This window comes from Cornus florida, unplaced genomic scaffold, assembly GCF_030987335.1.
Source record: "Cornus florida cultivar Cherokee Brave unplaced genomic scaffold, ASM3098733v1 CherokeeBrave_3.0.0_Hap2_Chr04, whole genome shotgun sequence".
Taxonomy (NCBI): Eukaryota; Viridiplantae; Streptophyta; class Magnoliopsida; order Cornales; family Cornaceae; genus Cornus; species Cornus florida.
In genome coordinates, this window is record NW_026775574.1 from 26996547 (window position 1) to 27068635 (window position 72089).

A 72089-nucleotide genomic window follows, 5' to 3' on the forward strand; every position below is an offset into this window, starting at 1 on the left:
GTGTTAGATTTTTATAGAAACTCTCTTTAAAAACTCTTTTATATTAATTAATAAATATTTTTTATATAAATAAATAAATACAAAAATCCTTGTCTAATTAGATTTTCTTTTTAAAAAAACTCATAATAAATAGATAAATACAGGCTATATGTGATAGAGTTTTATAGAAAATAAAATAGGTAATTTGTGTTAGAGTTTTATAAAAATTATTTTATTTTCCTTAAACATATCTTTGTCTAATTAGATTTTCTTTTAATTACTATATTAATAAATAAATACAGAAATCCTTGTCTAATTATATTTACTTTTTAAAAAAACTCATAATAAATAGATAAATACCATTTATATGTGATAGATTTTTATAGAAAATAAAATAGGTAATTTGTAGTAAAGTTTATTCAACTAGGTAATTTGTGATAAAGTTTATATGAAATAGATAATTTGTGGTAGAATTTTATACAAATTATTATATTTTGCTAATTAAAAATTATTCGATTAGACAATTCACTGTAAGTGTCTTTCTTTACTTTAAAACTGTTACCAAATACCACCAAGTGAGGGCTCCACTTCCTTATTTGAGCATAATTGACCAACTAAAAAAGTAAGTCTAGTTAACATAACTTGTTTGAGTTATTTAAGTGTAAAGAGTTTCAGTATTTCAGTATTTATTTATTAGAATATAAAAAATATATATTAATTGATATAAAATTATTTAAAATAAAAGAGTTTCTATAAATAAAATGAATTAAAATAGGTAATTATTTAATTAAAATTCAATTTAATAAAATAATTTACCAAATAATGAAATAAATAATGAATTAAAATAGGTATTTCGAATTTTATTATGTAATTTTTAGAGTTTTATAGAAACTCATTTTTATAAAAAATATTTTTATATTAATTAATAAATACTTTTTTATATTTTAGAAAATAAATTTATTAGGTAATTTGTAATTTGAATTTTATTAGGTAATTTGAAAGTGGTGATTGATTTTATTTGGTAATTTTTAGAATTTTGTAGAAACTCTTTTTATAAAAACCCTTCATATATCAATTAATAAATATTTTATTGTGATTGATTTTCTTAGGTAATTTTTAAAGTTTTATAGAAACTATTCTTATAAAAACTATGTTAGAGTTTTATAGAAACTGTTTTAATAACAGTATAGATTTATTAGGTAATTTGTAATTTGAAACTCTTTTTATAAAAAGTTTTTTTTTTCTAATTTGACTTGTATTAGATAATTTGTAATTTGAATTTTATTAGGTAATTTTAGAGTTTTACAGAAACTCTTTTTTATAAAAACTCTTTTTATATTAATTAATATTTTTTTATATTAATTAATATTTTTTTTATAGATAAATAGGTAATTTGAATTTTATTTGGTAATTTTTAGAGTTTTATAATTTTTTTTTTTATATATATAAAAACTCTTTTTATATCCATTAATAAATATTTTTTATATTAATAAATAAATGACTGTTCTCATGTTGAGTGGGAGGTTAGCCCAACCGTTGACATACAGTCAATGTAGGGATCTTTTCTGACCGGAATACCTTGTGTGATGACCTTGTGGGCGGGTGTGCCGTGGGCGGATACGAGAGACACTGTCAGGCTACCACACTGTCGAGTTACGGGTGTACAATCCCACTTCGCCTGGGAGAGGGAAAGGTGAAGTGCTTATTACATATGTCATCTCTAATTGGTATGAGGCCTTTTGGCGTAAAGCTCAAGAGCAAAACCGTGCGAGTTCAGGCCCAAAATGGACAATATCATACCATGTGGTGGAGTAGGTCGTTACAAATAGTATCAGAGCCTGACCCAGCCGGAAGTGTGTCGACAGGGACATCGGGCCTCCAAGGGGGGTGGATTGTGACGACCTTGTGGGCGGGAGTGCTGTGGGCGGGTGCGAGACACTGTCAGGCTACCACACTGGCGAGCTACGGGTATACAATCCCACATCGCCTGGGTAGAGAAAAAGTGAAGTACTTATATGTAAGTGTGTCACTCCAATTGGTATGAGGCATTTTGGGATGAAGCCCAAGAGTAAAACCGTGCGGGCTCAGACCCAAAGCGGACAATATCATACCATATGGTGGAGCGGGTTGTTACACCTTACAAGGGATAAACAAGAATGAAATTCTTAAACAAGTTTTGTGCCGACCTTTCCTTTGCTAATAAATGCTTTTTTATATTAATAAATAAATACTGAAATACTGCAGCTCCACATTTAATAATAGTATAAATATAGATGTAGAAAATAGATTTATTAGGTAATTTGTAACTTAAATTTTATTAGGTAATTTGAAAGTGGTGATTGTTTTATTAGGTAATTTTTAGAATTGTATAGAAACTTTTTTTATAAACTCTTTTACAAATTTTGTAGTGTGCAAATAAAAGAACAAAAGATGGGGCAAATAATAATTTTATTAATTTATGAAATTTGATTACAATTCTTTGAGGTATTATTTGCAAAAGAAAGAAAATATCCTCTGATTCGATCTCCTTTGTTGACAATCTTCTTCAAGTATTTGTAGTTGAAGAAGACTGTCGATGATTTCTAATCAAGGACTAATGAAACTTGATCTCGAACAGCATTGTTTGGTGATTCTTCAAATTTGTTGAATCACGAAGAAAATAATGGCATGATAATGATGTGATTGTTGTTCTTTGTTGAATTTGAGGAAGAACGACACGACTTTGGATTGGATGTGCTTGTTGTTGATTACTGTGGAATTTTGATGAAGATTTGATGTGCTTGTTGTTGATCACTGTGGAATTTTGATGAAAATGGCACGATTTGATGGATTCGATCTCCTTTGTTGACAATCTTCTTCAACTATTTGTAGTTAAGGAAAACTGTTGATGATTTCTGATCGAGAGCTGACGAAGCTTGATCTCGAACAGTGTTGTTTGGTGATTCTTCAAACATGTTGAATCACGGAGAAAAAAAGAGCACGATTATAATGTGCTTGTTGTTCTGTAACGACCCGAACCCATAGGTCCGAACCGTTAATCGGATCCTTAGCCGAACCCGAGGTCAACTAAGGACAATACCGTCCTTTCTTATATTCACAGGTAGCACACAGATCATTTTAAGGTCCAAGGTATCCAAAAACACAGTTTGGAAGGAGGGGTCAAAGGGACATGGTCAACCGACTGATGGCCCTTCGTCGGCTGGCTGAAAGTACATGATCGACCGGCTGACTGAGATAGTCAGTCGGCCGAAACGATCCTCAAAACTACTCACTCTCGGGACTTTTCCAAAATGGTTCATCGGCCGACTGAAAATAGGGTTCGACCGACTAATGGAGGAGGTTCAGTAGGTTGGTGGTGAGGTTCGGCCGGCCGAAACAATGATATTAGAACTCCAACTCTCTGGAATGACTAAAAATGTACTGTCGGTCGACTAATACTCCCTGTCAGTTGGCCGACAGGCCCTAGAATGCTGCTATCTGCAGCTAATAACACCAGAAGCCGGGCTCGTATAAGCCAACCCTGCTCAAAACCTAATACACGACCAATTCCGAATTCACGGTAACCAATGTACAACATTCCACAGTTAAAGGCATCAATAATTTCTAAGAATACGACATCATTTCTAATTCATTACAAAAATGTCAACATGGTTACAAAATTTTACATCAAAATATTGTCATGCGTTATAACTACTGTACACGGACATGCTTTACAAAACGAATACATTTCCAAGATGATACTTACAAAGAATGGGATCCAAATATATAAAAGGTGACAAAATGAATTTCTAGTCCTCTTTAAGCTTGTGATGGGTCAGCATCCACCACTTCCTTCACGATCCCTGAAAAATATAATAATAATAGAGGGGTGAGCACAATGGCTCAATAGGAGGTGCCTAAGACACACTTCTTGTGACTCCATGAATTCATACAATGAATAGAAAGTAAAGAGAACATGATCATGCCATGCCAAGGAAAAACTTAGCAACAAAACTAGCAACTACAAGTCAAGGTCGTGATGAACCATGCCATGCAATGGAGTGCAATGTGATGCAATGTCGCTCCCCATTTTTCAAAACCTTTTCCATCATAATTTCCAAACCGTTAGTGAAACTCGTCCCATAACAACTCCATGGCGGCACGAGAGGAGGATTGGCTAACTGTCCTTGACCCATGACAACTCCATGGTGTCATTTGGGGCCCAAGTAACTCAACCACGCTAGATCAGTCTCTCTAATCCCCTCTAGGTTGCACTAATGCCATGGACCCTAGGCAACTCCTAGGCGACTGGGTTTTCGCAAAACCTCTCATCAAAACATTTCCCCAAAACCTTTTACTTTTCATTTCAATCAATTTTTCCCATTCCATGCCCAATAACATGCATGAATGTCTCATGCTTTTCCAATGCGATGTCAATAGAGGATTTTATAATTCACAAATCAACATGCTTCCACATAGCAAATTCTATCAAGTCAAACACAATAGACATGAAATACTACCACTTAAGCATGTTTTTTCATACAAATCAACTGACACACATAGTTATATGCTTCATATACAACAATTAGATCATTTTAAAAGAAATCAACACAAATTAAGCATGCTAGACAATAAATAATGAAGAATTAACTCACAAAAGTCTAAGAAATTGTGTATTAAAGACCCCTACCTCTTAACTGAAAAAAAATCCTTAAAATCCCCAAATCCAAGCCCTAATTTCAAAAATCTCAAGGTTGGCCAAACGGAGATTGGCTCCAATCAACATGAAGATCTTAACAAGCTCTCCAACAATGCTTAAAGTGGTACTAGCAATTTCTCAAAGATGAGAGAGAGAGAAAAGCTTGAAACTTTGTAAAAAAAGAAAAAAAAAGAAAAAGAAAATGAGAGAGAAAAAGGAGAGAGAGCCGTGAGATTGAGATAGGAAAACGAGGCCAAGAAATGGCCTCTTGGCCATTTAAATGAATTAAGTGGGGGTGGGCTTCACAACTCTAAAATATCTTCATATATATATATATATATATATATATATATATATATATATATATATATATATATATATATATATATAATTTAATCTAATTTCTAACACCACAATTTAGCACATTACCATAAAATTATGCATATAATAACAATACAAGAAATGCAATGAACCCGAGACGCAACCCCCGTACACAACAGTTCCAGTAGTGGGTCCCACTTGGGACCTTCCGACCCGATAAATAGAAAAATGTCAAAATAGAAACCAGTGCATTTCCAAGAGTCATGAACTCAAGGAAATGTCCCACGCAACTCTCAGACACACCCAGCACACCTCATGGTGTCCGACATGCAAAACGAAAAAAGACGAAAATACCCTCGTAAAAAAAATTGAAAACATTACATTCTCCCCTTCTTAAAAGATTTCGTCCTCAAAATCTACCCTCCTTAAAGAAGGAGGCCCACTGCCACACACTTTTCGAGAATACCTCACAAAACCCCGACACTAGGAGGTCTCCGACCTTATTGCCTTTGACACCGAAAGTTAATAGGCAATCACACACCACTACCACTAAAACCCAGTGCTCACCACCCTATGAGGGTACTCATCTCTCACAACATCATACACAAAATCCGCTGGATTCTACACTCAACTTAAAACCAACATTGATTCCCTCTACACGCTACACAAGGCTTCGGAGCCCAAAAGAAGAAAAGTCATCAGACCACCAAACATGACCACATCTAACATCAACTCATCATTTAAAAGACACACAAAATCCCAATTATATACATCTCTGTCAGACCAAGCACTCGCTATCTAACCGTACCAACGACTACTAATCGCACTATACGACAATCATTACACTTAACAACCTCAAGATGACTAACAATGAATCTCTCAATGACTGAATAAACATTAGTCACCAAATCAGTAAAGCGCACTATCTTGTACCCAGAACATAAATCCTCAAAACAAGATTTTTAATAATCAAACGGATTGGACACTTGGTCCCACCTAACACACCTCGTCACCCGAAACAACACCCTAAATCCACACTGACACAACGCCCAATACCATACTCTCACTATTCGTGATAACTCGAAACAATCATTGACCTTTGACCCGACATCGCGCTAAAGAAGGATAGATTCAAGAGTAATGGTTGGCCAGGCCCTCCTCATCCTCGATTTGGTCTCAACACAGACGTCGTTCCTGTCCTCAGGTCCAAACCTCAAACAGAGTCTCACACAGTCCACAAAATAATCATGAAATCTACTCACTATCCATCCATCGTTTTACATAACCTCAACAACTATACAGTCACATACCAGCACTAAGAATCTCAATAATTCCTCAATAATAGAACTCTTAACAAGTTAAAAATGACACGGAACCAAATATCACGTTCATCAACTCGCACAAAAAAAAACTCTAATTTCCTTATAACACTCATATCGGCAAACAACTCATAACATTATTCGATTCAAGTCTTACCTCATCAAAACACATAATGTAACTATTTCATACCTAAGATCTCGAAACCAGAGCCCATTACTACGATTACTCCTTAAGGGAATCATACATTCACATTTCAAATCACATAATCCTAAGACGATACCAACGCAAATCCTCAGAACACTGCTCAAATCAAACATCTATTAAAGTACCCAAGTACATGACTCACATCACATCACCTAATTATCCTTAAACTGTCGTTCACAGCACCTTCACTAGCCATCACCGTTAGTACTAAACACCGAAAACATACAATCCCTATTCGGCAACCCGTGCCTCACATTCCACCGGTCAAAACCACTATCAAAACAAGCACTACAAAAACTAAAGACTTTATCTCCCCCTGCGAAAGTGAGTTGACTCATTCAACCAAGACCTTACTGGTGAACTCTATCAATAGAATAAACCACACATAGGTCCGTCCATCAGTGGACGCACACAGCCTCTAAATGGAGAACAGGACTTACGACAATGACGTCCTTGACAAGATTAGAATGAACGAAAAAGATAACGAACCCCGCTCTCACATAAGACTAACGACTCACAACTAAATGTACTCGACACCCTGTCACACGCTATTCACCAATTATCCAACCGTGTACACCCAATCTCACCTGAGATGAAATGAACTCCTTACGCACAAAAAGAAGAATCAACTGGAAACACATACAGGACTACAAACACAATTCTAAGCGACCTCGCCACCAACGAATCGTCAAACACTATTAACACAGAACCTCTTATACGCCACGCCGCAATACCCGTGCTAACCAAAACCAATCAGATAAGAGCACCAATGCCCACAACATACTAACATTAGGAACAATCACTTTACGTTAGACACCACGTCCCATTTCGTCAAGAACCCGTCACTCCCAAATGACAACCTCCATGCTAAACAATGACATTAAACAACCCATTCCACCTTCACCTTTCAAGGCGACACTACCTCGAACACCATGTACAAGACTTGTGACGTCAGTCACATCAACCCACGACTCGTTAAAAGAAAAAGGTGTCTAACTGGCAACATCATCCTCACTGGCTCTAATGACTAAACCATCCACAATTGCCTCAACTGGCGCACAATCCCATCACCTACCTTAAACTGTCCTTCTCATCAGTACTAAACATCACACCATAGCACCTCTATTACCATTCTTCCCGTAGGACAACTCGAACCTCTCATCTCACCAAATCATCAAGCCACTACCAAGTGATTATTCCTCAAACATCCTTAAGACAACACCATCATAACAAGAAAATAAGCATTACTCTCGATTTTCCCCATAACGACCACTACTTGCCACCAGAAAAGGACCTTTAAACTGCAACACCATGCCAAAAAATCCTAAAGGAAAAATGGGATACAAAAACTAGATGCTCAACATCCAACTAGCTCCTTAAAATCATCAACGATGCAATTAATTACTAGCGCTTAACCGACTACTTAAACCACTTTTCCTAAGGCGATCTACATGCCTAAACAAGAAAACTTCATACCCTAGGTTCAACATCATTACTTCTCAGCATTCCCGTTCCTCAGAACACTCTTAGCCTCAACAAAAGTCAAATGGGGCTACCAACTAAATCTACAAGATCAACTTCGTCCCAATCATTCTTGTCATCAGTCTACCTTTTTGGATCCTCAAACAACAAGTACCACCTCTTAATACTCCAGACACACCCGGAATACAACTCCAGTCCACAACTTTCAAATTTTAAAACACGGTCTATTTGGTAACACAGCACTTACCATCAATCACTTCATCTGCAAACGACCGAGCACTTCGATAACCTCATACAACTTGCCTTATAGTGCAATCTTGCTCTACACAACTAAAATTAACTACTATACACCACCTCGAGACTCTCTTAACAACCGTGCCAACCTATAACCCTACTCATCCACTGAGTTATGAAATCAGCTCACCGAGAGTCAATTAATCGCAACACGCTCTTGAAGCTATCCGAAATGGGAATCACTCCTCGATAAACCAGTTTCTAAAACAGACTCTTACGAGACCACGAAATGATCCACATCCTGCAATCGGTCATCCGACACTGGCATAACTCCAGTTTATGCCTACGTCACCCTAGACGTACAGAGTCCAATAAGTCTCCTTAATAATCGTAACCAACACGCTTCTCCGGACCATACTAGAATACCCAAATACACGTTCACGATCACCAGACCATGCTCAAAACTGCCAATCCCCATCACTCCTATCGCAAACCGGTTCGAAAAGAACCTCCACACTAAACCGTAACCTAAGTCGAAAACCCTAACCCCCTTGATTTTGATTTTGTATGGTGTAGATGACCTTTATGGGTTAAAACACATAAGTAATAAGTAACCAATAGGATAGTGGCCCAGCGGTACCAAGCCCCTACTTCTCAAAGAGAGGTTAGGGGTTTGAACCTCCATGGAGATGTGTATGTGAATACCAACAAGGAAAAAAAAAAATATTAGCAAGTCTTAGCAGTATGAAATTCAAAATTAATTTTGACATTGGAAATCAGCCACCGAATGCAATTGATCTGTGTCAAATAGGCTATAACCAACTTCATCTCATGGCTCAATTTGCACCCAGTCATGCATGGAAGCTACTTCCATAGGTCCATTAGGTGTACCTCTGATTAACAGAGCTATAATAGAATGAGAAAAAAATGAGTACATAAATGATATCTTCAATAATTATAGAACCTAATCTGATAACTCAACAACGAGGCTAACAATTTTATCTACATTGTAACGCAGATTTCAAATTTTTTATCACTATTTAATGGCGCACCTTAAGGTCTAAAAAAGGCTAATACGATAAAACATTCTTGGCATATTTAGTGCAATCACAATGAAAACTTAATGGTTAAAAGAAAACAATGTACTAAATAAATAAATAAAACATGATTCACCTACTTAGTAGAGTTGCAATGATTACTTAATGCTGAAGTATCTATGTTCCATATCTATAAGAAAGAAATGTTGGACATTATGTATAACCAAGAGAGCAATATTTCCTTAGATATGGTTTTGAAATAAAATTAGCATATAAAATATCCCAGGTATACAAGGAACAAACATTTTTTACTCCAGTTTCAGGTGTTGAAGAGTGAAGATACATACTTAGGTATTGACAAACCTACATCGACCAAAGGTTAAAAAGCTGGAATTGCACATGTGCGCGCTCACAAACTACTTAGATGGACAACAATCTTAGATGTCGTGAGATATAACATAGAAAGAGCAAACATCATACCAAAGGTTATTTAGTTCATCATGTAGATGATGGCTTAAAGTGGCCGCGTGCAAACACTAACATGAATGAAAAATATATATAAATATACATATATGTGCATATATATTAGTTGTAGTATAATAGATTCAGAAGGGAATATAACATAAAGGGGAAAAAACACACACACACACACATCATACCTTTAGGTTATGCAACTCATCTGGTGACCATATTAGCCACATTAAAAAATGACTATATAGTTCTAAACTTTTAGTAGTAGAAATAACATATATCCTTCTATCTTTGTTTATTTGCTTTCTCCTACCCAAAGGGATTATTCCCTTCCCCGAAGGAGGTCCATTAGGCATGCCTCTAATTAATGAGGCTATATAGAATGAGATTAAGTGAGTAATACATAAATGATATCTTCAACATTTTCAGAACCTAATTCGATAACTCAACAATGAGGCTAACAGCTTTATCTATATATTGACAATATCTTCAAAATTACCTAGAAAGTATTTCTTACAAAATTCAAGTAGAAATGGGCATAGGCACAATTAAACCTGAGAACACCGAAAAATACACTGTAAACAAACTCTGCTTCTCTCTTTGGTACCAAGTATGGAAGAATATCACTTTTACCATGTTAAATGGGCCCTCACCACTTTTATAGCAGCAATCTAAGTTCAACAAGATGGATTTCTACAAGTCTAGAACAATATAGCTCAACTTTAAACTAGAAATTATCTTCCTCAATAATCAATAATGAATACATTGCCATGCAAATTCTAAAATTTTTACAATATTGCCCCTTAAGGTCTACACAAGGCTAATAATCAAAACATTCTTGGCCTACTTAGTCCAGTAGCAATGAAAACTTCATATTAAAACGCCTACGTTTCGTAACTAAAAGGAAAGCAATGCAGGTAATAAATAAAACATGCTTCGCCTACTTAGTACAGTTGCATTGAAATCTTAATGCTAAACAATCTATGTTCCATGTCTAAGAAAGAAATGTTTGTTATTTTAAGCTCAATGACATTATGTATGACCAAGAGTGCAATTGTCTTAGAAATGGTGTTAAATTAAAAATTTAAAATGAAAATCTCCTAGTACTAAAGCCACAAAAACCCACGCAAGCACGAAATCTACTTCCACAGGTTCCTTAGGTGTGGAATTCTAACTAATAGGGCTACAATTGAATAAGATTAAAAAAGAGAGATGGTATGTTCAATTATTTTTTAATAACCTTACCTCGTAACACAAGTCTAACTAAATATTAACAACGTATATATTTAGAATTGGGTAAAAAGGATTTCTCATGCAATTCCATAGAAATGGGTATGGTCAAATATGAACTTGAAAAGACCTAAAATTACTTTGTTGATTTCACTGTGTACAAACATTGAAGGAGAGCTCTCCAATCATGTTGACTGGAGCACCATCCACTTGTATACAATAAACCAAGAATATAAGTTCGACCGTGTATGTATCATGCAGATTCTAGAAAATTCTATATTGTGGTATGAATATATGAAATTACACAGCAAAGAAAAAAAAAAAAAAAAAAAACGAAAGAAAAAAAAAAAAAGAAGAGAAAAGAATAAAGTACGTATTTAGTTGAAAACTTTTTCATTTTTCACCCCTTTTACATCCTCTCAATCGGTCAAATCCCATTCATGCAATTGGGCGAGACAAGGCTTTCCACATAGGTCTGTGTTGTTCGAAACATATGTCTTTTGTAACTAGTTGGAATGTCATGCACCACAATATCCCTCAATTTGTCTTCTTTAGAGTTGTATGCAACCAATTTCTCTTCATTCTTCTCCAGCAGAACTCCCCCATCCACCAGTAAAGATAAGGGTTTCATTGTCAATAAGTTAGGCATCCGGATTGTAAATTTGGTCCAAGACTCAGTCACACAATACTCCTTCATCACCCAAACATCAGAACCAGAATCTGCATCACTACTGTGTCCAACCAGAAACAGACACTCTCCAAGAACTCCCAATTCATAGCCCGAATTGATGAGTGATATAGGTGCCGGCACTTCGCGGATGAATCTCTCATCTGCAACATCGAAAGCAGCAATCACAACCGAATCATTAGAGGGTCTAGAAGTTAACCAATGGATACACCCATTTACAAAAACTCCGGGCAAAGACAAGTGAAAAGAATGATCGTAGGGGAAATCTTGAATCCTCCTCCAACAACTAGTTTTCAGTGAATACACACTTACAACTGTATCAGCGGAGTCATCATCCAAGAAATGTACATTATCATACAAAACCTCGACCACCTTGTAATCCTGCAAATATGAATCATACCCGAGTCCATACATGTTGTCACTATAACAGTAACCGACGCCAAAAGGAGATATGGGTAATTCCTAGAATTCCTTAGTTGATGGGTTCAATAAAATTATAGTATTTTCTCTATTAACAACTAAAAGCAAGCCATTGCAACAACACAAGATATGGAAAGATGGAATTGAAGGGAAATCAAGCTTCCTTGCAAATACAGCATCGTTATTGGAGGCTTCAAAGCAGTCAAAAGTGAAATAAGATTTAAGCGGATGGCCTAAAATTACTAACTCAAGTTGGATGTTTCGATTTAGATGGGTTTTGACAAAATGAGAGTTTGAGATGATACTACACCACGAGTTCAATAAGCACCTAAATCGGCATAGAGATTTCGCGGGGAGTCGAGAGAGTATGTCGACGATGATCTCTTCCGGTAGGTTTACGCCGTTCGACATCCTTCAATTTGCAGAAAACCCTCGCGAGGCGGACTATTGGGAGAGCTTTATAGAAATATCTCTACTCCGTCGAATGGGCGGAGTTTGGGAACACGGCTAATCCGACACTTCAAATGTTCAACCTTGATCCAATTTTAACTTGAGACCTTTAGGGTCAGTTTGGTAGAGTAGAAAAGGGAGGAAAGGGAAGGGAAGGTGATGGAGGGGGATTAAAAATGTGTGTTTGGCAAAAATTGTTGGAAGTGAAGGGAAGGGTTTGGAGGGTTAGCTTGTGCCTTCAACAGTAGATTTCTTAACCTCCCAAAAATGGGAGGAAATGAAGGGAAAGGGAAGGAGAGGCTTGATGGGTGATTTTAGATGCCAATTTTACCCTCAAGATTGCAGAGAGAGAGAGAGACCGCCGGTGATTGAAGCTTGGAATGGCGACCCGAACTGGAACAGCAGCCATGGAAACTGAAGGATATGGGTTTTGGATTTTCTGAACAATCTGAAATGATACATCGATACGGGTTTGAACTTTTGATTCTTGCAAACAGATAGATAAACTGGAAATATATGGGTTTTGAATTTCTGATTCTTGTAGAGAGAGAGAGAGAGAGGCCAAGTTCAGTGTTGAGAAGGAGTTGCAGAGATGGAGCGAGATTGGGGAGGCTTTGCCCTATTTTTTTATTTTTCTTTTCTTATGGCCTCAAGTTAAAGACTTTATATATATATATATATATATATATATATAATAGAGATGGAGGATTAGGGAGGCTGAAATGATTTGCCCTAATTTTTATTTATTTATTTATTTATTTATTATTATTATTTTTTTTTGGCAAGTACATGAAACTATATATATATATAAATAAAGGGGTATAATAGTTCATATGTTAAAATAATTCCCTTCCATTTCTTTTCTTTTCTTTTTTTAAACATAATTATTGTCCTACCTTTTCTTTTCCTTCATTAATCAACCAAACGCAATGGAGGTTTAAAATTATCCTTCCTTTTCCTTCCCTTCCCTTTCCCTCATAACTAATGTTATCATTCCCCTTCAAACCCACCGTACCAAACAAAGCCTTAATGTAACCTTAATTCAATTTTAACTGAATTCAATCCTATCTATTCAATCTAAGCCTAATTTATTTATTATTATTTTTAATTCTTATTTAAAAAAAATTAATATAATCTCAAATTAGTTTTAAATTAAATTATTCCTAAATGAAATTTTTTCAAAATTAAACTAAAAAAAAAAATTAAATATATATTTTTTAATTTTACATTAAATAGTATAGTTAAATTTGTCATTTCACATTTCGACAAATACAAATATTGAGATACTATGATTTAAAAATAGTGAGAATTTTATGATTTTAACCTACCTTATTTAATATATAAGTATATATTATATATCTAATAGACTTGGATCGAATTATCTATTTAGATTTGCTTTGATATTTTTACTACCCTTTGTAAGTGTAATAATTAATCATGATTAACCAATCTAATAGGGCTGGAAGTTTGCTCTGTGATAGGATTAGAAGCCTTCTCACCTACATCCAAAATTGTCTAGCTCACATAAGCAGGTTGAGACATACTTGGACCCAAATGTTATGTTTTGGGCAGTTTGGATTTAAAATTGAGAGAAATTTAATTGAAAATTTGACTTATATTTGTTTCAATTCCAAATTCAGCATGCATGGATCTCGGCATTTGCCTCTTGTATTCTATATGAAATTCCACTAAATTTCACAAATTCTATTCCAAATTTAGCTTACTTTAGAATTTGTACGGAATTATGCTTCATTTGAAACCGAGGTAGCAATCAATCATTGATACTGCTTGCCAAAGTTCTCTCCTTTCCACGTGGGAGTTGGCTATAAAAATGGGGTGTTGATGAATAGGGTTTGGAGGTTAAGGATATTGGGATTCCATAGAATCCAAATTCTTCCAAGTAGAGAGTAGAAAACATGTGGACAACTGAGGTAGCAACACTTGTATAACTAAAAATAGGTGGTTTCTTAACTGCCTTTCCAATGCTCAACCCCTCTCACTACTCATAGGTATTGGAATCAAAGAAACATTGGGCATGAAACAACTTATCAAAACATTAAGCCACACTCGCAGCCAATTTCCAACACAAACTCATAGACATTCTCCAAAAGAAAGTCATATTACTAGTCCTCCATAAGCTTCTAGCATTCTCATTCATGATTTAACACATATATTTCAGGCCTAAAGAAAGACATACTACTAGTCTCACATAAGCCGTCAACATTAACGTACTAGCATTCATATCCATAAATTAATATAAATTTTCAAGCCAAATTAAAGATAGGCTAATCTCACACAAACCACCTTAAACATTTGCAAGCAATCTTTAAGTTAGAAATCCATAGAAGGTTTGCATAGTCTAGTAGTGCCCATCATTATATTTTGGCCCGTAGAAAATGACTATTTCAGAGCTGCTGCCGCCGGAGCGGCCTCTGCTGCCTCCGGAGGGGCCTCTGCTGCTGCCGAAGGGATGTATCTCTCAGGCATGGCTAATATCTTTCGCCAGGTTTCAGGATCCCAGAATAAATATATAAATAAATATATATATATATATATATATATATATAGTCTTTTTGGGACAAAAGATGGCTTTCAGCACCGGCCCAAAAACTGCTACTGCCCAGTGGCGGAGCTAGCGTGTGCCCAGAGGGGGCACATGCCCCTCCTGACCTGGCCCCGCCTACTATAAAATATAGTAATTTTTATTTTAATTTGTATATTTATAAGAAAATTTCTATATGATGCCCCCCTAAAATTTTAAATTTCTAAAATTATTTTTAAAATTTTTCTTTCCTTTTTCTTTTGCTCTTAATATTCCTTTGATTTCCTTAAAAAAAGTTAAATTTTCCTTCTGTACTCAAACTCTATATATATTTTTTTTCCTTTCAAATTTCTCATTTTTCTTCCCTTTTTCTTCTTCTTCTTCTTCTTAATTTTTTTTTGGCCCCCTACTTCTTAAACATTTTTTTTTTTGCACTTAAGAATGATGTATATAGTATGTATTTTTTTTTTCTTCTTATTTAAATTATATATATATATATATATATATATATTTTTACACTGCGCCCCCTCTGAATTAAAATTCTGGCTCCGCCCCTATTACTGCCCAGTCACATCAAGAATGAATGTTTTTATTTTTATGTTGTTTTCACAGTATCAAGAATGAATGTTAACTACGTGTATTTAATACGAATTTGACAACGAATGTATAAACCAATCTAAACAGAATATGTAGTGACCTCTTACACGGCAGCCACAAAAAACAGGATAAATCATAACACGAGCGCAAAACTTTTTTGAGTCAATTCTATTAATGAAGGCAAACTTAATGCAATAAAAAATGGCAATACCAGACAAACAAAAACAATTGCAAAGAAAATAATTTTTGATGCCTTAAGAAGCATCAACTTTAAGGTTCAACTCATCTTAGGTGCAAACAATTCCTTCAATGTGGGGTGCAAGTACCAACAAGAAAAAAATTAATAATATTTTTTGTTACAACTACATCTTTTAAATATGATAATGCTAAAAAACAAATTATCTAAGTGTGTGTAGCCAAGTGGTACTTACAAACCTCCCAAAGGACGCCGATGGTTGAATTCCCCATAGGGACAAAGTGTGTGTGCGAGTTTCTTGTTAAGGCAAAAGAGTCTAAGAAAGAAACTATAGCACCCAAGAACAATTCCTAAAGCAATTTCTTTTACCCAAAACCATGAAAACGTGGAGTGATATCCGAATTAAGAGAAACATGTTTGGAAAGGAAGCACGAAAACTTTACAGAAATATAAAACTCGGGACTTCCTTTTAAATGAAACTGGTGTAATATCCAAATGCTTAAGGTGCACAAGCTGTTACAAAATGGATGCCAACATAATTTCATTGACATAACATTAAATGATGTTGAAGTACTACACAACCCATGTGCCCTGGAATTAGTTGCATCTCCTCTACCACTATCGGCTTTCTTAAAGGGTGATACCTTATGGCAAAATAAGGAGAACACACCAAACCTCACATATGGATGAATTGCGAAAGTTGGTGCTCCATGGCCAAGTTTAGACATAACAATCAATTTCTCGTCTAAATTCAGTAGGGTAGGAGGATAAAGCTTTTCAAGAAGAAAAAAAAGAGTTAATCAAGGTTTATGGCAAAGTCAATGTATAATGTAAATTTCACAACTCAAGTATTAGTGGAATACATCTCGCAGACTCGTAGCCTATGCCCTCTTGCTTTTCGTCAAATCTCTTGAACCAATTTTGATGGAGAGTCATCCCACTATGAATTTTTTCTTTTTCTTTTCTAATTAGTATAGTTCATTCAAAGTGCACTCATGCGGGAAGCGCATCCCATAAACAAAAGCCAAAAAACACAAAAATAAATCTCTATACCCTTAAGCTATCCACAAAATCCCCAATAGATTTACAATAAAACTCATTAACCCAAAAGAATAAGGATCTAAGAATGGAGAACTTAAGTGCCTACATAGGAGCCTTGTCTCACTCGAATATATATATCTTCTTCTTTTTTTTTCTTTTTTTCTATTTTTTTGTTGAATGTACCTTTACAAAGGTAGATAACCCATACAAATGAACTGAAAAAACATTTACAGCAAAAAAAGAAAAGGAAATTTGAGATAAAATAAAAACAGATGAAGAGCGTCGTATTGTTTCAATCTATTGCATTGTTTAATTTGTTCTTTAAAGAGTATGCGCAACAAAAGAATTGAAAATGTGTGTATTAAAGAAAATAAAAAAGGACCAACAGGCAGTGGCCTAGCGGTACCAGACCCCTACTTCACAAAGGGGGATCAGGGGTTCAAGCCTCAATAGAAACATGTGTGTGTAAGTACCAACTAAGAAAAAAAAAAAAACGTAAGGAAATTTAAGATATAAAATTAAAAAAAAAAAAAAAAAAAAACCGATAGTAGAATAGTCTAGTATGATTTAAAATTCGGTTAAGGAAACTTGAAACAATAAAAGAATATAAGTAGAATAATCTTGTATGATTTAAAATTTAGTGTTTTTAAGGGGACAAAATTGAAAGATGTGGGTAGCATGGTCATTAAATAATGAATAAGCTTAGAGTTAGGTACATTGGATGTGCAACTTACCTACCTACCAAAACAAAGAGAATAAGAAAAAGTAAAGGGGGAAAAAGAGAGAGAGATTCTTTGTTCTTCTAATACTTGGAGATATATATTTCAAGCACCTTCAAAAAGCAAAGACGTGCATCTTCCTTGGTCCTCTCAAATCCAAAGGAGGAAGGTGTCTTACCAAGCGAAAATGAGGTCCACATGTTCGTAAGTAGGGTAAAGGAGGTAGGAGAGAGCAAAAAATACGTATTCATTGTCATTTTCGTTCTCTTGGTAAAGTTGAGTAGACTATCCCCAGTGAGTTGTCAACTTTAAGAACCACTCATTATCTCATTTCCTTTCTTCGAAATCTTACCAGATAGGACATGTTATTAAGCATGGACTTTAGACTGAAGTTTGGTCTTCCCCTCACAGTAATGTTGGCACATGGGGTGTTAAACCCTCTCCCAATGCCCCTTTGGTAATGAAACAAGTGCTCTGATACCAATTGTTGGGCGCAACAGAAGTAACACCAATCACCAAAATCACCTAGAACATGAATCTGCCAAAGTTGGACCAGTCCAGAAATGTTCGACTGGTGCATTTTGGCCAGTAGCCAAAACCACTATGTGAATCTTCATAATCACCCCAAAGCGATTGAAAATACTTGGACAGGTCTATGTTGCCCAGATTGCAATTGTACACACCAACAACAAGAATATATCAAGATTCGATTCATGCAACAAGATAACAACAAACCAAGCACAGCACTAGATTTACATAGTTCACCCAAACACATAGCTACGTCCATGGATGAGGAGATTCCACTATAATGAGGATGAGTGTAGACAATTACCAACACCGGAACTTGTCACCTAGAGTTTTCCCTATGGAACTGGCTATCGGGGCAGAGGTCAGAATACCCAAGCCTTACACCGTGTACTATGACGCTCTCTCAATACAAGACACCTCGTCTTCAGCATTCACTCTACCAAACCTAATACTCTCTACCCTTCAACTCACAATTCTCACACAATTGTCCCTCAATTGTTCCTCACAAAAACTTACTCACTTTCTTTAATCATGTTTGATTGATTAATTGATTAAAGAAGAAAAATAAAGGAAAATGTGGTGTTAATATTTAATTGTGTTTAGGAAAGATCATCATCATCTTCATTTAATCCTTTCATTTCTGTCCAACCAAACGGACCATAAATGTAGGTTCCCCAACGACAACCTTTCACCCAATAAGTTGTACTCCAAATGCTTAAGCCCAAGCATACAAGATCACGATGTACAAGTCCAAGATCGGCTGTTTAGATTGTTATTCTACATATTCAGACCCATATAGTACAATAATTGTGAGTCAAGCCATTTTACTTCCGCGGTAATGATAAACGTAAGGATATAAGTTAGGATTCAACCAATAAATATAAATAAAAAGTGACTTTTGCAAGAAGCCAGGGCATAGACAACCTCTAGTGCAAAAATAACAAATTGCACAGAACAACAAGATACTGTTATTGCAATTAAAAATTATGATAATTAACTATTCAAAAATTTGGCAACATTATTTTTATGGAGATTACTAATATTATTATTGTACTTATTGCACATCCATGTTTATTAGAAGTACGAGTCACGTAATTCTTACTGACCTTAATGTCACCGAACAAGGGTGGTCTTGGACATATGTGGGTGGGTGTTAGCACCACATAGTAGCTTAATTTAGTGTCACGTCATGCGCCCACATAAAGGTGCCTAAGTCATTATTGGGTCCCAGCCTTAGCGCCCTGTGGCACTAGTAGCTAGGGGACATGCTCGTGAAGTGTTACATGCTAAAAAGGTATACAGACAACATTGGTACTTTACTATTGTAATATCTCTACGAACTATAGTGGAATCTCTTCTAATCCGTGCATGTAGGCCGATTTTGGCTGAACCACGTTATATCTTTTGTTTGTGATTTCCATGATTCGTGCATTTGCATTGCCCCAACATACATTAATTAAGATGCTATCGGAGTAATCAGTGGAGTTATTTACAACATCTGAGAATGAAGCTTGGCACTCGTTAGCGTTCATGGGGGATTCTTTCTCGCTGTGCTCTTCACTATGTTTGTGTCTTCATAGTGTAATGGTTATATATTTAAATGAGGGATTGAAAAATGTTCATAGACCATTTCACTTTGATGTATGAACATTTCACTTTGACGAAAGATAGATGTGGATTTAGGAATTCAAAATAATTGTCAAAGCTGCCTGGGAAGCAAATGTCTAAGTTAAGTAAAACAATAGAATCTAACAAAATGTGGCCAAGGGCGGATGATTTCCAAGGGAGAGTGTGGGCTTGGTGGAATGAGATTACAATGTTTGGTACCCCAAGCTTTGTTGTTCTTGAAGACTAAGGTGATCAGGAATCTTCAGTTGAGAAAGAATAGGGCTCTCTTAGAGATTGCAAAGATTCGTATGGAGGGTTGTAGTGGTTTAGTGGAGACTCGTAGAAGGGCAAAGTACCATGCAAAGATTGAGGAGATTGCTATTATGGATGAGACTTCATGGTGGCAAAAATCTCAGCCCTTATAGCTTAAGGATAGCGATAGGAACATTAAGTTTTTTCATAGATTTGCCAATAGGATAGTGTTGCGTAGTGAGGAGGTGCACAGGGGTATCGCTTCCTGTTATAAGAGACTGTTCACGAAGACTTGTAATTTGAGGCCATGGCTTGGAGGGCTACATTTTAACTCCATTTTAGGGATGGATAGGGATAATTTAGAGACTCTGTTTTTTGAAGAGGAAGTGTAGAAGGCGTTGAAGAGATGTAATGATGGTAAAAAACCCCAGGACCAAATGGCTTTACTATGAGGTTTTTACAGGAGAGTTGGGAGGTGGTCTGGGGCGTGGTGATGGAGCCTCATATTTCAAGGATTTTAGACGTATTAGTTTGGTGGGTTGTATCTAAAAAACAATATCTAAGGTCTTAGTCATGAAATTGAGGGAGGTCTGGGACGATGTTATTTCGGAATCACAAAATGCTTTTATTGGTGGGCGACAGATATTTGATTCAGCTCTTATCGTCAATGAATGCATGTATGTTTGGATATGCAATGAAGCACCAAGGGATGTAAGCTTGATGCGGAGAAAATTTACGATCATGTTACTTGGAGCTTCCTGCTTCATTTGCTAGAGAGGATGGGTTTTGGGAGACATAGAGAAGTTAGATTAAGTTTTATATTATTGCTGCGAGATCCTCGATTCTCGTGACTGGTTTCTTCAGGGTTTTCGTCAAGGTGATACTTTTTCCCTCTTCCTTTTTATCATCGTCATTGAGGCCCTCAGTTGTAGACTGATGGAGAGGGCTATGGATCTGGGTTTCACCAAGGGTTTTAGAGTGGCATCTCTACCCACTCATCAGTTAAAGATTTCTCATTTGCTTTTTTCGGATGATACTCACGATATTTCATCTCTTGATGTTGTTCTTGGGTGTGGAGTCAGTCTTTTGACATTCTCTTATTTGGGTTTGATATTGTTATCTTCGTCCAGGAGTGTGGGAGTTTGGGATCAGGTGGTTGAGCGTTTCGAGAAAAGATATGCGGTTGAAAGAAATAGTATCTTTCGAAGGGCGGAAAGACCACTCTGTTGAAAAGTACCGTGCCAAGTCTCCCAGCATATTTTCTTTCCTTTTTTCATAATCCTTACTCAATTGCTAAGAGGATATTTGGTGTGGTTCGTATGAAGATCGTTTGTGGGCTCTTTCTTCCCCTAAGCTCTTCAGGATTATTGTGGATAGGCATGTTTTCGTTGTTGAGTGATATAAATTTGATAGCAGGAGGTTTTCCTGGGATGTACGATTCTCGAGACACTTTCAAGATTGGGAGTTAGAGATATGCTTAGTTTTTTGGAGCTTCTTTACAGACTATAGGTTAATTATGGAGGGCTTAGACTCGCCTGTTTGGTGCCTTCTTGTTAAGGAGGTTTGATGCGTCTTCTTTATTTAGATGCGTCTTCTTTATTTAGATGCGTCTCGAATTTTTCGAGGCATGGTTTTCCTTGGAAGGCAGTTTGCTGCTCTAAGGTATGCTCAAGGTGGCCTTCTTTGCTTAGCTAGTGTTTTAGGGATATATTTTAAAGCTTGATAACTTGATGAGGAGAAGATAACTCATTGTTAATTGGTGTTGCATATACAAGATAAATAGAAAGATAATTGATTATCACCTCTTGCATTTTTCTGTCATTCATGATTATTGGAGTCTTCTTCTTGGTTTGTCTAGGGTTCAGTAAGTTTTGCCTTGTTCTAGAGGGCGACGCCTTTGTGCCTTTGGTGGTGTATTTGGAGGGAGCATAATAGAAGATCCTTTAATGGCGAGGATAATTCTATTGGGAACACGAGGATATGTCTCTTATTAGCTCTCTTTTTTGTTAGGCAGTACATTCATACACAAGCTAGTTGGCTTGTGGGGCTCCTTAGGCCTTGGTGTCCTTTGTGGTTTTTATGTAGTTCTTTGGGCTACATTCCCCTTTTAAAGGTGGCTTTCAAATACAATTTAACTTGTCAAAAAATATTTATATAAATAAATAAAATTCACTGAAGAGGAAGTATTCTTTGCATTGAAAAGTAAGGGGGATAGCTTCCTTCCAACAAAATTAAGAAGTAGTCAAAAGGTAAAGGATATAATTTTTTATATGCATGGTAGTTTCATTTAGTGAGTTATGACTGTTCTGCAAGACAGAATGTTTCAAATGGTTCGTCAGGGTTAGAGAGGAGATTCAAGTCCAACTTTCCCACATATAGAGGAAGACTTATGAAGGGTCTACTTCAAGAGGGAAGGATATCAGCTTAGTTGGAGGATCTGAGGAGGTTCTGCATGTGAGACCGAGAAACATGGGTAATGGTTCAGGCTTTCACGGTTATCCGAACAAAAACCCGAGCAACGCACAAGTTAGTGCAAAAGGGAGAAGATGGTCTCAAAAGCAAAAGCAAAAGTGGGTTAAGTTCATTTGTAAAGTCTATAAACCGGGTAAATGCTCTGAACTATCACCAAATCTCTCTTCCTTCTCCACCCCTTCTTCTACTTCTACTCCTTCTTGTGGGGTGTTGAGGAAGGATGATGGTATGGTGGATGGTAGGTGTTGGGTTGTTTATGGGGGCTCATAAACTATCCCCAATTGCTGAGGTGACTAATGAAGGCAGGATTGAGGATGATGGTGGGGAGTCTGTATCCTCAGATTACACAAGGACAATGTCAGGTTCTAAGATGTATTGTTTGAAAATCAATTAGTGGCCTTTGATGCTTCTCCTAATTGGCAAGGATGATGGCAATGTTATGTTATGTGTTGGGCGAGGTACTTAGTTGTTGATTGATGGGGGGACGGCTGAGGCATTAAGAGCTTACCTGAATCTTCATTAGGATGGGACGAAAACGGGCACTGTTGAGTCTTATTTGCTGACTGCTAGTAGTTCTGAACAGAGCCAAGTTTTGAGTACTTCTAATGTCTGGGATCCGGATGGTAGGGATCTGTTATCTGATGTTGATGCTTTTACTGTGGCAGAATGTTCCTCTGAACTAGACATCCCACCACTAGTTTGGGAGTTGGGGACACAATTGGAATTGATACTACATTGGTAGCAATTAGAGACGTGCAAAGGGTTGTTAACTTGGATGACAGGGATAAGGAATGGTTTATGGAGGCTATAGGAGGGACAAGTAATTTGCTGAGGTTAACAAGTGCTAGGGATGAGAAAAAAAACCCATGATATGTTTCAAGTGGTTGAGGATAAGCGGGCGATGGTGAAAACTATGGAGAGCCCTGGGTGGAAGGGGGGGAGAGAACTGAAAAGTTTGTTTTCCAATGTTAACTATGAATGGAGGAGTGGGGAGAAAGGTGAGAGGAGGAGTGGGGGAAGGGGGGAAGATATTGTGTATTTATGAAGCTAAAAATTGTGTCTTGTAATGTTCGGGAATTGAATGACTCGAACAAAAGAAGGGTGATGAAGGTTCTTCTATGTAAATAGGAAGTGCATGTGGTCTGTTTGCAGGAGTCTAAACTGGTTTTGGCTTCTGATTATGTTATAAAAAGTCTGTGGGGGGTAGGTATATGGATTGGGAGGTGATTGATGCCAAGGGAACTACTAGAGGTATTGTATATGTGGATTGGGAGGTGATTGATGCCAAGGGAACTACTAGAGGTATTGTGGTGCTTTGGGATAAAAGGTGGGTTTCGAAAGCTGACCTATGGAAAGGGAGATACTCTATTTCTATGTTGTTTTCGCTACAGGATGATGGTTCACAGTGGATTTTTTCTTGTGTGTATGGGCCGGGAGGGGATGTCGATAGATTGGGCTTGCAGGAGGATTTGGGGTTTGTTAGAGGGCAGCCCCGTAGTGAATTGGGGGAGACTTTAATGTTGTTTGTACGCCGTGAGAGATCCACAGAAGGGGTTTGGTCTCAAGCCATGACTTTACTTTTTTGGTTTCATTGACACCCACCATCTTATTGATCTTCCGATGGAAGGATGCCATTTAACGTGGTGTAGTGGATAGGAGTCACCAACGTTGTCAAGGATGGACATATTTTTGGTTTCGAGGGATCTGGAGGAGAAGTTCCCTGATATGTCTCAGGTGGCCTTGGCCCGTGCTATCTCGGACCATATTCCTATTCTCCTTGATTGTGGAGGGGTGAGGATAGGGAGTGGTGCGACCGAGCGTGTGCACAAAATAATGCACAACACTTTAGGTTTAGAAATAATGTCAAGTGGGCACCATATTTTAAAATTTATAAAACCACTAAACACTTATACTATGGAGTATGAAGTGAGCAGGGATCGTCCCAAGAGATCTAAACAATTATAGGTTTTCCAGAATTGAATTATACTTTAGTGCTTCTGTGATTGCCAAAAGGGTTTTGTTTGTGATTAAAACTAATTTTAAACTAAATGATTGCAATAAAGAAATAGAGTTTAAGAGATTGGAAAGAGACTTAGGGTGTAGGATTCACCACTAAGCACATTCCCTAACTCACTCACTTTCAACTAATTGGGGAAATAATACTATGTAATCTATATGTGGCTAACAAGAGCAATGAAAAGTGTAAACCATCAATTTCAAGCATGAATCAACTACCTAATGACAATTAAACTAAGTGTAGTGCAATTCACCCATTCAAAGCATGATTTATCAATCCAAGTTACAAATTTAACACACATTAATCTAGAAGATAATGCAATTGTGACAAAAAGTATGGAATTCAAACATAAGTATGGATGGTCTACTTACCTAATAATTGAATTGCAATTAAATTAATTAAACTTAAATTAAACTAATTAAACATGAATTTAAAACTAGTTAAACAACAAATTAACCTAAACATGTAGTACCATCCATCAAATGTAAGCATTTTTCATCAATTTGAAACACAATTACAACTAAGCAATACCATGCATAGCCATCACAAGAATCAATTAACAAAGAATTCATGTGTAAAATTTGTTTATCAATCAACCGCACATAAGACAATATGAGATTAATACAGATAATCAATTGGAAGAATTTAATTCATAATATTCAAGACTATACACTAATTACATAAATTAATCCCCAAAAAGTATGAAAAGAGAGAGAGAATAGGTTACATGCTTAGGGTTTATCCAACCCTAAGTAGAAGAATCAGCCACTCATGGTTGATGGAGTCGAAGATAGGACAATCCCCATCATCTGCTTCATCTTCTCTGAACTTTTCTTCCAAACCCTAGCCTGTTCTTCTTTTTCCCTTTCTTCGCGTGTTTTTCCAGAGAGAAAATACGATACTACGATACAGAAAAAAATAATAAAATAAAACTCCTTTTTTTTTTTCTAATAATCTTTACCTAAATAAAAACTAAAACTAACCCTAATCTAATGGCTCACTGGGCCTTAAGTAACAATCTCATTAAAGCCCAACAGTTCCCAAAATGAGCCCAAAAATTAAATAAAAACTGTAATGTTGCTAAGTCCTGGGGGATCGATCCCCCACCCTGGGGATCGATCCCCCCAGAGTTAACAAATTCCTTTAAGCCTTATTCAGCTCCATTTTTGCCCCGGGCTATTTGGTTTGCTTCTCCATCTTTGGGAACATCATCAAAGGCCCGAAATTGACCGCTTTGTGCCATTGTCTGAAAATCTTTGCTTAACTCCAAAAAGGCTTAATTGGACCGTTCTTAGCTCATTTTAACTTTATTGCCCTGAAATACACATAAACATAAATTAGGACTAAAATATAAAATTAAGATAGATGCAAAGACTGAAATACCTTAGCTTAGGTGCTGAAATGTGCAACATTTAAGCACTTATCACGCCCCCAAACTTAGATATTGCTAGTCCCTAGCAATAAACTACAGCATGGAAATGAAACAAACATATATACGATTATGAACTAATAAAGCAAATAAAGATAACACCACTTTCGTAGGGATCACGGTTGCATTTAGCATATGCAACAAGCCTTTTAAACCCCTAGGTTACCCCTAGTGGACGAGTGAAGTCTCGTGAGGGTTTACAGAAATGGTACCCACAAACATCAACAGCTCTTTCTCACTTGAGAAGTAACGACACATATTAAACAAGTGTTAAAAGTAGACTACCTCAAGTATGCAAATTTCTGCCATTTCTAAGCTATTATCAACGTTTCAACATCATGTAAGCAAAAACGGTCCTCCACACATCAATCAATTAATCATGCAAATTGAATCAATTATATCATCCTTTTAAGTGAACCGGCATCAAAATGTGTTGCTATCCTAGCAAATCAAAGTAATGGCATAGCCTTACCCTCAAACTAGCATGCAGATATAGTACCAGACATCAAGACATTGAATGAACCTTGTTATTTAATCAAACATTTTTTTTTTTTTTTTATTGATTTCATTTTTTATTTTTATGTATGACCATGTGCAATGTCCAAGTTCCTTAAGCTCTCTAATCACCCCATGTAACAATCGTTGAGCCAACGACTCCCAAACCAGATGGTCTTAGGGCGTTAAGTGTAAAGACACTCCTAAGGGCGTAATGACTCGGAATGGCTAGGCTACGAACTCAAACTAATCATACATCTTACATTCTTCCCTTGTCTTCCTTTTTAATCAGTTGACATGTTGAAAGAATGCAGTTTTTTTTTTTTTTTTTTTTTTTTAATTTATTTCTTTTCTTTCCTTTACAAGGTCATTTTATCAAGAATGAAAGCTTTCAAAGCATACTAGCTCAATTGGAACAAACCAAAACAATAATCAACTAAGCATGTACCCCACAAATTGAATGCTAGTGTGCGCAAGTGCAAATGTAGAATTCTAGAATCAACTCTCAATGCATTTTCAACCAACAAGATGATGTGTACCACAAAAGCAAACATGATGTCAAAAATTAAAATTTACCCCTAAATGGCATCCTAGAGCATACAAGAAGTATTAGACTCTAACAACTTGTTTTTTAAAGGCACTATGCTTCAAAAGTTCGAAATCATTGCCAAACACATCTCAAATCTCATCATGCATTTAAAGCTTAACTTAAAAAAGAGTGAAGCATGATGACCTTACCCCCAAACTTAAACTGTACATTGTCCTCAATGTGCAATGGGAACAATGTAAAATGATGAAAAGAGTATACCGTGATGGCAACGATTATGAAGTCCAGCAGTGATCCAGTAGGAAAGATGTCTCCCCCAAACTTGGATGCAAAAACCTAGTTGTATAACCATACTAGCAAACTCACATCAAATAGCATATGGGATAAGCAATACCCACAGTCCAAAACAATATATAACATGCTGCAAAGAGATATGAGATGAAACCCTAGATAAAAGATGAAACATGTATCACCAAGCATAAGGGCATATTAGTAACATATTTTTGATGTTTGAAATTTTTTTTTTTTTTTTTTTTTTTTTATAAAAAAAAATCAAAGAAAAAGATTATGTGTACACAACCTACAAAAGAAATAAAAAATAAAATGGGCTAAGATTAACGTCTCTAGCAAGACGGATTGGGACTTTTGATTTTTTTTTTTTTTTATGTTTTTTTTTTTTTTATTAAAAAAAAATAATAATAAATAAATAAAAACCTTATTACAAAATCTACTGAATTGATTCTTGTTTTTAATTTTTTTACAATCAACAATTTCATTTTTATTTTTATTTTTATTTATTTATTTATTTATTATTATTATTTTTTAATCATATATTCAACACTTTTTTTTTAAATAAATAAAATCAATGCAATTTATTTTTTTATTTTATTTTATTTTTAATCAACAATTCAACTTTTTTTCTTTTTCTTTTTTTCTTTTTTTTTTTTTTTTTTTTAATGCAACTTTTTGTTTTTTTGTTTTTTTTTTTTTATTTTTTTATGTGTATATATATATATATATATATATTTTATTTTTTATTTTTTTCCTTTTTCTTTCTTTCTTTTCTTTTTCTTTTTCTTTTTCTTTTTTTTTTTTTTTTTAAATTAACATCACAAGCTTGCCGGAGAAGACAACCGGCAGAACTGGGTAAACCCAGTCCAAGAATCGCCGGCGAGACCCAGCAGCGACGACGGAGAACTGCGAAGCGGTAATCGACGACGAACCCAGCCGCGACGCCGTTTGATGAACCAGCCGCCGGAATCGCTGAAGAAGAAGCAGCCGCAACGCCGGAGAGATGAAGCCACGATCGCCGTAGAGAACGACCCAGATCCGACGCCGAAAAAACGAACAATTAAAGCCAAAACAGATGCAACCCGAAAAGAAAACAGATGCAACGCCGCTGCTGTTTTTTTTATTTTTATTTTTTTCAGAAAGACGACCCAGACGCTCGCCGGAAAGACCAGCCGCGATCACTGGAGAACACCAGCCTAAATCGCTGGAAAAACTCAGCCTCGACGCCAGAGAAGAACTATGAACAGCCAAGAGAAGAGAAGAGCGAACCGTGAGGGTTGGACAATGAAATTGGGTTTAGAGATTTTTGGGGGAAGAAGCAGAATTTCAAGCAACAGAGAGAAATGTATTCGTGGCTTCAAGGGCTAAGGTGCGATCGATCTGCTTTGATGGGGGATCGACAATTTTAGGCAAAAAATGTCCCCTTCACTGTTTAATAAGAAGGGAGAAACATAAGTAAAATGGGATCGATCCATTTGGACGGGGATCAATCCACTTGGCCTATTTTTTTGTTGCTCTCTGCCAAGAAAATGGGATCGATCTCCTACCCATTTTGGGATCGATCTTTCTTTTTTTCTTTTTTTTTTCAATTTTTCAATTTTTTTTTTTAAATAATAATAATAATAATAATAAAAATAAACAAAAAAAACAAAACTAAAAAGAATATATACACTAAAATGAAAAATAGATAAAAAATAAAATAAAAATAAAATTAATAATAAATAAAATTAAAATAAAATCACTTATCAACCTATACTAATTAATACTTTTTAAAAATTTTTTTTTTTATGTTTTTGAATAAATCAAAATTAACATGAAATATATACAAAAATAATAAAAATAATAATAAAAAAATAGATAAAAAATCAAACACCAACCTACATTACTCATTTACAATTTTTTTTTTTTTTTAATTTTTTTTTTATTTAAAAATGCATAAATGTACAAAAGGAAAAATAGAAATAAAATAATAATAAAATGAAAATTAAAATGCAACGAAGGAGAAACTCGATACAACTAGTGTTTAACGTCGCTAGAAAGACGTGAGATGTTCTCAATCTTCAAAATAAATGGGATCTACCAAGAGGGCAGATTCCACATTTCTTTGAAAATTTTGTCCATCAATGTATGGTTTAAGCCTTTGACCATTAACTTTGAAGGTCCCTTCATCTTTTAGATTTTTAAGTTCAACAGCCCCATGAGGTGAGACGGAGATAATTTGATAAGGGCCTTCCCATTTGGTTCGAAGCTTTCCAGGGAAAAATTTGAGCCTAGAGTTGAATAACCAAGCCTTTTGACCGGCTTCAAAGGACTTTTTCACAATATGTTTATCATGAAATGCTTTTGTCCTTGCCTTGTAAATTTTTGAACTATCATAGGCATCATTTCTCAATTCCTCTAGCTCATTGAGTTGGAGTAAACGGTCCTTTCCAGCCTTATCAAGATCAAAGTTGAGCCTTTTTATTGCCCAAAGTGCTTTGTGTTCTACCTCAACCGGAAGATGACAAGGCTTCCCATAAACAAGTCTATATGGAGACATGCCTATTGGAGTCTTGTAAGCTGTCCGATAAGCCCACAAAGCATCGTTCAATTTTCTTGACCAATCTTTTCGGGTCGGATTGACAGTTTTCTCAAGAATATGCTTGATTTCCCTATTTGACACCTCGACTTGCCCACTTGTTTGGGGATGGTAGGGAGTGGCCACTTTATGTGTGACGGAGTATTTTAAGAAAAGTTGCTTCAAGAATTGATTACAGAAATGTTTTCCTCCATCACTTATCATAGCCCTTGGCATACCAAAACGAGCAAAGATATTTGATTTAACGAATGCAATTACCACGGAGTGGTCATTCGTTTTGGTAGCACAAGCCTCAACCCACTTTGAAACATAATCAACGGCAACGAGGATATATTGAAAGCCATAAGACATTGGGAATGGTCCCATAAAGTCTATGCCCCATACATCGAAGATTTCAACTACAAAGATTGAAGTTAAGGGCATCATGTCTCTCTTTGACATTGATCCCAACTTTTGACACCGAACACACACCTTACAAAAGTTATAGGCATCTCGGTGGATAGTGGGCCAGAAGAGCCCACTTTGAAGAACCTTCAAAGCGGTCTTCTTTCCACTAAAATGCCCACCACAAGCAAGTGTGTGACAAAACGCAAGGACGCTCGGAACTTCACTTTCTGGCACACATCTCCTGATGATTTGATCCGGGCAATAACGAAACAGAATGGGATCTTCCCAATAGTATTTCCGGATGTTAGCAAAGAATCGGTCCTTTTCTTGTTTTGACCAATTAATGGGAAGTTTGCTGGTTGCAAGATAGTTAACAATGTCGGCGAACCAAGGCAACGTCCCATTTGAGATTTGAAAGAGTTGTTCATCTGGAAATGATTCATGAATTTCAAGATTTGGAGAAGATTCAACCATTAATCTAGACAGATGATCGGCAACGACATTGTCGGAGCCCTTTTTATCCTTGATTTCAAAGTCAAATTCTTGAAGAAGTAGAATCCATCTTATCAAGCGAGGTTTGGTTTCCTTTTTCATCAAAAGATGCCTAAGAGCGGCATGATCGGAAAACACAATTACCTTGGATCCTAAGAGATATGACCGAAATTTATCAAGGGCATATACTACGGCAAGTAACTCTTTCTCGGTGGTAGAATAGTTCAATTGGGCACCTGAGAAAGTCTTACTCGCATAGTATATAGCATATGGTAGTTTACCTACCCTTTGCCCCAAAACAGCACCCATTGCGAAGTCGGAAGCATCACACATAATCTCAAATGGTAAGGACCAATTTGGAGGTTGCATGATAGGAGCGGATGATAGATGAGTGCGAAGTTGATGAAAAGCATTTAGGCATGCTTCATCAAAAACAAATGGAGTCTCCTTGGCAAGAAGGTTACACAAGGGTCTAGCAATTTTGCTAAAGTCTTTGATGAATCGGCGATAAAAACCAGCATGTCCTAGAAAGGAGCGGATTTCTCTCACCGTAGTAGGTGGAGACAATTCAGAAATTAGCTCAACTTTCGCTCTATCTACTTCTATTCCTCTTTTAGAGATGACATGTCCAAGCACGATTCCTTCTTGAACCATGAAATGGCTCTTTTCCCAACTTAACACAAGATTAGTCTCATGACATCTTTGAAGCACTTTTTTGAGATTTTGGAGACACGAATCAAATGAGGACCCAAAAACCGAGAAGTCATCCATGAAGACTTCTAAATACTTCTCCACCATGTCCGAAAAAATTGACATCATACACCTTTGGAAAGTGGCAGGAGCATTGCACAATCCGAAAGGCATCCGTCGATAAGCAAATGTACCGAAAGGACATGTGAATGTGGTCTTTTCTTGATCCAATGGATCTAAGGCCACTTGATTGTACCCCGAGTAACCATCTAGGAAGCAATAGTATTGTTGCCCAGCCAATCTTTCCAAGATTTGGTCAATGAAAGGCAATGGAAAATGGTCCTTCCTAGTAGCAGAATTCAGCTTTCGGTAATCTATACAAACACGCCATGAAGTGGCGGTGCGTTTCGAAATAAGATCACCCTTAGCATTTTCAACAACTGTGATTCCCGACTTTTTAGGAACCACTTGAGTTGGACTAACCCACTTGGAATCAGAGATAGGATAAATGATTCCCGCATCTAGAAGTTTCACAACCTCCTTCATGACCACTTCCTTCATATTTGGGTTCAATCTCCTTTGAGCATCCCTAAATGGCTTTTCATCATCTTCCATGTGTATGCGATGCATACAAATAGAAGGGTCAATGCCTTTTAAGTCAGCCACACTCCATCCAATGGCTTCTTTGTTAGCTTTAAGCACTTCCAAAAGATCATTCTCTTGGTCATTTTCAAGATTGGAAGCAATGATGACCGGAAGAGTCTCTTTTGGGCCTACGAAGGCGTATTTCAGATTTGATGGAAGGGGCTTAAGCTCAAGAATAGGAGGAGAGATGAGAGATGGAACTGGTGGAGTACTAGAGAGTGAAGGAAGAGGTTCTTTCTTGCTTTTCCAAGGTGGGTAATCCAAAGTGGCCACAGAGTCCATTAAAGCATTCACCTCACTTATGGATCCTTCTGTGTCAAAACCACAACTTTCAAACATTTCGCAAAGGCACGCCTCAAGAGGGTCCTTAGATAAAATAGAGGGAAGAGTCTCCTCTATGTTTTCATCCAAGACATCTACTAGGAAACATTCGTCTTCATCTGTGGGATGTTGACTTGCATTGAATACATTAAGCTTAACCATCATGTTGCCAAAAGAGATGTCCATAATGCCGGATCTACAATTAATGGTGGCATTGGCATTGGCAAGGAATGGCCTTCCTAGGATGACTGGAATGTGATTGGTGAGATTAGGGACTGGCTCAGTATCTAGTACCACAAAATCAACCGGGAAATAAAATTTATCAACCTTAATTAGAATATCCTCAACAATCCCCCTTGGTTTCTTAATTGATCTATCGGCTAGTTGGATTACTACCGATGTTGGCTTCAAGTCCCCTAACCCTAACTGCAAGTAAACAGAGTATGGAATGAGATTGATACTTGCACCTAAATCAAGGAGAGCTCTACGAACTTCTTGGTTTCCAATAACACAAGAAATAGTCGGAGCACCTGGATCCTTGAACTTAGGAGGAGTGTTAGAAAGAATGATGGAACTCACTTGTTCTGTTAAAAGCACTTTCTTAAGGTCCCTTCCCTTGCTCTTCCTCTTTTGTGTGCACAAGTCCTTCAAGAACTTTGCATATGGTGGAATTTGCCTAATTGCATCTAGAAGAGGAAGATTGATTTTCACTTGTTTAAACACTTCCATCATATCATGAATTTTTCCTTCTTGTCTCCCAAATGATGAAGTTTCTCTCAAAGCTTGAGGAAATGGAGCTTTTGGCTCATAAGGCTTCTCTAATTGGGGAGATGATGATGAAGATAATGGAATGTCCTTTTTGGAACCACTAGCATCCAAGGAAATTGGAATAGAATTTGGAATGGGATGGATGCAACCACTTGGTTGTGCCAATTCATTATCCTCCTTAGGTACCTCTACCTTATTATCCACTTTCCTACCACTCCTCAAGGTAGTAATTGCTTGAACTTGCTCATTTCCAGAAAATTCTGATGAAGGACTTGCTTGCGCCATAAATTGCCCTTTAGGATTGGTCTCAGTTTGACTAGGCAACTTACCTTTCTCTCTCATATTTAAAGAATTAGCTAATTGCCCAATTTGAGCTTCAAGCTTTGCAATTGATTGAGAGTGAGAATGAAACAGTTGATTATCTTTTTGAAGATTACCTAAAGCCTGCAAGACTTTGTCCTCAAAAGCTGAACTTTTAGGAGGCGCTTGATTTGGATTAGAGTAAGATTGAGAATTTGATGCTTGAGGATGAGAGTATGACTGAGGATTTGATGCTTGAGGTTGAGAGTATTGATTCACATTCTGAGGATAGAATGAAGGACGGTAACCTTGAGAATTCTGATTTTGATTTTGGAGATGTGGGGGAACATACTTTGCTTGGTAACCTTAATTTTGAGGAGGGTTTGCACCGTCTCCTTGATTTCTCCATGCAAAGTTTGGATGATTTTTCCATCCCGGATTGTAAGTATTGGAATAAGGGTTGTTCCCTTGATGAATGAAAGCAGCATTTGCTTGTTCTTGAGACTCACTTGGTATAATTTGTCCAAGAGGGCAATTTGAAGTATGGTGAGTGTAACTAGAACAAGTCATGCACATTTCATTGGAATGGTGAGGATATGATTGAGTTGCCGGACCTTGATTCAAAAGGAATGTATCAAACCTTTGAGTAAGATTTTTGACCTCAGCGGCAATTTCCATGGAAGAGTCTATTTGATTTATAGCTTTCTTTCCTCCCATATGTGCTAGGTGACTACCCCTAGAAGATGAAGATCTATGCATTGAGTTTTCACTCATTTTTTCGAAAAGTTGCCAAATTTCATCTTCATTTCTTTCAATGTAGCTTCCGCCACAAGAAGCATCAACAATGCCCTTATTGGCATCGGATAAACTTGAAAAGAAACATTGAACTAATTGCCACTTAGGAATGTCATGATGTGGACACTTCCGTAGCAAGTCATTCAAACGTTCCCATGCTTCATGAAGGGGTTCTCCTTCTTGTTGTTTAAATTCACGAATGGAAGTTCTCATGGCATCAGTTCGACTTGCGGGGTAATACTTTTTTAAGAACTCTTGTTGCAATTGTGCCCAAGAGGTGATTGTATTTGGCCGCAAGTTGTTGAACCAATATTTAGCTTTATCCCGAAGAGTGAAAGGGAAAAGCTTCATTTTTAGGACTTCTTCCGGAACATCCGTGATTTTCACGGTGGAACAAACTTCCAAGAACTCATCTAAATGTTTATAAGGCTCTTCATTGCTCAACCCATAGAAAAGGGGGCACATGTTAATGGTGGAAGCCTTAATCTCATAATGATGAGCACGAAAATTTGGCAATTGAATGCAAGTAGGTGCATTATATTGATTTGGAGTGTAACGATCCCTAAGGACCATTGGAGGATTGAGAGGATTGAGAGGAGGATATGGCATTTGACCTTGTTGATGATATGCCATTTGACCTTGTTGAGGGTATGCCATTTGAACATATTGTTGTTGTTGCTCACCAATTGGGGGAACAACATTTGGCCTTGGCATCCCTAGATTAGGTTGTTGCACCGCATGATTAACTGGTTGTGGCATTCCCAAGGGTGGATGCACACCTTGAGGATCCACAATATGAACTTGTGGTGGGTGGTGCACACCATTATGATCCACATGACCAAGATCTACAACGGGATCTTCAATTGGATCTTCCATTAAAGGTGATGGAAGATCAAAATTTAAAAGATTAAGATGACTATCCCTAGTACTACTTCTTAAACGCCGAAGAAAAATTTCGAGATTTTGATTTACAGGAGCAAGAGGACGATTAAGTGATCTACGACCATGCATGCACTAGAACAAGTCAACACACCAACATTTCAAAATTTCAACCTCCACATACGATGTTCCCAAACTCCTCAATAATATCAATGCACTTAAAACAAATAAATGCCTCCACACGGGCCGATGCCTTCTACAAGAAGGTATGCTTGGACTTAAAAATAAAACAATTCAATTTAAGCCTCCACTTGGGCTGTCCAAAGCATGCAAATTGGTATACAATTAAAGTACTAAAATTAAAGAGAACTTACAGATGGTCCTTAAGCAACTTCAATTTTTTTTTTTTAATTGCTTCTAAGTCCAGCGTTTGCTCCACTTTGCTTCAAGTACCTAATTGACAAATCAAATAAAAAAAAATTAAAAATTAAAATGACTTAAAAGTAGACAATCAACAAAGAACTAATGTTTAATTCAATTCTTCAAAACCGTTAGATCCCCGGCAACGGCGCCAAAACTATGGTGCGACCGAGCGTGTGCACAAAATAATGCACAACACTTTAGGTTTAGAAATAATGTCAAGTGGGCACCATATTTTAAAATTTATAAAACCACTAAACACTTATACTATGGAGTATGAAGTGAGCAGGGATCGTCCCAAGAGATCTAAACAATTATAGGTTTTCCAGAATTGAATTATACTTTAGTGCTTCTGTGATTGCCAAAAGGGTTTTGTTTGTGATTAAAACTAATTTTAAACTAAATGATTGCAATAAAGAAATAGAGTTTAAGAGATTGGAAAGAGACTTAGGGTGTAGGATTCACCACTAAGCACATTCCCTAACTCACTCACTTTCAACTAATTGGGGAAATAATACTATGTAATCTATATGTGGCTACCAAGAGCAATGAAAAGTGTAAACCATCAATTTCAAGCATGAATCAACTACCTAATGACAATTAAACTAAGTGTAGTGCAATTCACCCATTCAAAGCATGATTTATCAATCCAAGTTACAAATTTAACACACATTAATCTAGAAGATAATGCAATTGTGACAAAAAGTATGGAATTCAAACATAAGTATGGATGGTCTACTTACCTAATAATTGAATTGCAATTAAATTAATTAAACTTAAATTAAACTAATTAAACATGAATTTAAAACTAATTAAACAACAAATTAACCTAAACATGTAGTACCATCCATCAAATGTAAGCATTTTTCATCAATTTGAAACACAATTACAACTAAGCAATACCATGCATAGCCATCACAAGAATCAATTAACAAAGAATTCATGTGTAAAATTTGTTTATCAATCAACCGCACATAAGACAATATGAGATTAATACAGATAATCAATTGGAAGAATTTAATTCATAATATTCAAGACTATACACTAATTACATAAATTAATCCCCAAAAAGTATGAAAAGAGAGAGAGAATAGGTTACATGCTTAGGGTTTATCCAACCCTAAGTAGAAGAATCAGCCACTCATGGTTGATGGAGTCGAAGATAGGACAATCCCCATCATCTGCTTCATCTTCTCTGAACTTTTCTTCCAAACCCTAGCCTGTTCTTCTTTTTCCCTTTCTTCGCGTGTTTTTCCAGAGAGAAAATACGATACTACGATACAGAAAAAAATAATAAAATAAAACTCCTTTTTTTTTTTTCTAATAATCTTTACCTAAATAAAAACTAAAACTAACCCTAATCTAATGGCTCACTGGGCCTTAAGTAACAATCTCATTAAAGCCCAACAGTTCCCAAAATGAGCCCAAAAATTAAATAAAAACTGTAATGTTGCTAAGTCCTGGGGGATCGATCCCCCACCCTGGGGATCGATCCCCCCAGAGTTAACAAATTCCTTTAAGCCTTATTCAGCTCCATTTTTGCCCCGGGCTATTTGGTTTGCTTCTCCATCTTTGGGAACATCATCAAAGGCCCGAAATTGACCGCTTTGTGCCATTGTCTGAAAATCTTTGCTTAACTCCAAAAAGGCTTAATTGGACCGTTCTTAGCTCATTTTAACTTTATTGCCCTGAAATACACATAAACATAAATTAGGACTAAAATATAAAATTAAGATAGATGCAAAGACTGAAATACCTTAGCTTAGGTGCTGAAATGTGCAACATTTAAGCACTTATCAGGGAGATCACCTTTCCACTTTGAAAATATGTGGCTCCAAGCAAATGACTTCAAAAGGGGTTTGGATTTGGTGGACGGGCTTATGAAGTTAGGGGCAGTCCGAGTTTCCAGTTGGCATCCAATTTAAGGTCGTTAAAGTGTTATATTAAGGCTTAACACAAAGAAGTGTTTGGTAACTTTGTTTGGCAAAAGAACTGAATCCTATAGTAAATCTTAGTCATGGATAAGAAAGAGGGTGAGGAAGGTTTTGGGAGTAAGGATGTGAGCAGAAGGGAGAAGTGTAAGGTTGAGTTTGGACAGATTGTGAAGATGGAGGAGATTTCTTGGAGACATAAGTCTAGAGCCCTTTGGCTCAAGGAAGGTGATCGAAACACGAAGTTCTTTCACAGAATGGCTAATACTCATAGTAGAGGCAACTACATTGGCAGGATTAGTCTTAATGGGTTTATGGTTACTGTGGAAGATGATATCCAAAGTGGGTTCGTGTCTTTCTTTAAGCAGCTCTTTAAGGAGACTGCTTCTTGGAGGCCTTTACTTAATGGGCTTGAGTTTGCGGTTATCTTGGATGGGGAAGAGATTGGCTTGAGATGCCGTTTGGGGAGGAGGAGGTGCTAGCAGCTGTGAGGAGCTGTGATAGGGATAAATCTCCTAGACCGAATGGTTTTACCTTAGCTTTCTTTCAGTATAATTGGGAGGTATTGAAAGTTGAGGTAATGGGGGCAACTGAATCATTTTTCTTGTATGGATCGTTTGAGAAGAGTCTCAATGCTTCCTTTATTACTCTTGCCCCAAAAAAGGGTGGAGCAATTGAGGCACAAGATTTCAGACCCATTAGCCTTGTAGGGGCTATATATAAGATTATTGCGAAAGTGCTAGCCATTAAAACTGAGGAGAGTACTTGATGGGATTATCTCGGATTCTCAGAATGCATTTGTAGGAGGACATCAAATTCTGGATTCAGTGTTGATTGCCAGTTAGTGTATTAAGGCTAAGGCTAGGGCGAGAAGTGGAATTCCAGAGGTTGTGTGCAAATTAGATATTGAAAGGCTTATGATCATGTCCACTGGGATTTTTTGATGTTTATGATGAAGAAAATGGGCTTTAGTCATAAGCAGAGGGCATGGATTTTTTTTTACATTTCAACAACAAGGTTCTCGGTGTCAGTTAATGATCTTTGAGTCGATTCTATGCTAGTTCTTGAGGCGTGAGGCAAAGGGACCCTCTCTCCCCAATCTTGTTTATAATTGTGATGGAGGCTTTTAGTTGTTTGATGGGCAAGGCAGGGGAGCTTGGGTTTATCCAAGGATTTTCAGTGGGTAGAGCCCCCAATCAGTTAGTTGTGTCCCACCTGCTGTTTGCAGATGATACCATTGTCTTCTGTGATGCTAATCTACGTCAATTGAGATTTTTAAGATGCATGTTGGCATGTTTCCAAGTTGTTTTTGGTTTGAAGATAAATATTGGAAAAAGTGAGATTATTCTAGTTGGAGTGGTGGAAGATATTCAGGTTGTGATGTTGGCTCTTTTCCGATCTCCTACTTAGGACTCCCTTTAGAAGCCTCGTCGAGGAGAATTTCTGTTTGGGATCCGATTATTGAGAGATTCGAGAGATGACTTATAGGTTGGAAGAAACAGTACTTGTCAAAAGGGGGGAGGGTTACTCTTATGAAAAGCATACTCTCAAGCCTTCCAACCTATTTTACCTATTTTTTGTCACTTTTTCCGATGCCTAAGAAATTTGTTTAGGAGATTAGTTCAAGTATCACTTGGTTGACTGGAATAAAGTGTGTTCCCCTATCAAAATGGAAGAGAGAGGACTAAGTTTTGGAGGCGTGTCATTACTTGTCGTTACGAGGAGGATGATGGTGGGTGAAAGTCTAGAAAGATTAGATTCCTAGCGGCATGGGCTCTTGGAAACTCATCCATAGAGGCTGTAATGAATTTTCTAAAAGGATTCGATTCTAAGTTCATGGTGAAAGAAATGTTAGGTTTTGGGAAGACATATGGTGTGGGGATTCGGCTCTGGCCCATAGGTTCTCTCATATTTACCCGATTTCTATGAATAGAGATGCTTTAGTTGCTGATTATTATCGCTTTGATAATGGAAGGGTGACTTGGGATATGCAGTTCCGTAGACTGTTCCATGACTGGGAACTATTAGATGTTACAGATCTTTTGGCTTTCATCTATAGCCAGGTGGTGGTCGAGGAGGGCATGGATGAGATGGTGTGGGTGGGTTCCTCGAGAGGGGTGTTCGAGGTCAAGTCCTTCTATTTCAGTATGGTGGAGATTCCTGGCCCGTTTTTCCTTGGAAAGCTATTTGGAAGACGAAAGCACCTCTGAATGTAGCTTTTTTCTCGTGGACAGCTGCTTTGGGAAGCATCCTCACTATGATAATCTTAGAAGAAGTCAAGTTGTGGTTAACAGGTGCTACATGTGTAAGAAAACGGGAGAATTTGTCAACCATCTTCTTATTCATTGCTCGGTGGCAAGGGATGTTTGGTCTCTTTTTTTTAATTGTGTTTGGTATTCCATGGGTGTTCTCAGAATCTACGGTTGACTTGCTTGAGACTTGGAGAGGGTGTACAATGAAGAGTCGAGTAAGAGATGCTTGGAGGGCTACTCCCATGTGTATATGGTGGGGCTTGTGATGAGAGAGAAATAGGAGATACTTTGAGGGTGTAAAGTCTCATATTGGGGCTATTAAGTACAGTATACTTTTTTCTTTATTCTTTTCGGTAAATGGGCGGGATTGTATGTCAGTGGATTGTCTTTTTGATTTTGTTGATAGCTTAAAGCTATAATGTGGTCATAGACGGCGGTTGTTTTTTTGGGTTCGCTCCTCATTTGAGCGTTTTAATGAAAATTTTCTTATCTATCAAAAAAAGAAAAAAAAAAAGAAAAAAAGAAAGAGTTAAAGGATAAGATTACTTATATGAATGGTAGTTTCATTTAGTGCCTGAATGCCACTTTCACTTCCCTTCGGTTTGTTATCCATTAGGAACCTGCATTCCTAATAAGGGGACCATTGACATTGAGGACTTTTAGACTAGGGATGGCAATGGGGCGAGTTTAGCTAAACCCTACTTCGGCCCGTTAAAAAATTCATCACACCAACTCCGCCCCTACTCCGGGACGGGTTTGTGATTGGTATACTGAACCAACCTCACCCCTACCTCAGCAGACAAAGTACCGACTCTACCCCGCGTACTCCGTTTAATTATGGTAACGGGCGGGTTATGCTACTTTTATTATTTAGAAAAAAAAAAAAAATTAAAATTAGCTCAATGTACTCAAATTAGGCTGATAAATAAGTTGGCCCAACTTTTAAATTATTAAGTAGTGATATTAATATATTAGCCGACACTTGCATCAAAGTAACAACGCTCTTAAAAATATTAAATATTATATATATATATATATATATATATATATATAAAATTTAAAGGTAAATATATAATCAAGGCGGGGGCAGGGCGGTTTTATCACTAAATCCACCTCCGCCCCTAGCCCGTTTCAGGTTTTTAATTATTTTACCATACCCACCCCAAACCCATTTAGGGGGCTTCCAACTCTGCCCATTCGGGGCTGGGCGGGGCGGGGCAGAAACCCGCCAGGTCGAGGGAAATTGCTATTCGTACTTTAGACCTATCAACTTGGTGAGGGTTACATACAACTTAATAGCTACATTCCCATATTCAAGTGATAATTGAGTGATCTTAGAAGCTCAAAATGCTTCCATCAAAAGGCCACCAAATCTTGTATTTGGTATTAACTGTCTGTGAGTCTAGATTCCAGACTGCGTAGTGGGGTGTGGTCTATAAGTCTGACATCAAGACAACTTACGACCTATGAATTAGGATGTCTAACTATAGGGATTGGTTTTCGTTAGCAATGGAGGAGGTGGATCCATTTTTGCATCTCTTTCTGGATTTTATGCCTTGTTGAACGGGTATCTTCCGTTTTTTTTTTTTTTAAGAAGTAAAAATGTATTAGAGAGCGTTCAAAAGGGGAACGAATCCCACAAGCAACACAAAGGCTGGAGCCCAAAAGAAATAGACTTCCAGACCCAAGGAACTTAAAAAGTCAACTATCACCTCTATCAAATTACAAATTGCCCCCCATCGCCCAACAAAAAAGAAAACTAATAATAGTAAATTTCAGAACCCCAATGAGAGATTCCTCCCCATCAAAGGATCTTCTATTCCGCTCCTTCCAAATGCAAAAGGGAGCCACCCTCCAAACATCACGAGCATGGGATCCCCCGGAATATCCACTCCAAGCGTCAATCAAGCCTCTCGAAGGCTGTGGCATAACCCACTGAACGCCAAACAAGCCAAAGATAAAACTCCAACAGTCGTAAGCCACGGGGCAATGCAAAATGAGGTAATCCACTAACTCTCCATCCTTCTTACACATACAACACTAGCCGGTCTTCTCCTTCTCAGGTCAAAATTTTACCCCCAACTACAGTAACGAAAAAGGCCGCTTTGGAAGGAGCCTTTGATCGCCAAACCATCTTCTAAAGAAAATCAACCCCTAAGAATCCGAAAAGACAATAGTACGAGGAGCAAAACCGTCTTCCACTTTGGGGACTTTTAGCTTACAAATGAGGCTAAGAGTGGAATTCGAATGTATTAGAGGATTTAGAGTGGGTAGACATTTCTCGAGTTAAATGGAGATTTCCCATCTTCACTGATGATACGATTGTTTTCAGCAAGGCAGATGAGGATCTGTGGAGATATTTCAGGGTTGTTCTAGTTTTTTTCAAGTCGTGTGGCTTAAATATCAACGTTGGGAAGCGCGTGATTATTCCGATGGGAGATCTGGCAGAGGTTGACAACATAGCTGACATTCTAGGATGTGAAGATGGAGTCTTACCTCTGACATACTTGGGTCTTTTGTGGGGCAATTCATCGAAGAGGATTGATACGAGGATCTAGTCATTGAGAATCTTGGGAGGAGGCTTGAAGGGTGGAAGAAGCAAGATGAGATGGCTTATTTTTTCTAGTTTAAATAGATTTAAAGGCAAGATCAGATGGCTAATTTTCCCACCATTGATGAACTTATTCTTGTTTGATGTTGGACTCCTCCCGCTATAAGCATTTTGAAGTTAAATTTTGATCCTTTTTTCCAGAAACTGAAGCATGAGTGCAGGGATGGTAAAGATCCTTTAAAGACACCTACTTGCACCTTTAATGCACCACACATAAAAAATAATAATAATAATAATAAAAATAATAAAAATAAAAATTAAATGTAATGCAAGCCATAGTATTGGGATGTAGAACGCATTATGAAAAGCAAACCTCAAGGTATTCCGAACCTCATTAAACAACAAAACCCTATTAGTTCAAGTGAAAGAAACCTAAAACAAAGATCAGGGCTTATGAAAATTTTGATAAGCTCCCTCGCAATGCAACAGACCTATCAAGCACAGAGATGCGTGAATAAGCATGCATGATGAGAAGGGCTTTTACACAATACAATGCGATGTGTAGCTCTTTCAAAGAAACCTACTTGCACAACTAAAGCTTGGACACCCAAACACTACATTGGATTAACGCTTCATAGAGCACCAAAAAAGAAAATGTAGAGCCATGGCTTTGTATACTACGTTACATGGACTCTTCAAAAGTAGTGAAGTACCCGTGTTGGACACATATTGTTCGGACATGGGTATGGGATATTTGTCTGACACTTTTGGTTGGACATGTTCTTAAAAAGCATATCAAATTATTCAATCATATTGTATTATTACTTTTAAATGAGTTAAAAACCTATATTGAATATTATATTAGATAAAAAAAATTATTTTACTATGGAAAATAAAATAACTATATAAATAAAATTAATATTTAGGGTTAATTACAACGACACCCCCTAAGGTTTGCCATATTGACAGTCATATACAACTTAGTCGTTTTTTGGACAAAGAAACCCCCTGTGAGAATTTTGATCCAAACAAGCCCTTAAAATGTTTGAAAAGACGAGATTGCCCTTCAGTGTTTAATTATTTTTTGAATAAAATATCAGAATTCATGAAAAGTCAAAATTGCCCTTATATATATACACATAATTACATTAGCACCATCATATATAAATTATATAAGTTGTATAAGGCTATTATATCTCATCGCCTCCTTCCTCCACCTTTGCCACCGCCTCCTTCCTCCACCTCTGTCACCGCCCCATCCATATCCGCCGCCGCCATCTTGATCCGCCGTTGCCGCCTCTCCCCAACAACAGCCGCCGTCGCCGCCTCTCCCCAACAACGGCCGCCGTCATATTCTCTCTCCTCCCTTCTTCCCTTTGTTCTCTCTCTCATCTCAACCTCTGAACACCACTACCCCAACCACGACGGCCACCACTCCCTGCCACAACCACCACCATGCTAAAATAGGTCAATACCTAAACAAAATTGGCACATCTAGAACCTTAATCACCCTCTGCAACACCGGAATCGGCTCCTCAAACCTCACCAACTACATAAAATCACCACCACTACGTGTAAGCTCATCACCAGGTCAAGGCTCGGCTTGCCGTCGATGGCGCACCGTTCGAATGACATCGAAGCTTTGAGTGTGTGGTCCAACAACTTGCTCGGGCCATCATCGGCGGTGATAACTAGCTTGGCCGGTGAAGTCATTAGCAAAGGCGATGGAGGTCACCTTGAGGTCGACGATGTTGTTTTGGGGTGTAACGCTTTAGATCGGGCGAAATTGGGTTGGATCTGTTGTGTTGTCATCGGATGGTGATTCGAAGCAGCGAAATTTCCGGACACTCTCAGCCACTGTTATTGGATTGGGTCTTACAATTTTTGGATTGGATTTGGTGAGATTGGGTTAGGGTTTTTTCTTGGTTGTAGATGGTGAAGGTTGTGTACGGTGGTTTACAGTGGGTGGTGGTTGTGGGGTGGAGGCTGCGATGGTGGGTGGATAGTGATAAAGAAGGGATGGGCGGTGGTGGAGATGGCAATGATGGGTGGTGGTTGTGATTGTGGGACCGTGGGTGATGGTGGGGAGGTTGTCTATTTTCTTGTGGGTAATTGTGGGGGGTGACAGTGGTGGAGCTGCCAATGATGGTTCATGGTTGTGATTTTGGGTGATGGTGGGGGAGGTTGTCTGTTTTCTTGTGGGTGATGGTCGACCCTGTGACAGTGGGGGTGATGGTAGTGGCGTGATGGTGATTGGGGGTAGTGATAGGACATTTTGGTTAATAAAAAATAATTGTATTAGATAAATTGGTAATAGAATATGTCAAAAGGGCAATAATGTCAATTCACCTTGTGCAAGGACCATAAAGGTGTCTTTGTTAACTTTATTAAACTTAAGGGAGTGTCTTTGTCCAAAAAACGGCTAAGTTGTATATGGCTGTCAATAGAGCAAATCTCAAGGGGTGTCATTGTAATTAACCCTAATATTTAACAATGTTTAAAGATTTGAAATGTCAACGTATGGATTCATATCCGTGCCAGACACGTATCCGAGTCCATATAACATAGATTATATATACAAAGCATTATGAAGAGCAGACGTCCAAATTTAAGTGGGCTGTATCTCTCATTAATACGTCCATATGCTGAGAAGTAAAGGAGAATTATAATTTTGGGGAAGTTGCATCTGTTGAATCGTGGATCCTTGTGCTAAGGCCATGTGATGTGATACAAAGTGAAATCACACACCTAGGAATATGTAAATCACAGTGGAAAGTCCAATGGAAAAGTGTAAAATAGATTCAAAATTTTATAATGGTGTGCAGATCCCAAACGAGCGAGCATGAAAATTAAATTAAGTAACTATTTCATCTGCAACCATCCACTTGATACATGGGTACACCAATAGATAAAGGGGGAAAAAAAGATATTCAAATTTCAAGGGAAGAAGACAAACTTTTCTATGAGCCACTTCGCAGAATGACATCCCTTGAATTAAAAGAAATTAAGATGTAAGACACAATATACCAAATACCACAATTGTTTCAACACAACTCTTAGATAGCGATCATATACAAACTATGAACATTATATCAGTACAAGTATTAATACAAGCTGTCAACAATGCAGAAAAAAATTGCAGGTGGAAACCAAAAATTCCTAAACATCTTTCAGAAGATGAGAAAAATGCAATAAATCAATGTTCGAACAAAATCATTGATTATTTAACATGCACCTTCAGATGATAAAAGTGGAAACCAAAAGAAAAAAAATCCAAATCTATTGTATATAATTATAGTAGTAAAATATTAAATTCAATATAGGGAAAAGAGGAAATAAAAAACTTTGATGTTGCATAAAAGCAATGCCAACGACAAAACTAACACATGAACCACTAAGAAAGAAAGTTTGCTCACTGTTTCAGGCTTCAGCCATTAATAACTTCATTAAAAAAAAAAAAAAAAAAAAAAAAAAAGTGTTGAAATATAATAAAATAGTGCAGATGAAAATATAAAATTAGTGCAGATAGAAACTCTACAGAAGTCAGAACTAAATCAACCAAAAACAAATAAATAAATAATAGCCTAAGTATAGAGAGCAATCTAAACTAGTAAATTGAGATCTGAAGAAGATAGTGAAACGTACGCCAGACCCATTAGAAAACCAGTACCAATAAAAGCCGTCGGAAAGATAACTGAGTCGAAAAACAAAATTATTCAAACATTAGTATTGAAAATTGAAACACAATCAATTAAAACAGGGAAGGCCAGGTGTGGTCTGGTGGAGAGAGAATTACCAATTTTAGCAGCCAACGGCAAATTAGCAACCTTGTTTAAAAACCGGATGGTGTCCATCTGAAATAAACATTTATTTATACAAATGAAATAATACTTTCTGTATTGTATGTACTATCTTTGAAAGACATGCATAAAATAACCAAAAGTGGAACCGATTAACAAACTTTGACCACCAATTCTTCTGTAAACCCTAGCACGGTACAGAATAATAACACTGTAATGCAAAAAATTTAATGAAAACCAAGATCGAAGGAGAAGAAGAAGGTGTCGTACTAGTCACGAAACGAAACACTCCCAACTCTGCTTTTCTCGCCGGCCCTTTTCTTTACAATACTGTAATTCTTATAAACTGTGGCAAACCGAATAAAGAGGAATTGGGGGTAGAGGTACGAAGCCCAGACCAGCCCAACTCTTTTTCATTTTAATGTACTGGCCCAGCCCAATCTTTTCTCTTTTTACTCTTTTGCGCGCAAAGCTTATCCCAGTGAAGCCTATTTGCCTAACAACTCTCCAACTTGTTTTTCTAATTTTTCACTTATTACATTATTTTTTTTTTCGTTCTTTTTTTTAAGAAGTATTTTGTTTTTTTCACATATTGAATTGTTAAATTTAAATAGCCATTTTACCATAATAATTTTTTGAATAAATTGTTCAATTGGAGCACTAACATCCCACTTGACATAGATGAGAGGAATGAGCTTCATGATGTTGGTCTTGCATTCATGGATTCTCCCATTGAAGTTTAAAAGGTCATGTAAATTTCTTTTTTATCTTTTATTTTATTTTATTTTAATGGGTTAGTTGTTTTTTTTTTTTTTTTTTTTTTTTTTTTGTAAAGACAATATTGTAAGTGTGTGGCATTTGCTTAAGCTTAATATATATATATATATATATATATATATATATATATATATATATATATATATATACTTTTTTTTCTTTTGTCTTGCAGAAGGGATTGGTTCGTCAACAGCATATGGAATCACTAGCAGTTGGATCAAATCTCCCTCGATGGTCAAAGATTGATAAATACTACTACAGTAGAAAAAGTAATTTCTATAAACAGTGTAGGAAAAGTTAAAGTAAAGTATGCTAAACTGATGGAGCCATCTTAATGTCGCAATAAACAATTCAGCCACCAGGATAAGTATAGAGGAACGAGAGGAGTCCTTGCACAATCGATTGCAATCTTGAGTCTTTCCTTTTTGTTCATTGACATTGTGCATTGACTACCCATAAATGCAAAGTTTCAAAAATGGAGATTGTCTCTCTCAGAGATTGTCATTGTGAAACCGTTCATAAACAAGAAAAAAAACACTCATCCTTGCCCTCACAATGGTCTATCAAAATTCACACGGTTGGGATGTCTGACATGCATGCCATAGGCTTTTTACTTTCCGGACATATGTCTCCACGGGTCCCATCTTCTGGGTAGGTGCATAATTTACGGTAGACCAGAGCCTTAGGCGAGTTACGCGATTTCTTAACACTCCAATTAATAAGAAGGCTCATAAATTTTCCTTTATTTATATATTGTAACTTTCCTATAATAACTGTAACTTTTCAAAAATTTCTAAAACTTTCAAAGGTTTCTAAAACATCACTATCATTTCTCACCTTTGTTTCTCTAGGGGCCCCCAATTTTTTTTTTTCTGCACTTATTAAATCTACATAAAAATTTTTATTCTCTTCTATTATTAAACTTCTACCAATAAATAAATTTAATAGTGAGCTCAAAACATTTCTATCCTTATATTACTTTTATTCTCTCTCTCATTCTCATTACATTAGCGTAAATATTTAATAGTATATATTTAACCATTGTGGTGTAAATTGGTGAAACTTTCCATTATATTTTTTTAAGAATCCTATTCACTTTTATTTTTGGGTAAATTACACTCAGACCCTTAATGATAGGTCAATTCTTACCTAGATTAAGATTTTGATTTTAATTTTCACTCATATTTGAAAGATTTGAAAGAGTGATTTCGTATTTCACCTACACCCTAATGTTAATTTGTAGTGATGTAAGTGTACTTTTTAGGTATAAAATAACTATTATACCCTTTTGACCACATGTTGACTAAAAAAATAAAAGGTGTATTTCAATTTTTTCATGACAAAAATACCCCTCAATTTTTTCATGACAAAAATACTCCGAAGTGACATTACAAGCAGCTTTGAAAGGCCACTGTTCCTCTTCCTCCACCCTCATTTGATCTCAAACACTCTTTCTTAGCTCCTCCGATCTGACCCACCATTCACCCTCTAATCTCGTCTACGTCATCCTAGAGTTCGGCGACGTGGGTGTCAAAATTAAAATCTTCAGGTAAAAAAAATGAAAGTCAAAATTAAAATCTTCAGGTAAAAAAAATGACCTAATCTCAATGGGTCTGAATATAATTTACCCTTTATTTTCTCTCTATTTTTATTCCTTTCATATTTTTTCTCCTCTCTCAATATAACTGTTTTTTTCATCTTCCCACTTTACAATCTCCCTATCTCTTTCCGGCATAAAATTTTGAATACACTTTTTTTCTGTTGAAGAATTTGTTGGAGGATTGGAGTTTCTATTATTTTATAATTTAAATTAGTTAATAGTTTTATTAATTTTTATTATTATAAAATTATATATTTTGTTTGTAAGTTGTCATTATTTTATTTATATTGCTGAATATGTCTACTAGAAAGCACATAGCCAATTAATTAATAATAGAATTAGAAATTAAAAAAAATATTTAGTGCCAAATTTAAAAATCACAAAATAAATAATGAGCATATTAATGAACATACAGGTAGATTATGCTAAAAGGCCACATTATTGTTAGTATTATTATTATTATTTTATTGCCAACGGCCTCAAATATATTGAGCCCCCTAGCTTAATTGCAGCATGTTGCCTATTTAATATTATGCCTATGTAGAAAACGGACTTGCTTGTAAAGTAGTAGTTCATTCCTCTACACCTTTCATGAAAAAATAACAGTTTCGCGCCAAAACCAAGCATGTCTTTCAGACTGCCCATTTAATTTTTTTTCTTACCTAAAATACCCTCAAAGTAATATTTATATATAATACATGGCTTAGTTCGATATTAATTTTCAACTTGAAATTAGAGGATAATACTCGCACTTGCTTATGAGTATTACAAAAATAAATAAATAAACAATCCATTTGTTTCAACATAAAATATCTTTATCGGAAAATATTTACCTTTTTTAAGTACTTTTTATTTTTAATATTATTTTTTTTTTTTGTTATTTGGTAAAAGATTTAAATCGAGGTTGAGGTCGAATCTACGAGGTTGGACGTGTAAAATAACTTATAAAAAATTTATGAGTAAATTATTTTTGTTAAGTTTTAATAAAATATTTTACTTCGTAAATATTTTAATTAAATTTTTGACAACCAACTAAAATTTTATAGTAATTTATGTTCAATATAAACAAGTAGAAATTCAAAGAATTTTGTAAATTTATATATCTGACCTAGAACACCCTCAAACGGGATTAATAATTGCAAACAACTAATAACAACATTTTTTCTTTATTTTTTTTAATCAAAATTACTTATCAAGTGATCAATCCTTGAAAGCTATGGTACTCTTGACATTTTATAAAAAGTTAATTATATAATAACTATGGAGATAGTGACCTCAATTATTGCAATGAAACAAGAATGTAGCTTATTGGCACGAGTCCAAAGAGTAGATCTTCGTGCTAGATTTGAGTAATAGACGAGCTTGAAGATGATGTTAAAAGTTGACTACGCACTTAATAAACTAACAAAAATTTGGTTATCAGACAATTTTCAAAAGCTATATTAATATAAATCGGTTTTTAGAGAGTTATAAATGATTTTTTAAATCTTATTTTTAGTAAAATGAGTTTATAAAAAAAATAAATTAAAATCAATAAGCAATTAGCTCAAGCATTACCCCTCTTCCTTTTAAATTGAAGGTTGAGGTTCAAATACCGTCTAAATAATAATGTGAATTTTTGTGAATTCTATCTCACCTAATATATTGTATAAATACTTGCATATTATCAAATCAGATAATAATTCGTTCACAAAATATATTAAGATATTGAGTAATAGTTTTATGGGATTTGGATAGGATTGGCCTCGATCCGATCCAAATTCGACATGTTTACAAGTTTCGGTGTAAAATTTCTCGTGTTAGCTTTCACATTACTGTCAACCATATCACAAGAGTCGCATCATATGACACATTAATAAATGACAGAAAGTGGTATTACACTATTACTCTCCCTTTGTTTCAAAACAAGTGATTCTTTTGGGAAATTGTGACTTTCACGAACAGAAGATTCACGATTTCTTAAAAGAGGCACTCTTTTTAGGATTGAGCAAGTATATGCTTTTACTCTTTATGTTGCCGAATATAAAATTGAAATTTTTATATTTTGTAAAAAATATGTCCTAATTTTTTGATTCTTAGGGATAGCAATTTGCCTTGCAGGGACAAGTATCCGCTCCGTTTATAGCAATTTTAGTGGATTGTTTAGCCTATTTGGGCAGAAATATTTTTTATTAATGAAAATCAGCATTGGTTTCAGGGCGAGAGCGGGGAAGGTCACCCCACCCTGCCCCGCCCCATTTAAATAGGTAAATTACTAAATTATTTTTATTTTATTAGTATATATAGTTAGGTCTAAAAACTCTAAATCACATTTACTCACTTTCTTACTCGTTCCAGAAAGCGGCAAAGCTCTGCGAATTAAGAACGCTTATACTTGAATTTTATGTTAAATTATTGATTACTCATTTTTATGAATTTTTTTTATAGTTATATAATTGTATTTGAAGGGAAAAAAAAAAAAATGAAGAGAAATTTGGAACTAAATAGGGCGAGGCAGGTGCAGCAGGGTGAAAAAGTTAAACGGGATGAGAATAGGGGAATGGGGTGGAAAGGCCCCGTTTAGGCAGTTTTGGGCGGGGACGGGTCGAAGGTTTCTAAATAATTTTGGGAAAGAAGGAGGGTACATCCGCCCAAAACCGTCCCGATTTCCATCCCTACTCATATTCATATGATGTGCCTTAAAACAATTTTCCCTAAAATTACCTATTGCATATGTGAGGATGGATTGCATGAGCCCAATAATAAATTAGGAAGTGTTTTAGCACCGCTAAAAATAAAAAATAAAAATAAATAAATAAATAAAATCACATAGTGTGGCAGGCAAGCCTTTGACAATAATGTACTCTTACAACTTTTAAAATGAAATATTGGGCAATATAGTCTTTTTACTTTAAATTTATCGACGAAAGAAAAATTCACATATATATTCTGATAAAAATTATCTTCTCCTCCACCAAAAGGTTAAGTGTAATAAATTGATATGCAGTAGAGTTACGTGCAATCAACCCATGTTCGGCACCTTTACACGTGATAGAATCAACACAAACGTGTCTGATCCATTCTCTAATTCTCGAGAAGGGGAGAGATCGAGAGAATCATAGAGGAAGAATCTCCGATGGGATTCGCCGGTGGAGCTACCACCGCGGACGGCGGCTATTCAGAGTCATCTCCGCTTCTCCCCACCAATCCCAATCCCCCCAAAGACTCCTTCCACTTGGCCTACACAATCTACTTCACCCTCGGCGCAGGTTTCCTCCTCCCCTGGAACGCGTTCATCACAGCCGTCGATTACTTCTCCTACCTCTACCCCGACGCCGCCGTCGACCGCGTATTCGCCGTCGCATACAACCTCGTCGCCGTTGTCTGTGTCCTCTTCACAGTCGTCTACGCGCACAAGTCCAACTCCGTCCTTCGCATCAATGTCGGTCTCGGCCTCTTCTTGGTGGCCCTTCTCGTCGTTCCGATCATGGATGTGTTCTACATTAAGGGCCACGCTGGGCTGTATGATGGGTTCTACGTGACGGTGGCGGCGGTGGGGCTTTCGGGTTTCGCCGACGCGTTGGTGCAGGGTGGGATTATTGGGTCCGCCGGTGAGTTGCCCAAGAGGTATATGCAAGCTGTTATTGCCGGGACCGCTGCTTCAGGTACTATAATGCTATAATATTCTGTTGTTTTTCTGCTTTCGAATTAGGGTTTTTCGTTTTCAGTAAGGGATACTTGATTTTGTGAATTGTGTTAGTTTGTGCTTAGTTGATTTAGATTCGGTAATAATTTCTATTATTCAAAAATATTAGGTAGTGGTCATACAATTATTATTATAGGTGTTACTCAGAAATAACAAAGTCCGGTCAATCATCAGATGTCATATATTTAAAAAGTTGAATAAAATTTGATATTTCTAGTGAAAAGTTATTGAAGAAAGAAAATTTCAAATATACATTCTGATAAAAATTATCTTTCTTCTTTTAAAAAATAGACTTTGATACTACTGAGTCATTGGCCTATTAATAATAATATTACTTATATTATGTTTGAAATTTGAATAAAATTTATTTTAAATTAATTATGACTAAAAAAACAAAAATAAAACATGCTGACGACTAATGAGGCCCGAGCTCAGGATTAGCATCCCTCATCATAGACATAAACAATTATTGGGTTTACTGAATACTATTGGAATGATAATCCACAATTATTTTTTTACTTTATCAAATCTTTAGTGAGGAAAAGTTGTGAAAATATAAGATTTGATGGTAACATTTTCAGTTATCTATTTTCTTCTGGCTATAGTGTTAGTCAATTCTTGCTCGTATAGATTATTTTCTGACTCGTTTATAATGGGTCAAATATGAGTTAGGTCATTCCGTAAAACTCAATGACCCATTTTCATTCTTTTATTCTTTATTTAAAAAAAAAAATACATTTTACTATTAGTTCCATCTTGTTTTACTAAAAATTAGGGAAACATAATTTTAATTGCTTTCATTTAGTACATATATATATATTCTTCAATCTTTAAAAAAAAAAAAAAATTACTTTTATATTATTTTATGAAATTTCAACCTTCAATTGCAAGGCCTGACCGTTAAAAGACGCCCATTTTACTATACCAACCCGTTTACAAAACCCGACCCATTTACACGACCCGACCTACTTACACAACCCTGACCCACTTAACCTTTAAAAACAATCCTACCTAAAGAAACCCTTCAACCATTTAAAAATATTAATTATATTTTCAAATCACAGAAAAATACATAGCGAAATATATATATATATATATATATATATATATATATATATATATATATTCTTTCATATTGTGAAATTTGTATTAAAGTGGAAGAGAAGCAAATGATGTACAAATGGCCAAGTCAAAAGCAAATGCCCTGTCCAACCCACTGACAGAGCCAAAATACAAACAAACAGGGTCATATGCATGTGATCAGGCAGCCCTACATTATTTTTTGTTGTTAAAATATATGTATGTACAGGTACCAATGACTGACATTTTATAGTCATAATTTGTCAAAAAAAAAAAAAAAAATTCAAATGAGACGGTGGAAGTTTATGTGCAACATTCCTATCATAATAATATATTATTATTCTTTAAAACAAAAATATAAAGATACACATACATATTTATATAATAATAATAAAAGACACACAGAGAGACAAGGATAAAAATCTTATGAAGAGGGACTTTAAGTCTGATATATATATATATATATATATATAGAGAGAGAGAGAGAGAGAGAGAGAGAGAGAGAAAATTTTAGAGAGGGGGATCGTGAGAGAGCCGAAGAAAGAGAGAAAGAAATCTTAGAAAGAGAAGAAAATTGGAATCTAATGCTTTGCCACTTGTCAAAAAATGTGCATTACTAAGTTGATTTGAAAAAACAACTTCAAACTCAACAATATTTATGGAGTCGTTTTAGCGAGGGAGAAATAAAGAAAAGAGAGGAAATTTTTGAGAGAAAAACTTAAGTGAGAGGAGATTGATAAGAGAAAAATTTAGAAATAGTGCAACATAAAATAGATGTGTGTTGTGTTATTATGTGATAGGTGAAATATGGATTGAATATAGTTTTGACCCATATTCAAGCCATCTTGATCCTCGGTTAAAAATTACCCAATTCATTTTTGACCCACTTTAAATATGATTCATCTAAAATAATTTTAAAAACTAGTAGATATGAGGGGTTGTGAATCATTTTGCTACCCCTATGCAAGACTAATATTCTTTCATATTTACTAATTAATTCTATTGCAAAGCTCCACACAACTAAGCAAAGCTTTTTTCCAACAATATCGATACTTCTACTAATGCTTTGTTAGAAATTGGACGAAATTTAGTTCAAACGGATGATGACTGGTTTATGTTTGGAAAGTATTTCAACTAAAGCAACTAGGAAAATATACAATTAATCTTTTATATCTAGAGACTCTAGTGAGGTCTTCTTGTGAAATTATAATATTTCATAATAACGTTTTCAATTATCTATTTCCTCTTGGCTATAGTGTTAGCCGACTTTTCTACAAACAATTATTTGGTAGTACAGATTACTCTCCATATAATAATTTAAATTCAAGTTTTGTATTTGGTGAAGTTAAATTAGATATTTCGTGAATGGCGAGAGAGGTCGTATGGATACAGTATTTGTCCAAATTAAGTATTAACTATACGCTTATTTGTATTTAAGTATTTGTGGTTATGCAAAAGAACCATGTGGAGTAAAGAGTTTTTATTGATAGGATCATTGTAAGAAAGGCGAATTATAAAAGGGTTACTGAAATGGTTTAAAAAATTAGATTTATTCTTCTGTAATAGAATCCACGCCTATGCGGGAAGGAATTCTATACATTCAGTACTCCGAAACGGTATCGTTTTGGTACATAAGACTGAATCCCCACACCGGAGGGGATTTAGGTAGCCATGTGTCTAACCTTAGTATGTCAGGTATTTAAATGAAAGAAAGCCCTTCTTTTTGCAACTGGCTATACTTATGCTGGACATATTTGTCATGTGAGTTCAAGTGCTCAACGGGCCAAGTTCAATAGTTTATATTCTAAAACAAACAAACCATTTAAATCTTTTTTGTACTGTGGACCTTAGGAGTTCTTGCTTCATTTCTAAGGATCTTAACCAAAGCTGTATATTCACAAGACAGTCATGGCCTGAGACAAAGTGCAAATCTTTATTTCGTCGTCAGTATTGTCATGATGTTCATATGCATTGCTTTCTACAACGCGTCTCATAAACTTCCAGTTATAAAGTACTATAAAGACCTGAAGAGACAGACAGTTAGTGAAGAGACGAAAGAGAAAGGCGTCTTGACCGGCGCATTATGGAGATGGACCTTGTGGGAGATTGTTATGAGAGTGAAGTGGTACGGATTTGGGATTTTCATCATCTATGTTGTGACTTTGTGTATATTTCCCGGGTATATTACGGAGGACGTGCATTCCCAGATTCTCAAGGACTGGTACCCAATCCTCCTTATTACCGGTTACAATGTGTTTGATCTGGTTGGCAAATCTCTGACTGCACTCTATCTCCATGAAAATGCAAAGGTCGCAATTGGTGCTTCTTTTGCTAGGTTGTTGTTTTTGCCCCTCTTCTTCGGTTGCCTGCATGGTCGAGAATTCTTCCGAACAGAGATTCCGGTGACAGTACTGACTTGCCTTCTGGGCCTTACAAATGGCTACTTCACCAGTGTGTTGATGATTTTGGCTCCCAAAACTGTGCAGATGCAACGTTCAGAGACTGCAGGGATTGTGATTGTGTTGTTCTTACTTGTTGGTCTTGCCGTTGGTTCAGTTGTATCTTGGTTTTGGGTAATATAGTACTTCTGCTTGCGTACTTTGATATCTTTGGCTCACACTGAGACCGTAACGCAAGCTACTCTGCTACCGGAAACCATGGTCTTTGCACCTTGTTCGTATCAAATTTGAATGATCATATACTGTAATCCATTTTTCAATCAAGGAGACCCTGCCAGTGCTTTTTAGATAATCATGCAGACTGTAAAATTTCCTTCGGTAATGACAACAAATTAGGGCAAGCACCGGTATGCGTAGACAAGAATATTATAAGCACTGGCAGATTTTAAAATTGAAAAGCAGCTTTATATTGCCATATTTTCAGCTCCACTCATAGTTGGAGATTTTGCATTTTTGAGGCAATCGAAGGCTTTGAAACCCGTGAGATGGCACAGATAGTTGCTTATAGATAAAGCGGATTTGTAGATCAGCTGACACAAAACTTGTGTGATTGAGCCAGATGAAGTTAATTGTTCCCACATGTATTGTTTAACAACTTGTTACTTCTTTTACCAATAATTCTCATCCTAAGTTCAGCAGTATCTTATGTGCCAAAGGCAAAACTGAAGAAATAGAATTAAAAAGTAAAACCCCAGTTTTGAGAACTAACAAGATCTCAAACGTATCCTAGAAAAGAGCATCATAGCCTTCCATGCTTGTGGTGATTTTACAAAGGCCTGGCATGACTTATGGTCAACCCATCATCATCATTCATCAGCAATTATTTCACAAAAAATGAAAGATTCGGGTACATTCTTCTAAAAAACTTATCTAAAACAAGTTATTATATTTGAAGCATTACAAACTGCAAAATAGCATCATCCCCTAACAATTCTACAATGACATGTAATCGGGAAAGCAATAGCATCAAGGAAAAAAAATATATAAATGTTCTAAGAAATCAATGATAAAAGAAGCAAAACACAGGTACCTAATTCCATCAGGTGTTAGACCTCAAAGCAAGGCCAGTCTCTATTTTCTTAATTTCAAATATAAGCATCCTCCACATCTTCAGCACAAACATTTCAGCTTCATCATCCAAGATGATCTGGAGCCTCTCAAGCATATCGGATGCCTTCACATGCTCCGCAGTGCTGGAAAGTATGTAGTCTACCAGTGTTTTCTCTTCCTCTCCCAAAAACTCTGTAATCTTCTTAGAGATCCATGGTTTCATTCGTTTATGCAGGTCATTCTGTTAAAGTGCGTTAAACAACAACGAAAAGCACATTCAAGATAAGAAAAAACCATCATGACATAAAAAATGAACTAAAGGTATTTGAACTCTTCAAATATTTTTGCTATCCATTCTACCGAGTGTGAGTACTGATAAACAAACATAGACCAAGCCAACACAAGTAATTTCAGATAGTACTGTCACAATGAACAAATTAGCCAGATCTTGTAACTGCTTTGTTCTCATTGCTTACATAGCAATGATGTGGAATGTCAAGGGCAAATGAACTCCAGAATTCTGGTGGGTACTGTTCAAAACCGCCCATATAAAATAAGTGATGATTGATTAATCGAACTGTACAAGCAGTAATTTCATGTAATTTACCACAAGCAAAAGGGTCTAATAGGTATTCAACCAAAAAAAAAAAAAAAGAAAAAAGGGTCTAATAGGAGGACGAACAAGATTTTTATTCATCTATAATTGATTTGGTTTCTCAAAATCAACGAGTAGAAGTGTCCATAAAGCAGGAGTGACAGAGCATGGAAACGTTAAACCTAAAAAATATTAGACCAAGAGTGTCCTGAGAGCGTGTGCCTATTTACTTCAATATCTACATACAAAAAGTTTGTAAGATTTAAAATTAAATGCTAGAGTTATTACTTTTTTTTGTAAGTAAGCTTTCATAAAAGGTGCTCAAGAGGGGAACTTTCCTAAAAGAAAACACAATAAATTTTAATTAGTTGATTGCAGAACCCAAAAAGAATTATGTGATATTTTTGATAACCCAGTTCAGCGCTGAATACATTTAGCACTTGTTTAATAATACAACAAGGATACTACTTTAAGGAATAAATGCCACTTAAAATAGAACAAAATTTTAAGCGATGGAGACTTCACTTATCACTTAATACTTAATCTTTTTTACAAAGTATAAAAATACATAAATTAAATTTTAGGTGAAAATTTTAGGTGAATGAGACTTCAGATATCACCCAGTACCTAACGATTTTAAAAAGGTACAGTACATAACGATTTTAAAAAGTAATTAAAAAAAAAATTATTAACTTATAACTAACACTTAAAATTCATTCTTAAAATTTCCGGTGCTTAATTTTCAGTTTTTATAAAGAAAAAACACCTTACTCTCTAGGGACAAATGTATAACAATACAAGTTTAAGGGCTTTAGGTGAACACACCAAGGGTTCCCCGCCATGTCTTTTTTTTTTTTTTTGATAAGTCCCCCGCCATGTCTTTTAGTAAAGAAGAAAACAACAGAGCCATTTACAGAACAAAAGGAAAGCCTACAATATGAAGATGCCGAAACACACAGAATAGAGAAACAAGAGGAGAACGATGACGACACATCTGCACCTTTAGCTGGAGAAGCTACTGGCTCCAAGTAGGTCTGAAACTAACTTCCCATCAGCAATTGGTCTTGCTATCTTTCCATTCTTCTTCTCCTTCAAACAACGAAAGCCTAAATGCCCTAAAAAAATTATTGCAAGAAAAAAATAGCACACCTGCCGAAATTCTCCATTATTACCACTCTGTTTTGTTGGGTTGTAGGGCGAAATTATAGATCTTTAGAGGAGAGTTGATTTTATGGGCTCTTTGGGAGTTTAGAGGCCCCATTTGGCCTTGTCTAGTTCTCTTGGGATGTGATTCCCTTTTGATCGCTTTCTAATACATTCTTATTTATCAATAAATAAATAAATAGCACACTTGCTTCCCTGTCTTCATTGGTCACCATGCCAAAGTTGGCGACATCATGAGTTTCTTTGTTCCGCAAATCATTGTCATCTTTTTCTGTGTCCTCAACTGAGGGCTTTGGAGATTCTGTTTTTTGAACACCCGGTGCATTTTCTTCCTCTTTATCAGTCCCTTCAGTTTCAGTTTTGAGTTTCTTTGAGTTCTCTTTTTTCTTTTCAACATAACTCTCTAAAACTCTCGTGTTGCCTGATTGACATTTAACTGCAATATGCATCAAATTTACCCCAACTACACCTGATTCTACTGTCACATCAAATTTACACCTGATTCTACTTTCACATCTTGGATTGGCAATGTCTGCGATAATCAAAATTATCAAGGATTTAGCAAAGAAAATGTGATTCATGACCCTAGAATCTCAATCCGTGGATTCTCACTTCTCAGAAAGTAGTTCGTGGAATCTTGCCGCACCCACCCTTAAACCGTCAATCTGCACTTGGAACTACAGGACAGCATCCCCCAAACGGATTTTATGACTTGGGAAGGGGGAAGGAGAAGAAGAGTTATTTGGAAAGAAAAAATTAAAAGGACGACACTACAAGAGACCATCAATTTAGAAAGCAGAAATCATTTTCTTTTCAGCTATCACATAAGAAGACACCTCTATTTAATAAAAACTTATGGTTCAATAGCTAGGCAACCAATACATGTTTCTACTCACACTTTTGAGCTAGCAAGAAAAGAGTTGTTTATTGTTTTTCCTTACCAACAAAAAGTCTAGAAGTTTAAGTCTGCAAAATCCTGGATCCCATGAAATCCTAACTGCACTCATATCCCCATTCAATATATTCACTACTAGTACTCATCCTTAAGTTGCCACAACCATCATGACTACAGTTTTAAGATTTCCACGTAGGGGCTTCACGTTGTCATATGATTCATAATAATATTGCTTACTTGCAGTAGTCCTTTTATCTATACTAATATATACAAGAAGTTTCCTACTTATTGAAGCAAACCATTCTGCACTATCTCAAGAGGAAAATGTTCTCAAAATTTCAAGAGTGACACTTGAAAAACTAAAAACAAATGGCACTGGAAGTGGTGCTTACCTCATCATATATAGCCCAATTTATTTTGTATGAGAATAACTCCTCCTTTGTCTTGGGGATCATATCAATCAACTGTTTTGCATCCAAAAGCTTCTGATTATCTGGTGTTTTCGCTCTATCCAGTCCATGTTCCCGATCCCTCTCACGATCCAAAGTCACTTTTCTAGTCTCATTTCTGGTACGATTACTCTCCTCATTTCGGTCTCGATCACGCTGGCCAGACCTATCATGGGAACGCCGGCTTCTTTCCTTTTCCATATCAGGTCTCTCTTCTTTGGGAGTTACATTTGAGATACGCTTCGCAAATTCTGCTGCCGCAACTAAATTTGAAGCTGGTTCACCAGAAACAGTAGGTTGGCCAACCTGCAATTCCTCAGTTGAATAGTCAATGGGAACTAGAGGCCTCATCTTTTTCTCTTTTTGTGCATCCTCATCCTCCTCCTCATGGAAAACAGACGGGACGGCAGTTCGTTTTCCTGATCCTACAAGACCAAACCCCAACTTTCTAGCAGGGGCATTGCTACTCTGCCGTGTGTCTGACGAAATTGACTCCATGATGGATTCATCACTAGTGCCATTTTGTAGAACCGCATCACCTGCCATATGGAAGATTGGAAGTTCAAATCCATTTTTTTTATTATTAAAAAAAAAAAAAAAAATGGAAAAGGAAATAAAAGGATGGGCAAAAGAAAGCTTACCAATATGGTCATCATGACCACAATCACCATCAGAGGTCCGTTCAACAGCCTTATCTTTGCTCCCCACATCAGTTCCATCAGGCATTATCTCATCACTTCCATTAGTTACATGAACAGATGAAAGTTTTAACGCATCTTGCTCCTGCTGTCTATGTTGTTTCTGTTCCTCATCAGCCCTCCTCTTGGCCTCCGCAATTTCTTCCTCTTCTTTTAATCTATCAACCAAGTCCTCCTCCTTTTCCCTTAGCCTCCTCCTCCTCTCATCTGAGCTATAACTCTTATGTTTCCTCCTTTTGGTGTCCTCATCATCACTTTCAGGCTCCTGATCCGTAATATCCCGCCTGCGCTTGTATTCCCTTTCTTTCTCCCTGTCTTTCTCCTGCTTCCGCTTTCGTTCTTTTTCTCTTTCTCTAGATTCCCAATCCTTAACAAGGACATTGTACCTATGCTCATCCTCCCGGATCTTTAATTCTCTTTGCCTCTCTCTAGTAGCTCGTTCTTGCTCCCTTTCTCTCTCGTATCTTTCAAGTTCCCTCTCCTTTTCTCGTTTCAGATCACGCTCTTTGTCTCTGCTCCTCCTATCATGCCTTCTACTCCTGTCAGGTGAGCTCGTTTCAGGTCTATCATGGTCACCTGTACTTCTTCTTTCACTTGTCATCTCATTATCGTTTTTATCTTCTGCTGCATCTGCAAAATGAGGGGAAAAGAGGAGGGAGGGGAAACCTGTTAAATAACCATTAATTACATAAAGAGTTGTCACGAACCATTGTCATATCATTGTTATTGCATAAACTGTCATTTTATTTATCAGATTCCAACACATTAATAACGAACTATAGGAACAGAATTCCTCTAGCCACTATGAAAACTCACCATTTTTCACTATGTCCACATCCGAGTCCCCATCTTTTGATTTAGCCGGCTGTTCTGAGTTTGAGTTGCCAGAACCATCGACAGATGTTTGCGAAGGAGGTGGTGGTAAAGGCCTGGTCTTTAACCTCTCTTGTAGCATGCCTGTAAGCTTCTCAAAAGCCTCACGATCTGCTTCCCTGTCTTCATCGGTCACCATGCCAAAGTTGGCGACATCATGAGTTTCTTTGTTCCGCAAATCATTGTCATCTTTTTCTGTGTCCTCAACTGAGGGCTTTGGAGATTCAGTTTTCTCAACACCAGGTGCATTTTCTTCCTCTTTATCAGTCCCTTCAGTTTCAGTTTTGAGTTTCTTTGAGTTCTCTTTTTTCTTTTCAACATAACTCTCTAAAAACTCTCGTGTTGCTTGATTAACATTTAACTGTAATGCATCAAATTTACCCCAACTACATGAGTGGAAGATCAAACATAAAAAACTAAAAGCAAAGAAATGCATGCAGTAGTTCATCAGATGACATTGGTTATAAACTTATAATCAAAACAAATATATTGGTCATAACAAAATATTACTTATATGTAATTAAAAGCATGCCTATGCTACTTTTTCTTTTTTCTTTCCTTTTTTCTCTTCCTTTATCTATTTACTTATTTATGCCAGAGGCCTTCAAGTTCAAGAATAGAAAGCGTAAAATCAGTTCTATGTACAATCCCCAGGGATGTCAATACTTTTTAGTATTGAAAAAGTATTGGCATAAAATCCAAACTTTTGAAGTGAATTGTCTTTCCATAGGACTTTTCTCAAAAAAATTTTGTTTTACCATAAAAACTACTTAAGCAGCAATCCTACAAGAAAATTTATATGCATAAGACAGCTGTGCACTTCAGCAACTGAAAAAATGCATACCTTCTAGAAAGAATTAGCATAATTCTAAAGTAGGTATTAAAATACATATTTAGGTCCTAATACATAGGAGTAGCAAATAGCATTAAAAAATTTAGATTGGTGGATCACAATTTTCAACTAAAAGAAGAACTCAGAGGAATTAGAAGATAAATCATAGGACTTCGAAACACTAAAGTACTGAAATCCAAAAGAGAGCTCAAACTAAAAGGAAACAGTGAAGGCTGGATAAAGAGCTAAAGTAGAGAACAAAGTACAAGTGATGTGAAAAAATCCTATCTTTTTCAACACCTCAGCATCATCATCATCCTTGCCTTAATCTTATATGAATGGGGTTGGTCACATGAAATCTTTCTCCATCTAGGAAAAAGAAAAGGTAAAAATGCAAAAATTTGGAGAAGAATGAATTATTTTACGAATGGATTCTTGGGCTCATGAACTGTGTGGCATTTGCTTTTGAGGACATATCATGAAGAAATTGATCATCTCAAGTGAATGAGCAATTCACTTAAGTCTTGTTAGTTCAACATAAATATGAGAGAGAGAAACTGATGAATTCCACCATTAAATGGGGTTCTCACCAAGGCATCACTCCATTACCAAGTCACAAGGGCCTATTTGATTCAATTGCTGAATAAAACACTAACCAACGCCCAAAGAAAACTTATTAATAAGATGGTCAGAAGGAAAATGAAATTATTAATTGTAAATTATATATAATAATAATTAGAAAGTGATACATATCGCTAACAGTCCAGACAAAAGTGGCAGATCGATAAAATTGGAGTTTCAAGTACCAGTAATGGCCGCCTAACATAGCAGTCCCTTCATCCCTTGTGATGGACAGGAGTTATAACAACATTTAAGCAACTGTAACAGCAGTTAAAGCAGCGAGGGTTTTTCAACCTCACCTAACTCTCACTAAATGAACTCGTATATAAAAGACACGGTTTGATGAAATTGAGATTTCAAGAACCAGTAACGGCCGCCTGACACAACATCACTTGTGATGAACGGGGTAATAACAAGGGTTAAGCAATGATAACAACAATTGAGAACGTGAATGTTTTGCAACCTCATCCAACTCTCACTTATTGAAGCATAGATCCCTAAAAAAGGGTGACTGACTTATATCGTGTCCGTGTCGGATATAGACACTCATCGGATACTCGCGGATATCTAAACCTGCATTATGTTATATACTTTGACATGTCCTTGCCATATTCCGCATCCTATTATTTAAGAATTATTCGTGTCGCCGTATTCCTATCGTATCGTGTCGTGTGACTCGTGTCCATATCCTGTGTCCGTGTCCATGCTTCATAGACTCTCCCTATATGAACTATTATGCATAATTTAATATTAGAATCTCATTAATTGGAGCTTGCAGCTATTTTTAATGAATTTTTATGATTTTTTAAAAATGATTTAATATAAGCAAAAGCCTATATATTCTATTTTTAAGGCTTTGTTTAATTAATTTCTAAATTTCACAATTAAACATGAAATTATATTGAAGATAATTAAACAATAATTCTCAACATCATACACATACATAATCAAAATGGCATAAGATCGAGGTCACATGTCTGAAAAGAAATCACAACAGTGTATCACTGGAGGGCCCCTATTCTGAGACTACAAATAAAATTGGGACCAGAGCTCCTCAAGTTTCATCCCAGATTGTAGGAAATATATAAATGAAAATTCCTAATACGTTGTCCTCCCTATCTGCAGAGTCTTGAAGTCTTCTGATTCAAAATCTAACCATATATCTTGTGTTTTAAAACTTTTGAAGGCTAAATCTAAGCTTTTATAAAAGACAGAACTCCGAAATCAAGGAAAAATTTTAAATTGAAAAAAACACTCTTATAAGTCATCATTGAAAACTGCTGGTTATGGTGCCTTTAATTTAAGGGCTGTTATGAGGATGTAACAGGCGCTTTATCCACTGTTACAAACAGAGACACACAATTGTGTGCAACAAAGACCAATGTTTGCAATGATAGAAAGCGCTTTAATTTAAAGGGCAGAAAAAATGTTTGCAAAAGGGAGGTTTGGGGATTCGAAGGCTGGATATGTTCAATAATGCTTTGTTGGGTAAATGGCTTTGGAGATTTGGGGGTAACAGGACAAAATTATAGAGGCGTGTCATCTCCTGTAAATTCGGGAGAGGAAAATGGAGGGTGGCTATCTAGGGGGGCAAGAACTCCAGCGAGTATGGGATCTTGGAAACTTATTCGGAAGGGCTGGATGAGTTCTCCAAACGTATCTAGTTCAAAGTTAGGAGCGGGAGGCATGCCAGATTTTGGGAGGATCAATGGTGTGGGGACTTTGAGCTGTCTCGTAGATTTCCTAGCCTCTTCAGGATTTCTGCGAACAAACATGCTGCACTTGCTAACTGTTATGAGCTTAATAATGGAAGGGTGACTTGGGATGTTCAATTTCGCCAACAGTTCCATGATTGGGAGCTTATGAAGGCTACAAATGTCCTTGCGTTGATATATAGCCAGGTATGTGCAATTTCGCCGACCGTTCCATGATTGGGAGCTTATGAAGGCTACGGATGTCCTTGCATTGATATATAGCCAGGTGGTGGAGGGTGTGGGTATGGATGAGATGGTGTGGGAGGGGTCCTTGAGAGGGGAGTTTGATATTAAATCCTTTTATCAAAGTCCTACGGAGAACCCTGGCCCCTCTTTCCCTTGGAGAGCTGTTTGGAAGACAAAAGCCCCTTTGAAGGTGGCTTTCTTTGCATGGTCTGCTGCCCTTGGAAGCATTCTCACTCTCGACATCCTCAGAAGGAGACGTCAGGTTGTGGTGATCTAGTGTTGTATGTGTTAAGAAGTCGGAGGAATCTGTGAATCACCTTTTGCTTAACTGCCTTCTGGTGAGGGATATTTGGGCTATGTTCTTGGTTGCTTTGGGTTAGGGCTGTAAATGAACCAAGCGTTTGACGAACAGCGCAAACTTGGCTCGCTAAAAGCTCGACTAATGTTCGTTTGTTTAATAAACGAACCAATCTCATACAGATTTTTTAAGCTCATTTAATAAATGAACCAATCCCAAACAGCCCCCGGCTCGGCTCGTATGTTCGTGAACATGTTTGCAAACAGGCTTGTTAACAAGCTCGTTTGGGCTGTGAAAATTATAAAGAGAACTTTGATAATTATTTGTGATGAAGCCTTAGCTCACATATTACAAGCCCATTAATATTTGGTTCCTTTTATTTTATATGAGCCCAACCCAATTCATATTATACACTCATCCCTTTTAAAATAAAACCCAAGCCCATCAAGCCCATATATATGTCTAACCCTATTATTCTATTATCACCTTCACTCTTAACGTCACAATTAGGAGGCCGCACACTACTGCCACAACCTCCTGACCCTCTCTACAGCAGCAATCATGGACAACACACACCCTCTCTCTAACTCTCTCAACTTTTATTTTCACTATTATGGTGTTTAAATCTTCTGATCATACTGTATCTATACAGTAATCATTCCCTATCTTTCCTCTCTCTCTTCTCTCATCTTACGTCTCTCGTTTTTCTCACATTCCAATATTCCATGGTCTGTGATTTCTTGTGTGTGTGTGTGTATACACATACATATACATATACATACATACATACATGGAGGATGTATCTTTTGGTTTGGGTATAAACGAGCTCGACTCAAGCAGCTCGTGAGCTCGTCAAACCACTTCGAGCCGAGCTCGATTAGAATGAAGCTCGGTTCGGCTGAAAATGAGCCTAGCTCGAACATGACTAAAGAGATGCCAAGCCGATCCCAAGCACTCTAAAGCTCGGCTAGGCTCGATTACAGCCCTACTTTTGGTGTGGTTTGGGTGTTTCCTTAGTCAACAGCTGATTTTTAGAGGCTTGGAAAGGGTGTAAAGTGGGAGCCGAGTCAGAGATGCTTGGAGGGCCACTCCCCTTTGTATTTGGTGGGACTTGTGGCGCGAGAGAAATAGGAGATCCTTTGATGGGGAGGAGTCTCCTATTTGGTCGCTCAAATACAATATATTTTCTTTATTCTTTTGGGTTAATGGGCAAAATTGTACATCTATGGATAGTCTTTTGGATTTTGTGGATAGCTTAAAGTTGTGAAGTCGCTGTTAGGCAGCTTGTTTTTCCTTTCGGAGAGCTCCCCCCTTTTGAGTGCCCTTAATGAAGTATTACTTATTAAAAAAAAAAACTAAATAGTAGTAAATACAGAAGATATGGAACAGTTTTTTTTTTTTGGGATAAGATTTTTATAAAAGACGCTCAAAAGAGGAGCGCTCCCAAAGAAGACGACAGCCGACCAAAATCAACACTAGAGCTTTAAGCTATCCACAAAATCCAATAGACAATCCATTGAATTACAATCCCTCCCATTTACCCAAAAGAATAAAGTAAGAATATTGTATTTAATAGCCAAAATCGGAGACTCCTCTCCTTCAAAGTATCTCCTATCTCTTTCGCACCACAGACCCCACCAAATACTAAGGGGAGTGGCCCTCCATGCATCGCTGACTTGGCTCTCCATTGTACAACCTTTCCAAGTCTCTAACAAGTCGACCGTGGATTCTGAGAACACCCATGGAAGACCAAACGCAACCAAAAACATAGTCCAAAAATCCCTAGCCACAGTTGATTCTGAAAAAATAAATTATCACTGCAACTGCCCCTAAATAGAGGGTAAATGGTATTTATGAGTCGTATTGTAACTTGATGGACAAGAAGAACATCCAAATGCCTGATGCATGAACTTTCGATACATAATTCTTATATATAAGCAGCTTAGTATTATTCTCAGCATAAGTTTTTGAAATAGAAAATATGATAGTCTGTAAACCACCAAATATTTTGAATAGACGACTCAGTTATCTATTTATAGTGACAAGCACCGAGCCCTAAAGCAATTTTCAAAAATATAGTCCATCATTTCAACTAGAGAGCAAAAGAATGTGAAGGAATTCAAGAGAAGTGCTTCCGAAAGTAGAATCAGGTAATTTTAGGCCCCCACATATATAGTAACATTAATAAAAGACACACACACACAAAGAACTGAGAAAATTACATAGGCATGCTACAAAGCATGTGTAAGAATACATAAAAGAAACGAAAACCAATACAATGATATACATTAGAACATTGTTGAAATTTGCTTTTGAGACAGTAAAAGCAAGTGAATGGCTATGGTACCAGTGCGATCTAGTAACTATGTTCAACACTGTTAACAAAAAATATATATCTCCAATTAGAAAGCCTATAATGCAAAGAAAGAAACGAACTCTCATCTTGCAGTGAATTAATAACAGGAACCAAGTATATTGAAAAAAAACACCATAAAATATGAAACCAAGAATCTCCAATTAGAAAGCCTATACGCAAACAAAGAAATGAACTGTCATCTTGCAGTGAATTAATAACAGAAAACAAGTATATTGAAAAAAAACACCATAAAATATGAAATCAAGAATACACACGCACAGAGATAGAGAGACTGAATCATACCACCAATTCTAGCCCATCAACATTTAATTTACTCAGCAGCCGTAATGCACGTAAAACCCCTTCAGCAGAATCAAATTCACAAAATCCAAAACCTTTTGGAGTTCCATTTGTGGGATCTTGAGCGCGTTTCCAATTCTTGACAGGTCCACAAAGCTTCAAAAATCATACAGATCGTAATTAGCTTAACCCAGAGCTCCAAATAGACTTGAAAACATTTTAAATATAGACCAAGGAACCCAGAACTTTGAAGAGAACACATAAGAAAAAGTAGATAATATGTAATGAAAGTAACCTACTTGAAGGAGAGAGAGCATGAAATCATTTTCCACAGTCGATGCTATCTTCCCAACATAAACTGTGGTTTGGGGTTTTTCTGCTGGTGTTACACTTGGAGCAACAGATGGCCTAACAACAGGAGGGATAATTGGAGGACGAATTCCTGGAACAGGTGGACGTGACAAAATGGGGAGCATGCCAATTGCTCCTGGAGGACGTGGAGGAAATGGTGACCGAATCATCGTCGTGTATGGAGAAGGATAACGAGGAATTCCTGCATAAATGGGAAGAAATCTATGCAAAACTATCAGAGCAAGTTTACAAGCTGCAAACAGTACAACAGAATTTCTGAGCACTAAATACATGTACATAAAAATAATCACAAGAATAATTAGATGCTGTTACCACACATTACAAGCATAGATGACAGCATAGGCAAGGCAACAAGCACCAGCTGAAAAGATTAACTTGAAGGAACATGAAGAAAATAACATCAAATTCATAGTTCATGGATAGGTGAAGTGGACTTACCTTGTACATCCACTTGTAAAATGGTAGCCTTCTCAAACTACCCCATGCATCAATTGTGACGTTTTGAAATCGAGTAACACGAGACTTCGAGTGTCTCATCACACCAATGCAATGGACGTTACAAGTATAATTTAATGTTCCACAGGCACTAAATAACTCAACTGTTAACAACCCAATGCTCAGCATAACAAACACAGGGAGAGAAAACCAGAGACGGAGAGAGAGAGTAATTTAAAAAAGATTGTGATACCTTGGAAAATGTATCGGGCACTCAGTTGCTAACATAGTCTGCTGCCGGTAGTTCAAGTTTGAAGAACCCATTAAAGAGAAAATACCCTTATAACTACCAGATAAAAGCCAACTAAATGAACATGACACAACCAAACATTGTTTAGCATGACAAATGGGAGAAATACATTTGTTCAAACTGTGCCATATCATTCAATTTGTAATCCATGAGACCAGTTTTGAGCAGAGAAACAATAAACTGTTTGGTAAATCAATCTCTATTTCAAATACAATCAAGGAAATTAAGCAAATGTTTGCATACCAAAAGAGGAGTTGTAGAGTGGGTGGTCGCTAAAGAACAGCATTATGAAGCCTTCCAACCTTTCTCACCGTAATCAATCAAGACACTGTAGGAGAAAACATCCCGTCATCGATACCCCTTATCCAACCAACACGAATTGCCCCCAACTCCTTTCAACCAAAATCTTTCCCTCTAAATACTTATCAATATATAGATAGATAGATAGATGTATGTATATTTCCCTCAGACCACTAAACCATGTAATGCTATCCATGAATAGTAAATATCAATTAAGCTTCAACGTGTGTGAATTTACATAGACACACATATTGTTACACAGTTTATTAATACTTGGGACCTTATAACTCCTTTAATTACACAAAGCCAATGGCAAATTCAAAAGGTATTTGGAAGTTGCAGCAGTAACAACTACTAACAATTATAGGTATCAAGTTGATTATAACCACAAAATCAGACCCAACAACTGCAATTCCATTCTTAAAAATTGGTACAGAGAAGCAAACTGTACATATTTGAAACTAAAAGCAACGACTTTACAGTTAAAGAATGAACATTTTAACAATGTATAAATACCGAAACACTCCGCATAACTATACATATACAGAAATAATATACTATAGAAAGAAGAATAACCCACCCGGAGGAGGTATTGTGCCATGAGGGGCGTGCGCTGGCATGGTCTGATAACCATTCTGCATCGGCGCATAGTGTCTAAGGGCCGGGTTGGGAGGCTGAGCATAGTGGGGAATCATCTGCGGCACAGACGCCCCAACCGATCCGCCAACGCTGACAGCGCCTGGAACCATGACCGGTACATGGCTCACACCAGGTGGCTGAACACTAGGGTTCTGATAGGCCGAATTCGGCAAATTAGGGTTCGGGAGGGGCGAGAACAGCGGGGCGGCGGGGAGGGGAACCGGAGGCGCCACCGGGCGGAACGACGGCGGTGCCGACGGAGGAACGGCGGGGATCTGGGGCGGAGCATATGGCTGGACCGAAGGTGGCTGCGGCGGAGAAATGATCGGTGGCGGAGGGGATGGATTAGGGTTTATCGGAACAGATGTAGTTGGGGTAGACGATGAGGGAGGTGAAGACAGATCGGTTTGATTCGATTGAGGGGGTGGGTTTTCGGGTTCGGATTGTTGGGAATTGGGTTCTGTAGTAGGAGGAGGGGTCGAAGAATCCGCCATTGACGACGCTCCGCGAAGAAGAGCTAATAATGCTGGTGTTTTGGTCTCTCTGTGCCCTAGAAATTGGGTTTCTCTATGTATAGAGGGAGGGATTGGGTGTATAGTCGGTGTAGAGCTTCGATTCGAATTGGGACACGTGGCGCGTGAGGACAGGTAGTTGAAGAATGTATGATTTGCGAGAAAGGAAGTATGTGTAACCGATTGCTATTATCGTCATACCGCTTCACTGGAGAATATCTGCGCCATATTAAATAGCGATTCTGACGCAATCAATCACATTCATACGATGGTTTGTAATATTTGGAATACTGTGATTTTAGTTGCGAACGGAGCGTAGCGAACACGAATAAAGTTAATATATATTACGTATCCAACGACAATGCAAACCATCTTAGTACAAACAGAATATATGTGCAATCGCTTGTAACCTTTTATACTAGTTATTTTTAATAAAGTCTAATAAGAAATTCACACACTACACATTTTTAAATTCTAATAAGAAATTCACACATGACGCATTGCTCCTATAACGGAACATCAATTTTTACTTTTTTTTTTTTTTTTTTTTTTCCTTTTCTTCCTTATTCATCCGTTAACTTTTTACTTTTGAAATCTAAAAATACCACTACTACACTTCTTAGTATCACACAATATATTACTTTGGATTAATTTTAGTGACACCTCCTAAGATTTGGCCGAATATCAAATTGAAATATTTTTCGAAAACTATTATTTCTCATGTTATAAATGTTTATTTGGTTTTTCGCTTACATTATAACAATTAGCTGCATTTGGTGTCAGAGATGTAAAATGACTGAAATAGCCATTGACTTTTTAAAAATAGCTCTTTAGTAAAGAATTAGATAAAAAGGCTAAATTATTCTTAAATATTTTGTAAATTTACAAATTAAATTACTTTGTATATATCTTTATTGCTTCTTCTATAATGTACTACGTATCGTCCCTCCCACCACCAGTGCTATAAAACTCCATAAACACTGGCAGGAAGCTAGATGCGGTTTTGGAGATGACCCATTTGGAGCGAAGCGATGTAGGACCAAACCCAAGAGAGAACGGGGTTATTATGGGAGATTGGAGGGAGGGAGAGAAAGGTCTGTTTCAACTTCTTCAGAATCGAAGAAAGAGATGGCCCAATTAAGGTCGGTGATGGAGGACTCGAGGACGTTTGAGGCCTTGCAGAAGTCGTCGTCGGTGGTGATAGTGAATACTGGCGAAGGACGCATGTTGAATTCAATCAGTGGTTAGTAAAAAAATAAAAAAAATGTAACCAACAAATTTCATACCCAATAAACCATAAACTCCAAAATTAGAATTCCCAAATCAAATCTGTAAATACCCAGATTGATAAATTGAAAGAAACAGTTAATGGGTATTGAATTTCGGTCTCACCAGAATTGATTAATTTCCAAAAATAAAATAATAAATAATAAATAATAAATAAATATATATATATATATAATAATTTAAAAAATCATATACAATAAACCATTTACTTTAAAATTTGAATTCGCAAGTCAACTTTAACCATCCAGATTGCGAAATCAAAAGAAATAGGGATAAAGTGCAATAAACCCCCTCCAACTATACCCCAAGTGCAACAAACCCCCCTCAATTACAAATAACCCCCCTCAACTATGGTTTAGGTGTAATCTTAAGACCGAGAATGTTTTTCAGGTCATTTCAAGTTACCGGAAACTAGAAAAGTCTAATTTACCCCTTCATAAAAGGGTGCTGCATCACAGTGAGGAAAATAAAATGCCTGGCAGACACGTGTGCAGCCTATTGGCTG

General features: G+C 36.7%; 2 protein-coding genes, 1 non-coding gene and 1 pseudogene across 6 annotated transcripts; 2 read left to right on the forward strand and 2 right to left on the reverse strand.

The window, feature by feature from the left end:
- Positions 1 to 11383: 11383 nt before the first annotated feature.
- LOC132304862 (F-box/kelch-repeat protein At3g06240-like) lies at positions 11384 to 12475 on the reverse strand (annotated as a pseudogene).
- Positions 12476 to 34333: 21858 nt separating this feature from the next.
- Positions 34334 to 34440, forward strand: LOC132305715 (small nucleolar RNA R71). Its single transcript, XR_009481672.1, has one exon. It is a non-coding gene; the product is annotated as a small nucleolar RNA R71 (small nucleolar RNA).
- A 16582-nt stretch (positions 34441 to 51022) lies between these two features.
- Positions 51023 to 55853, forward strand: LOC132303040 (equilibrative nucleotide transporter 1-like). The gene is made up of 2 exons (XM_059800074.1): positions 51023 to 52078; positions 55051 to 55853. Exons 1-2 carry the CDS (start codon positions 51550 to 51552, stop codon positions 55779 to 55781), a joined length of 1260 nt encoding a protein of 419 aa, XP_059656057.1. The 5' UTR covers positions 51023 to 51549; the 3' UTR covers positions 55782 to 55853.
- A 591-nt stretch (positions 55854 to 56444) lies between these two features.
- On the reverse strand, positions 56445 to 70344 carry LOC132303038 (RNA-binding motif protein 25). 4 transcript variants are annotated; one of them, XM_059800072.1, is made up of 8 exons: positions 69727 to 69865; positions 69090 to 69174; positions 68029 to 68827; positions 67733 to 67885; positions 61326 to 61743; positions 60453 to 61139; positions 59755 to 60350; positions 56445 to 56949 (listed from the first exon to the last, which is right to left on the reverse strand). In XM_059800072.1, exons 3-8 carry the CDS (start codon positions 68377 to 68379, stop codon positions 56698 to 56700), a joined length of 2457 nt encoding a protein of 818 aa, XP_059656055.1. In that variant the 5' UTR covers positions 68380 to 68827; positions 69090 to 69174; positions 69727 to 69865; the 3' UTR covers positions 56445 to 56697. The 4 variants fall into 4 exon arrangements, with proteins under 4 accessions (XP_059656055.1, XP_059656054.1, XP_059656056.1 ...); XM_059800071.1 differs by having other exon boundaries at positions 68029 to 68830; XM_059800073.1 differs by having other exon boundaries at positions 68029 to 68282; positions 68540 to 69174.
- Positions 70345 to 72089: the final 1745 nt, after the last annotated feature.

Bases quoted from the DNA above. Each gene is read 5' to 3' on its own strand.
- LOC132303040 (XM_059800074.1), top strand. From the start codon at position 51,550: ATGGGATTCGCCGGTGGAGCTACCACCGCGGACGGCGGCTATTCAGAG. The intron at 52,079-55,050 runs GTACTATAATGC...TGTGGACCTTAG, and splicing joins TGCCGGGACCGCTGCTTCAG to GAGTTCTTGCTTCATTTCTA.
- LOC132303038 (XM_059800070.1), bottom strand. From the start codon at position 70,279: ATGGCGGATTCTTCGACCCCTCCTCCTACTACAGAACCCAATTCCCAA. The intron at 61,140-61,325 runs GTGAGTTTTCAT...CTCATTTTGCAG, and splicing joins TGTGGACATAGTGAAAAATG to ATGCAGCAGAAGATAAAAAC. The intron at 56,950-59,754 runs GTAAGCACCACT...GCACTTTAACAG, and splicing joins ATTGGGCTATATATGATGAG to AATGACCTGCATAAACGAAT.